This window comes from Garra rufa, chromosome 12 (assembly GCF_049309525.1).
Source record: "Garra rufa chromosome 12, GarRuf1.0, whole genome shotgun sequence".
NCBI lineage: Eukaryota > Metazoa > Chordata > Actinopteri > Cypriniformes > Cyprinidae > Garra > Garra rufa.
The window spans coordinates 5,299,656-5,371,568 of record NC_133372.1 but is presented as its reverse complement, the minus strand read 5'-3'; the positions used below and the strand labels follow the sequence as shown (position 1 = coordinate 5,371,568).

Sequence of the window (71,913 nt, the reverse complement as noted above, 5' to 3'; positions counted from 1 at the left end):
GTTTGTTTACTTACGTTAATAGTGTTAAACATTAATGTCACCGAGTTATTATTATAATTTAATTATTATTATTTATTATAAATAAAAAAGTGGAGTTTAAAAACGTAAAGAAGCGAATGTTATTTAAAAATAGCTAGCAAAAATACAATAAATACATAAACTTACTCTCATTTGTTGTTGTTTTTCTTCTTGGCAAGAATGGCCTTAAACATTGATGTCACCGAGTTATTATTATTGAATTATTAGTATTTATTATAAATAAAAAAAGTGGAGTTTAAAAGCGCAAAGAAGTGAATGTTATTAAAAAATAGCTAGCAAAAATACAATAAATACATAAACTTACTCTCATTTGTTGTTGTTTTTTTCTCAGCAAGAATGAACATTGATGTCAATTATTATTATTTATTATAAGTAAAAAAATGTTTAAAAACGTAAACAAGCGAATGTTAATAAAAAAATAGCTTGCAAAAATCCAATAAACACATAAACTTACTCTCATTTGTTGTTGTTATTTTAACTGAGTTATTATTATTATTTAATTGATATTATTTATTATTTATAAGTCAAAAAAGTGGAGTTTAAAAGCGCAAAGAAGCGAATGTTATTAAAAATTGCTTGCAAAAATCCAATAAACATAAACTTACTCTCATTTGTTGTTGTTTTTTTCTCAGTAAGAATTGCGTTAAACATTAACGTCAGTTATTATTATTATTTAATTATTATAAGTCAAGGGTTTGCAAAAATCCAATAAATACATAAACGTGTAGTCCTTAACTAAAACATACACCTTATTTATAGGTTTTTATGTTTTGATGGAATTTTTCAGCCTTCAGGTGCGTCTCACGTCATGACGAATTTTAGTTTGACGCGATTATTCAGTATCCATGGCAACGTTCTGTTGGTGTTTCATAAATCTGACTGCCTCATCAGCATCTTGCGACGATTATTGAGTTGCTAGTTGAGCTAGTCGATTGACCGCTGACTTTTCCCTTTGCGAGTGTGATCGTTTAGTTCAGTTTAATTTTGTGTGGTGAAATCTGAACACGAGGACCGTGTGAACATGCCTTGTGTTCATTATAAGTTTCGAAGTAAACTCACTCACGGCACGATCCCGTTTGATGGCCTTCACATCACTCTGAGAGAGTTAAAACAGCTGATAATGAGGCGAGAGAGACTCAAGCTCTGTGACCTGCAGATCAGCAGCGAGCAAACCAATGAAGGTGAGTTCAGCTCCAGATCACACTAAACTAAACTAAACCTATAGAACGCAAACTGATGGTTTTATTGGTGGTTTTACTGTCAGAATACACTGAAGATGAAGCTCTTATTCCCAACAACACTTCAGTCATCATCAGACGAATCCCTGCTGTTGGACTGAAATCCACAAACAGAAGATTTGTCAAGTAAGTCACACGACATGAACACAACTTCCTTCATTTAGATGTCATATGAAGAATCAGCAGTCTGTCATTGGTTTTTTAGCGATTTGAACTCTTTGCTGTTTGGTTTTGCAGAAAGCGGCCTGAACCATCATGTGGACCTTCACAAACAGTATGTAGAAAAGTGTTTGCATTTGTCTTCATGTGTAATAACTCTAAAGGTTTCTTATGGATAATTTTGTCTAACATATGAAGCATCGTCGACTGCTCCTCAAGTATATTACAGATAAAAACACGTTCATTATGCTTTATAATGTTACACTGCTTTTGCTCAAACTGTCAGGAAAATGCATTTGCTTGTTGTGAATCGAAGGTAAGCCAAATTCTTCTGAACGATTTTAAATAATATCTTCCTTCTATATGCACAAATGTACAATTGTAACGTAACATTTTCTGTATGAATAAACCGCATTTTCTGTATAATTACTGTAACAATATGCAATAAATCTATTATTAATTTCTTAACATTCAAGGCCCAGCGTGTTCATTCTAATTGGGCTTCTGTCCGTTCATGTCTCTGTGTCTCGTTCATGTTTCTGGTCTCCAAACTCAAACCTCTAGACAAACTGACCTTAATATTGTCTTAAATAAGTTTTGGGTCTCGTCACAGAGGTAAAACTCCTCTTGTGTTGATGTTTGTTCCAGCAGCAGGTTGGTGATTCTTCACCAGTTTCACTGCATCAGCTTCTGAAGGTATTGAAATCAATGAGAAATACACTCTGCTGCACTGTAATGAGCTTCAGTGTTTGCAAAACCTTAAAACTGCAAAACCAAAGTGAAAAGAAACCCCACAGTGACAACAAGCACAAACAGCTTGACCCAGGATGTTTGAGTGTTTCACATTAAAACATGTAAATGCCTGTGAAACAGACTGAGAATCTGGCTGAGGCAAATGCATCAGAGGAGGACAAGCTCAAAGCTGTGATGTTCCAGTCCAGTCTGTGCTATTACTCCAGCAGGTGAGTGTTCAGACATTGACAGACTCTGAATCTGTGATATACGAGAGATGCTCATGATTCTGACATTCATCAGTGATGCGATGAAGCTGGTCGGACTGCTTCCACCAAACTACATCTGTTTCCGCTGTGGGGTTCCTGGACATCACATTAAAAACTGCCCGACCAATGGGGTAACTGGGCTTTGAGAGATCACAGCTAGTCTGAGTTTGCTCAGAGTTTGAATGTCAACTAATGAATTCACAGGACAAAAGTTGTACTCCTCGTAAACGCATCCAGAAATGCGCAGGGATTCCTCATAGTTTCCTGCTGGAGCTGGATGATCCGGACAGAAAGGGAGTCATGATGGACCGCAGTGGGAAATACGTCATTCCCATTATAGATGCGTGAGTTTACTCTGCTTGTTCTGGTGTGTTTGATAAGTCTTGTTGTGTTTGAATCATGTTGTGTTTGATCTGTTCAGTGAGGCCTATGCGACTGGAAAGAAAGAGCAGCCGCCCTTCTCACCCCAGGATAAGCCTTCATCCTCATCCTCATCCTCATCTGATCTGGTTCCTGCTGCACTGCTGTGTCTGATCTGTAAGGATCTGTTGACTGATGCTGTGATGATTCCCTGCTGCAGGAGCAGCTACTGTGATGAATGTGAGTGTCTGTTCAACTAAACATCAGTCAGAAATGAACAAGCTGTTTTGATCATCTTCTGTTCTCAGGTATCAGAACGTGTTTGCTGGAGTCTGACGGACACGTTTGTCCAACCTGCAGACAATCAGATGTTTCTCCTGATGCTCTGACTGCAAACAATGTTTTGCGTCAAGTAAGTCCTCAAACCCTGTTTCTTCTTGTAGGTCGTCTTCTGCATCTTCATAACTATTTTATGATTCTTTCTCACACAGGAGGTGAATCATTTTAGGAATGGAGCCAGATCTTTGCGTCCAAACCACAGCCGTCAATCCCGGTCACCCATCCAAGAATCCTCATCAAAGAGGCGTCGGGATGTGAGAAAGAATCGTTCCCGCTCCAGATCTCCTCTAAACAGATATATAGACCAGAAAAGACCACGTTACTGAGAGACTTTCAGTCCTGCATTAGCAGCACTGGCCCCAAGCTCTCCAAAAAACACAAGCATTAAAAAAAAAAAAAAAAAAAAAATTTAATGAACTGTATTTTATGTATTTATTGTAGATATTTTATTAATTTAATAAAGGTTATAGAAACTATATCAAATAGTGGTATATTTATTAAAGAAGTGTGACCACTGGGACACATGGAGATACTGTGATAGACAGATAGATAGATGCAAAAATGCAAAGTGGGTATGGTTTAAAAATGTTTATTTTACAAAAAAGTGCACATACATATAGTAACCTAGTATTTTTGAAGTAGAGAACTAAAGTTTATTTTTGATTACAGTATAATAACATTACAGAAATATGGCTGCTCTTGCTTACATGGTTCTGTCATGGCATTAAATGAGAATTGGCTCTTATTCACATGCATACAGTACACATACACTTCACATTTGTCTAAAAAGTAAAAGAAAAACACTTTAGGGAACCCAAAAGCTTTTTTTTTGCACTTTTATGAAAAGGGTTTAGTTCCCTTGACTCCTCATTTTAGACTAGATAGTTGACCACTAGTTGTGCTGAGGTCAAAGGTCACATGACCACCAGGGTTCACCCTTTTTTTCCAAAAAAGATGGGATTGATTTAGAGTTTGGGCATCCTGGCAGCATTCAGACGCATGCCAACGCAGGAAGAGCCGGAAGCATAGCGCATCTCTCTCAGCATGCCGCTCCATGACTTTTTGTCTTCTTCATACCTGTGAAACAAAACAAGTTAGTGCATAAACTGACATCCAATTCTACTCCTGGACTCTTTCTTGGAACCTGACTAATTAATTAAAATCTCTTTGCTTTAAGAATAAGCTGGACACAGAATCAGGATGACTTACTGCCAAACGTCAGTGATCTCAGAGGGTCCGATGTTTTTGTCCTCCATCTCTACAATAGCAAAGCCACCAATTGCGAAGAGGTTTCCTCCGGTGCTCACGAGATTCACAGAGCTGCGCTCCTGAGGGAACTCTGTGAATGTGTCCCACCTAAAAGCAATTTAATACATTGTATCTGTAATTTTTTATATTTGAATATTGTATACACAGAAAAGATGGATAAACACAGGAAGGTAACATTTAGAATGGTAAATATCTCTGTACAGATACAATATTATAGTTTCATATTAAAGCAAACCTGGAAACTGCATAGTAGCCATAAGGGTAATTTATTTAAATTTAAATTTAAATTCAGATTTATACATCATCCGAAAGCTGAATAATTTCCATTGATTTATGGCTTGTTAGGATTGGACAATATTTGTCCGAGATACAACTATCTGAAAATCTGCAATCTGAGGGTGAAAAACAATCAAAATATTAAGAAAATCGCCTTTAAAGTTGTCCAAAAAAAGTTTTTAGCAATGCATCTTACTAATCAAAAATTAAGTTTTGATATATTTGCAGTAGGAAATTAACAAAATATCATTATGGCATTAAAACAATCTATAATTTTGACCCATACAATGTACTGTTGGCGATTGCTACAAATATACTTATGACTGGTTTTGTGGTCCAGGGTCAATTTATTTTGTTTGTTAGTTGTTATTGTTATCTAAAACCATTAAAAAATGTCATTAATTAAAATAAAGTTGAAATAAAATAAAATAGTAGATGAAAACTTAAGAAAACAAAATTAGAATTGTTGCCTTGGCCTCTAACTGAAATAAAATAAGTACTAAAATTACTTAAACTAAAAGTGAAATAAAAATAAATAAAGTACTAAAATGACTAAATACAAAATACAAATACTAAAATTGATCTAAAATTAGATAATAAAAGCCAGCTTAAAATACTTTAATAATATATAAATAACATTGGTGAGGAATCATACTTGTTTGTTCCAAAATCGTAGGCTTCAGATAAAGCTGTGAGTCCTTCTTCATTAACTCCTCCAGTTACGATGATTTTTCCCTTATGAACTACAGCACCAAACATCGCTCTGGGTGTCTTCATAGCAGCAAGTTCTCGCCATTCTGACTGCTTGTGGTTGTACGCGAACATTTTATTGAGAGCTTTGCTGAGAGAGAGAGAAAACTAAATCAAATCATTCACAGTGCACAAAATGATGTCGACTTTGAATATGAAATCAAAACTGACCTTATGTACAGTACATTCTTAAAGCACATTCTAGGAGTAATTGTGAAAAATCCATTGGTTATTTAAAAAAATGTTGCTTTGTAAGCTTTTTTTTAAATGTAGTAACCTGTGCTTCACTTCAATCTGACTTTCTGTAAAATAAACTTAAGCCAGCTGTAGACGCTACACATACAGTGAGAGTTTTCTTTACCTTTTACTAGTTCCTCAGATTTAGTAATAGTAATAACTAAGCTGCTTGATGTCTGTCAATAAATGTTTTTTTTTATGACTGAAGAAGATGTTTTATCAAACTGTTTTATCTGAAAAGATGAACACATCAGTGGTTCCACATGACCAGAGCCCTTTAAGTGTCACTTTTACATGGGATTGTTGAGGAATTTTGATGGATCACAGACAGCTGCAAACTACACCATATGTTCCTGAGCACCACTGATCTCAGTTTCACATACACACACACACACACACACACACACACACACACACACACACACACACACACACACTTACTTGTCATCTGTCTTTCCTCCAATGCAGTACACCAGGTTGTTATGTGAGACCACTGAATGGCCATGAAAACGCAAAGGAAGTTTCTTGGTCTCGTGCCATTTCATCTTTCTGCAAAGACATGAAATACTATTGAAGCCACACAAGTGTGAAAAGCAGAATCAGCATTTGGACAAACAAAGTTTTTGAATTCATACTCAGTGTCGTAACACATGACGGAGTCCAGGGACTCGTTGGTCTGCAGGTCTTTGCCAGCGATGGCGAACAGCAGGTTTTCACTTTCGCCCATATTGAACAGGCATCGAGGGCTGGGCATAGGTGGCATTGCCCTCCAATCAGCAGCAATACTGTCCAGCTGGATAAAATAGTTTTAAAACGACAAGTGAGTTCCATAATACTCATTAGAGTAGATATCTTTACCCTAATAAATTTTTTTTTTAAATCTAGATTCGTGTTTATATACATAGACTAATATTGTTAATGTATACATAAGCTGTAAAAATGTAACTATATTATCGCCTAGCTCTTTATACAAAGTTAGATATATTTACATACATACAGTATACTTGCATAGGGCAATATATATTAGATTGCTTATTGTCACAAAGTTTGAACTATATTATTATCACCCAGCTTTAATCTGCTAAATTCATAAGATATTATTAATAACATTGCTTTTCTATAAAGCTGCTTTGAAACCATGTGTACTGTAAAAGCACTATATACAATTGACTTTAGTTCATATTTGTTTATAATACATTTGTACAACTTGAAATAATTAAAATGCATTAGTATATGTGACCCTGGACCATGAAACCAGTCATAAGTGTACATTTTTTGAAATTGAGATTTATACATAATCTGAAAGCTGAATAAATAAACTAAGAAATATATAACCAACCATTGATGTATGGTTTGTTAGGATAGGACAGGATTTAGCTGAGATACAACTATTTGAACATCTGGAATCTGAGGGTGCAAACCATCAAAATATTGACAAAGTCGCCTTTAAAGTAGTACAAATGTTTTTAGCAATGCATATTACTAATCAAAAATTCAATTTTGAGATACTTATGTTAGAACAGTTACATGATCTTTACTTAATATTCTAATGATTTTTGGAATAAAAGAATTTATGATTTTGTATCCTTACAGTGTATTTTTGACTATTGCTACAAATATACCCATACTACTTAAGACTGGTTTTGTGGTCCAGGTCACATATGTAGCATATACTATCAAGTTTTAATAAATTACAATGGAAAGTGTTACCATGAAAGGACACTTTGAGACTCATAAAAGGACCATAAAGATGGATATCCATGCTGGTCCTGGTCTAGCTAGCTGTGAACCAGCATCATCTTGGCAAAAAACATGAAGGTCCCTACTAGTAAAGCTGGTTAAACAAACCTACAGTAGTGTGGTTACCTTCACACCAGCACCTAATTGTCAAAGTTGTACCTGGTAGAAGTAGCACTGAAGTGGAGACTCCTTGCTCTCCTCATCAACAAACAGGCCACCGACGATAAAGAGCTGGTTCTTCTTGGTGCAGAGACTCACATGGTTCTTCGGCACCTGCTCTGCCATGGCAGCCAGAAAGCATTCGTTCTCGGCAACGTCATACGCCACGGCGGCCGTATCATTGATCATGACGATCAGGTCTCGTCCGTACATGCCCAGTCTACGATTATCGTTCAAGTAACCCGGCAGCATCTCCTCTTCCTCCTCCGCTCCAGCCTCTCCGTTCACCTCTCCTTCCTTCTTCTCTTTGGGTTTCTTCTCCGGAAGTTTTCCTCCGAAGGCATCTTTGACGACTTGGAGCTTCTTCAAGAGCTCTGGATCAGCTTTGATAATGTCGTCGCTCTCGACTTTATCCCGAAAGTACTTTTCTGGGAGAAGGCGGAAGCGGATGCATTCGAACGCTTCGCCCAGATTTTTGGCGCGCTTGGCCTTGTCACTGCGCACCCACTTCATCACCGACTCAAACACGACTTCCTCCTTCTCAACGTTCAGTGTGTCTCCTCCAATCAGGGCCAAGAGCTCATGAGGTGCCAGCTGGAGGAACTCCTCCTCGGCAGCCACGGTTTCAAAGCGGTCAGCGATGAAATCGCGAGCAGCTATGGCGAGCCTGGGAACACCGAGGACCAGGCCAAGCCTGAAGACGGCGAGACAATTAGCCAGCGACAGCTTCTGCTGGAGGTAGTTCACACATACTGTAAACACTGAGGGAATCTGGAATCGGTTTGCCACCGCGAAGATCTCCTGAACGTTGTCGTCCGTCAAATCGATCTCTGCGGAATACAGATACTGAATGATCATATCCATGATGTCGGGATCAACGTCATCCAGAACTACTTCCTTCCCGCTTTCCTTCTCCTTGCCGTCTTCGGAGAAGAACAGCTCTCTGAAGTAAGGGCTACAGGCGGCCATGATCAGGCGGTGGCAGGGAAAGCAGCGGTCGCCGATTTTCAAAGTGCAGTCCACAAACTTGTTCTCGTTCAGAAGTTCCTTCAATCCGTCCTGAAGCAAGGTGCTCTGGAACAGCCGCAGCTCCTCCTTTATGGCTTTAGGATCCATGCTGTTTCAAGGGAGTTAAAGAGAGAATAAAAGGGGAGAAGGTGGCTGCAGGTCTGCTCGCCACACCGTCCGCGCTGGAAAAGGACAGAGGGCTGAAAAGATTCCCAGAGTGAAGGGTCTGTCATTTAATCCTGCTGGTCTAAATATAACCCTCCCAACTCTTGTCCACCCCCACGGCCTCGGTCATCCCTCAATGCTAGTTGTGAAGAAGGAGATCCCAATGGGATGGCCAGCCTAGACGCCACCTGGCACAGCGAGATCTGAGGAGACTTATGAGTCTGCAAATTTTACCAATCCCAGTGTATTCTTCTATACTTTGTCTGCAAGTTTTTATGCGAGTGTCTTTGGGTGCAATTCCCCACTTAAACGAAGGGTTCACCAGCAGTGTTTGGAGACAGCTGCAGCTACAACAGGTGATGAGCCATTTTCAGCTGCCTCAACCACTCGGCATCATGAGTCAAACTTTATTATTCACACGTCAGATCCTGGGAGGAGATTCAACTCTTAGTTTAGCTGGTTATACTTGTGCACTCTCAAAATACTGTGCAAAAGGAGACAGTAGTAGACTAGTACCTTAGAGCAGCAGTCAGCTACACTCTTAAAAATAAAGATGTTTCACAATGCCATAGAACAACATTTTTTTGTCTAAACGGTTCTATAAAGAACCTTTAACATCTGAAGAACCTTTCTGTTTCGCAAAAGGCTCTTTGTGGTGAAAGAAGGTTCTTCAGACTCCAAAAAGGTAAGAAAGGTATTGTTCTTTAAAGAATCTTTGACTGAATGGTTCTTTGTGGATCCAAAAATAGTTCTTCTATGGCATTGCTGTGAGCAACCTTTCAAAGCACCTTTTAAGAGTGTACTACCCCAGATGCACCTCTAAATGTACAATCACTTGAACTTCATTGGTTCCATTCAAAAGACTGTATTGGCTATCACAAATAGTAAGTTGGGGTAAGTTGAGCCAGTGGGTAAGTTGACCCACTTCCTGTATCTTGGCAACTGTACACTTTTACTGTCATGTGATCATGTATTTTGGAATCACACATAATTTCTGCCAGAATGTGAAAAGGAGAATACTTAAATGTTTTTGTCTCGTCAAATTAAAATTGAAAACAAAAGATGTAATGGCTATTACATCAAAGCAAATTTATCCAGGTCTAAAAATATTTGTGATGCATAGAAGTGATTTAGCAACATATAAAACCATGCAAATCATTTGCTAGTTGCTCACTAGTTTTTTTCCCAAAATGCCAGGTGTGGGGCAAAGTCAGCCAAATGCTTTGGGTAAGCTGAGCCAGCACTTTAACTTACCCCACCATAAGGCACTGAAGTTACATTAAATCTCTGAAGTATAAACTAGTATTGTCATGTGATATTATGCAACTGGTTTAGTAATATTATTTGTAGTTGTAAATGTCTCATCTTATGTCACCCCATTATCCCCTATAAGAGATTTCATGTGTTTTTTTTCCACCTCTGACAAATGCTTCTAGAATGATCTCAGGGCTCAGAGGAGAGTGTCAGTCACACTAGAGACACTATTACTAAATTTAAAACAGACAGAAAGGTGTTGGGGGAAGGAGTCATGTGTAATTTAAGTCAAAGCATAAGGGACAGATGTGTGAGACTGTTAAAGAGGAATCATGAGGAGATATATAAAAAACATACCAGTTTAATTGATAGAGGTTAGCTGAGGTTTATTAAGCATTTAGGGTTTAATTTTAGATGCTTTTTTTCTCAGAAGTTTGGGGATGATTATATTGGGGTGCTAATATTTTTAAAACAAATACATTTAATGAAATAATTAGAAAAGCGAATGTTGTAGTTATAGCACCAGCAGAAGTAGCTAACTGGACCATGTTAACATGCCAAAACTTGACCTTTTACTTTAGTAAACAAGCCATTGATCACATGAACAAAAACTGGCACGATGCAAGTCATTCACTTCCAGGACTGCCATTGAGATGAATGGGAATGCTAACAGATTGCTTTTTCAGACATGGCAATATCAAAATACTGCACCTTTATTTCTCTCCAAGAGATGGCAGTCTGCACGAGTCTTCCCCAGTCTGGTTTCCAGCCAAACTATCTAAAAATGCTTAAATCAAGAAGGATTTTCTAGACAAGTAAAAATTATTGTTTTGCTTTCAGAATAAAAAGTCAAAATTAAGTGAGTCTTTGCTTGAAACAAGCAAAATAATCTGCCAATGGGGTACGCAAAATAATCTAGCTTTCTGCTTGAAATGAGATTATTTTGGTTACTCCACTGGCAAATTAATTAGCTTGTTTTAAGCAAAAACTCACTTCTATTTTCTGAAAACAAGACAATATATAAAAATATTTTACTTGTTCTTGATTTAAGAAATTTTAGATACGTTGCCTGGAAACAAGACAAAAAAAAATCTAAGAAAGAAAAGCATTTTTTGCAGTGCAACCTCTAAGCCACTCGAAAACATCTGCCATATTACCTCATTAGAATTTAGAAACTCATTATAACCAGCACAAATACTAAAATACAGTGTGATTTAGTGAACATGATATTACAGAACAGGCTATTTGTCCACATACAAAATATTTTATTACAAAAAGTACAAGAGAGAAATTGACAAGCTTTGACACAGACTACATTGCATTTATTAATGCCAATTCAATGAACTATGACAGTAAAATATTACAGTATTGCTTATTCACAGTTCTGCAGGTCATGATATGAAAGCACAGTGCTTTATCAATTAGCTACTGATGCACCACAATGTCTCTCTGTCCTACCAATTTTAGATATACTTTCTATATTTCAGTGCAGGTCCGTTCCATTTAGAATTGTGGCATTACAGACGAAGGAAAATGCATCCAGTGGATATTAGCCTCCTAAATGCAAAGAAAAGAGTGAGACTATACGGTAGGAAACTGGTGTTCATTTTCATTTGTAGTAATAGGGATGAGTTGGATTCAAGTGTGTGTTTTACCTGCTCTCACAGCCACACATGTCTTTTTGCACTCCTCTTCTGTGTCAAAGCGGTTACGGTTCCCATCACAGCCTCCGTACCAGAACTGAGCACAGGCGTTGGCCTGCCGGTCATAGTACCAGCGGATGTTATAGTCCCGACAAGGGCCCTGATCCAGGAGAAGCTCACAACGGGGGTCCAGAGATACAACCTCTGAACATAGGTTATTTAAAAAAAAAAAAAAAACATTTAGCAAGATTACATTTACATTTCAGAACCATCTAGTGAGCAATGTCTTGGGATATGTTACTAGGTTGTCAGATTATTTAGCTTGTTTCAAGCAAAAACGCACTTATTTTTGAAAATCCTTTTGAAATTTTGGCTGGAAACAAGACAAAAAATCTAAGTAGGAAAAGCATTTTTTGCAGCGTACTTGCTTTTGTTATTAATGTGAATGTGAATCTAACTATAGACTTTTTCTATTCTATTTGTTCATCATACATTTTAATAAAATAGACTGCAGCTGATAGGCAACTAGACGATGATGATCAGGGATATGATGCATGTGCAGCAGACTTTGCACTTTTACAAAAGCAAGTAAATAACACTGCAAAAAGATCTTACTTGGAAAAAAAAAACAGGTAAAAATTAAGTGTTTTTGCTTGAAACAAGCTAAATAATCTGCCAATGGGGTAAGAGAAAATTATCATGTTTTCTGTTTAAAATGAGACTTTTTTGCTTACCTCATTTGGCATATTATTTAGCTTGTTCTAAGCAAAAACTCACTTAATTTTGACTATTTTTTTCTAAATAACAAGATAATCCTTGATTTATGAGTTTGTAGATATTTTGGCTGGAAACAAGACAAAAAAAAATCTAAGTAAGAAATGCATTTTTTTTTTTTTTTGCAGTGAAGATGCAAGTAAATGTCAGAAAATTAATAAAATGCTTTATTTAACCCCTTAAGGGATAACAGCCCTTCAAATATTTTAGTAATCATCATAAATAATATATCATCTTGTGAAAAGCATTTTAAAAACGGGCATTGTGTTACTACACCCCTAGTGGGTGGAGTCAGGTGTCATATTACAAAATGTATTACAGTCTTTCAGAATCAAAACTTTTTATAATCTTGACAAAATATATATCATCAGATACTGACAGAGAACTTTAGACATTTGTGACAGAATAATGCAAAAAAAAAAAAAAAAAAAAAAAAAAAAAAAAGACCTTCGATGGCACCGTTGCTGTTTGTGTTATAACTCCCTAAATAAAATCTCACTGGAACCTCATTTTTTTCATATCAACTTCAAATTTGGAACATAACCTATTTAGACATTATTTATTTATTATATAAAAAATATGGTACAGTGCACTTTCTTTATAGTAAATTTAAACTTATTTACTTTCTGATACTTTTATATTTTTAAAATGACACCTCTGCAGTAATCTACAGATTTTTTTTTTTTAAAGAAGACAGAGTACAACCTTAGGTCTATATTCCAAAGCAATTATAAATTATAACATTTTAAGTTTGAATAGTGCACTTTCACATCAATGTTCAAAAATGAGGGGAAACACATCTAAAAAAACACCAGATATATTAATTTCCCCCAAAGAAATGAATGATTAACTAAGAAATAAAGGATTTGTCCCCTTTCCACACTAGTATTATCTCTTACCGAATGTTTTTCTGTATGCTACGTTCAAAAGTTTTGGGTTGGTAAGATTTTTTAATGTTTGTTTAAAGTCTCTTCTACTCATCAAGGCTATGATAAAATCAGTCTCCAGTCTTCAGTGTCACATGATTCTTTAGAAATCATTCAAATATGCTGATTTTCTGCTTAAGAAACATTTTTATTTATTATTAATGTTAAAAACAGTTGTGATGAAAAGAACAGCATTTATTTGAAATCAATTTGATCACTTTAATGCATCCTTGCTAAACAAATGTATTCACTTCCTTTAACCCTTAACTGTCACTCCCATTTTTAACAGGGACGTGAAAATGAAGAATTGAAACTTATTTTTTATAATTCATGATCAAAAACATTTTGTAATATGACTTTGATGTACATCTTCCATGTTAATGCAATGTCTGATTTTAAAACGGCTTTCAACTGATATATAATTTCTTATGATTTCTAAAGTGTAATAGGGAAAAAAGACAATGAGTAAAAATGTTTGTGACAAAGGTCAGAACTCCTGTTATGAAGTAGATTTTTAAGGTGCACTTTTGTCATATATTAATCTAGTATTTTTCCTAGATTATTTGTAACATAAAAAAATGTCAAATATCTATTTAGGAGCCTTAGACCTTTCCAACAATATTTACAGTGCCTTGCGAAATTATTCATACCCCTTCATTTTTTTCACATTTTGTTATGTTGCTGCCTTATGTTAAACTACTTTAAATTACTTTTTTCCCCACATCAATCTACACTCCCTACTCCATAATGGCAAAGCAAAAAATAGGTTAACATTTGTGCAAATTTATTAAAAATAAAAAACTGAAAAGATCCCGTTGCATAAGTATTCATACCCTTTTCTGGGACACTCGAAATTTAGCTCAGGAGCATTCATATTGCTTCTAGATGTTACTACACTTCGAATGGAGTTAAACTGTGGCAAATTCATTTGAATGAGTCTGATTTAGAAAGGCACACACCTCTCAGAAAAGGTCTAATGGCTGAAAATGCTTATCAGAGCAAAAACCAAGTCTCTGAGGTCAAGATAACTGCCTGTAGAGCTCAGTGACAGACTTGCGTTAAGGCAATGATCTAGGGAAGAGTTCAGAAAAAAATCAGCTGCATTGAAGGTTGACAGAAGCATGTAGCCTCCATTATCCATAATGGAAGAGGACTGGAACAACTAGGACTCTAGAAAATGTCTGCCAGCCCCCATCCAAGCTGACAGAGCTTGAGACGGGAAAAGAAGAGGCAAAGAATGGCAGATAATTGCCAAATGCAGATGTGCAAAGCTTGTCACATCATTCCCAAAAAGACTTGAAGCTGTAAAGGTGCTTCAACTATGTACTGAGTTAAGGGTATGAATACTTATGCAACGTATTTATTTCAGTGTTTTATTTTTAATAAATTTGTAAAATTTGCAAATCTGGTTTTTACTTTGTCATTATTATGGTGTATGGAGTGTAAATTGATGTGGGGAAAAAATAATTTAAAGCAGTTTAACATAACGCTGCAACAAAACAAAACGTGAAAAAAAAATGAAGGGGTATGAATACTTTTGCAAGGCACTGTAGTTTTGTCATGATTAGATTAGGATTTATTTGTAAAATGGTGAAGAAAACTTGGGAGTCCCACAGGGTCGATGGTGACAGTTAAGGGGTTAAAACAAAATCTTACTGATCCCTATTTTGAACGGTGTATTTTGTCGTCTATTAGTAAGTGTTACACAATATGTTTTTACCTTTAGGTAATGGTGGCCGTGGTGCTGGTATATATCGTACGGAGGTTGACGTGTTCACAGTCATTGATGTTGATGATGATGTTGTCCCTGACGAAGGCCTGCGATGTGTGGATGTCCCAGTGACTGTTGGAGTATTTCCTCTACCGCTGCTCTGCTCTGAATTTCTTGTGTCTGGTATCTCAGGTACACGCTTACTCTCCTGAGAGAACATTAGAAACACTCAAAACTAGATCAAACTTGAGCACAAAAAAACGAGGCCACCAAAAAAGTGTCCAGTCACTGTTGAGACCATCACTGCACTAACCACATTAATGTCTGGACCAGCTGTTGGAGCAAACGTGTCTCCTCTCCTGCTCTCCTGAGTGACAGTGTTTGTCCCAGAGTGTGTTCCTGTGTGCTCTTCATGGCCTTTATTTACATTGGTGCCATAACTGTACCTGCTGTTATCACTGATGTGGTTGCCATTATTACCATTACGGTTCTCATAAATGCGACTGAAGATAAGATCTCCGTTTTCATCCTCACACAGCTTTTTGACTAGTTTGGACTCTAGAGCTGTATAAGAGTGAATTAAAAAGACAGAAAAGCAATATTAGATACTTAATCCCTTACAAACTCAAATGTAAACATCTGATCAATTCCAGATTAACCCTTTCATTAGAGCCTTGCAAAAGTTTTCACACCCCATGATTTCTTATGTTGCAGCCTGATTGATAAATTGCCCCCACATCAATCTAGCAGGTTTGTAACAACTTCCCAATCTTATTTAAATTAAAAAACTGAAACAAGTACACTGTGTAAGTACACAAGTATTCATACTCTTTTCTGGGACACTTGAAATGTAGCTCAGAAGCATTCATATCGCTGTTAGATGTTACTACCTTTGGACAGTAAGATTTTTAATGTTTTATTTTTTTTTTTAAAAAGTGTTTTCGGATCCAAAGTAGAGCAAAAACAGTAAAATTTTGAAATATTTTTACTTTTTAAATAGCTGCTTTCTATTTGAATATATTTTAAAATTGATTTTTTTTTTTACTTTTTAACATCATTACTCCAGTCATGATCCTTTAGAAATCATTCTGATTTGCTGCTCAAAAAAGTTTTATTATTAATAATATTATTATTTGGTTGAAAACAGCTGGGTAGACTTTTTTCAGGTTCCTTTGATAAATAGTAAGTTCAGAAGAACTGCATTTATCTGAAAGACAAATCTTTTGTAACATTATACATGTCTTTATCATCACTTTGAATCAATTTATAACATCCTTGCTAAATAAAAATATGTCTATAATTTCTTTCCCACAAAAAAAATAAAAAATAAATAAAATGACAGAGACTCCTAGTTTTTGAAAGGTATAGTGTATAATGCTACAAAAGCTTTTTTATTTCAGATGAATGTTGATCTTTGGATCTTTTTATTCATCAAAAATTCCTGAAAAAAAAAAATGTACTCAATTGTTTTAAACATTGATAATAAAAATGAAAAAGTTTATTGAACAGCAAATCAGCACATTAGAATAATTTCTGAAAAGCAGGTATTTTAAATAGTAAAAATATTTTACAACATTACCGTTTTTGCTGTATTTTGGATCAAATAAATGCAGGCTTTGTGAGCAGAAGAGACTTCTTTAAAAAAAACATTACAAATCTTACCAACCAAAAAACTTTTGACTGGCAGTGTATAACTTATGAACCTTTAATAATGAATTGAATTTAATTGTAAAAAATCAAATATTAATGTACCTAAAAACTTGAATTATTCAGGCATTTTATGGCATAACTGCAAAGACTTTAGATGTTGAAGTGCAGTTATGATCATACAAAATGTTTACCATATTAATGTATTTGTGTAAAATGTCTTAACTTTTTAGCAGTGCAATCAAATAATAACTCAAGATAAAAAGGCATTCTCTTTGATGGGGAAGTGTGTCCAAACTTTTGACTGGTAGTATATGTCTATATGCATTGCATGCAAACATAAGTACTTTCATATAGTAGAAGTATGTGGGTTGGCATTCAGCCTCAAGTTTGCTGTGTCTGTTACCTGGCAAGGTGTTGAAGTCGTCTATGTAGAACATGTGCTCACTGTCAGGGTCCGATGCAATGAGATTGAGCTCCTGGAGAAACTCTTGCTTTTTTGGATCATTGATGTTAACAATCCCCAGAGCGTACATCTCAATGTTAGCTGCGTGCGCCTCCCTGACAGCCATTTCCAGCTTCTTTGACTCTCGTTCATCCGTTTGTCCGTCTGTGATGACAATGGCAACCTTCTTCACCCCAGTCCTTGCACTGTAAAATGCTTTCTGAGTTGTATTGCTGATGGCAGAGCCGGTGTACGTGCCCTCGCCGATGTAGTGAACCCCGCGTATGGCTTGTTTGATGTCTTGTTTGGTCATGTAGCGAGCAAGGTTGAACTCTAGCTGGAAATGTAAGCTGTACAAAACAAGTCCGACTCGGGTGGCATTGCGGCCTATGGTGAGTCTGTCGACTAAAGCGGCCACAAAGTCCTTGATGATCTCAAAGTTTTCAGGCCCGACGCTTTCAGAGCTGTCGATCACAAACACCAGCTCCATAGGAGGCTCTCTGCACGTGATTCCACAGCCTGAAAGACATTACAGGACATGTTATAAAATGTATACACTTAGGGCTGGGCGATTAATCGAAAAATAATTGAAATCGACATTCAGAACCTATAATCGTTAAAATTTTTCCAAGAAGATTATTTCAATTACTTTCCCTTTAAAAAACACAAGCGCTCCGTTCCGTTATTTCGCCGACATGTCGATGGAGAGCTTAAACAGTATTTATACAGTAAAAAGTATTTACAGGATATACAAGAGTAATTTTATTTAGAGGAGATACTGCTTATTTTCTACTTTTAATATGAAAAACATTGAAAATTATTTATTTTGTTTCCAATAGTGCAAGTTATTTATTTTCACTAATTTAAGAAAAATGTGACTTTTCGTTTTAAGCAATGCTTGCTTTAATTTCAGTTGTTCAACACTGATGTTCAATTAATAATCATAGATCATCGTAGATAGTGTGTTTCCTTCAATTATTTTAAAATCAAGTAATGCACCCTTCATCCAAAAATCTCTCGCTTGTAATATGTGAGCATATTTACTGTACAAAACTTGTCAGTGAACTATGAGGGCAAAAAAATAAATATTATATAAATATAATTAAATATAATTTTATTAATAAATAAAATAATCGTTCATTAATCGTAATCGGGTTAAAATGCTCAATTAATCGAGATTTTGATTCTAAGCCAAATTGCCCAGCCGTATATACACTACTGTTCAAACATTTGGGGTGAGTACGATTTTTGTAAAATAATCAATGCTTTTATTCAGGAATAATGCATTAAGGGGAGATACTGCAGGCAAAAACACAAGTTTGAAATTTTGGGCTTTTTGGTGTTTGATAAAGTGTTTTTTCAGACTAGTGGAAAGAAAACACTCAAAAGACACTGTTAAGTGTTTCTTTTATAGCACTTTATCTATTTGTGTCAGTAGATTTAAATTACAATCCATATTTTTAAAGGCTGTTTTCTCAAAATGAGTTTTTTCCTCCTACACTGAGCCATAAATCTACACTTCAGCAGCACTTACACACACCAAACTTTACATTTTTATTTCTGTCTTTATTCGGAAGGTTTTTACAGAGGGATTTGTTCATATAGAATTTGCTTGATTTTATACATTTTATTTCCCCAAAAATGTTCAAAATATTTTTTTTTCTGAATTAGGGAGTGACAATATGAGATACCCAAAATTCCCTCTGTAAACAACATTTGACTGTCAAAAAAAAAAAAAAAAAAAAAAAAAGAATTTTGAAACTTACTTCCTCCAGTGTTTAGATTTTTGTACTAGAAATGTATGTAAATTAGTGCATATTTCATTAAATAATGCCTCGTTTGCATATTTAAACCTAACATTTTTAGAAAACTTGTACTACAAAAAATGTTTGCAATTATCAAAGTAATCAATCAACTAAGTAAAGTGATAACTATTAGGATTTTTTTTTTTACCCCGTTCACCTGCAGTGTCTCGCCTTAAATTGATTAAAAGTGACATTTTAATAATTAATATTTTATTTCAAATCAATGCTGGGTCATTCCGTGTCAACTCAACCAGAGGTTCCTGGCTCAAATTTTTGATTTTGCACATATTTATTCTGAAAAAAGATAGACATGTATAGTGATGAAAACCAAAATATGAAATGTCATGGATGGATATTTACTGAGTAAAACACTATTTTCTAGAGGGAGGTCAAAATGACAATTTCCACCTTAGATTCAGAGTCAGCTTACAGGGGGTAAAAATTACTTCAGAGAGATGGCAGCATAATTATCTTATTTTTACACAGAGATTGGTAGTTCTATTAGAAAAATATGTTGAAAATTAGATATCTTTTTTGCATTCTGTCCTAATGGTGACCATTCACAAATGTGGAAACAGCACTTTTCAAGTTTTTTTCCAATGTTTGCATGCCTGTAACTCAAGTAGTATTGAAGATATCTTAATGCCCTTTTAGATATTGAGTTAACAAACTTTCCTTTTAGCTTCTTCATTTTTAATGCCCTTGAAATTTAAACATGGCTCCAGGAGTAACATGTACACATTTTCAGTGGTCAAAAGCTTCATTGAGATCCCCATATCTCTGGGACTGAACGATGTAGGGCCTTAAAAATTAAGATTCAAAAAGAAAAAGTTTATGAAGAACTAGAATCTAAAATCATATTGTGATATCTTTAATACTTCTTGAGTTATATAAACGTGAAAAATAATATTGATGACACTCAGACAGGTATGTTCAATGTGGTTGTCTTGACAGAAAGAAAACATCATTTGTTCTTCAGACATTTCTCTTTAAAATAAAAGTAGTATCATATTTTTACAAACTTACCCACATTTGGTTTTTGACCGCTGAAAATGTGTACACTTTAACGATTTACTCCTGGAGACATATTGAAGTTCCAATATCTCTGGAAACGAATCTCATAGGGGATTAAAAATAAAGATGCTAAAAATTTTAAAGCTTAAAAATTTGTTAAGACCCAGTATCTAAAAAAAAACCATTCAAATATCTTTAATAATGCTTACAGGCATGTAAACTTTGGAGAAAAAGTTGAAAAGCGCTGTTTCCCCATTGTTGAATGGTCACCATTGGCACATAATGCAACAAAGATTGCTAAAAGAGTATTAAAATTTCCACAAAAATATTAAGCAGCTCAACTGTTCTCAACATTAAAAATAATCAGAAATGTTTTTTGAGCAAATTATCATATTAGAATGATTTCTGAAGGGATCATGTGACACAAGCCTGGAGTAATGATGCTGAAAATTCTGCATTGCATTATAAAAAGGAAAACATTTTACAAATATATTTATACAGAATGCGGTTAGTTTACACTGTAATAATATTTCAGAATTTTACTGTTCTTACTGTATCTTTGATCAAATAAATGCATCCTAAGTGAGCTGAAAATTCAGCATTGCATAATAGAGATAAATGATATTTTAAAAAAGTATTACAATAGAAACATGTTAAATGGTAAAACTATTTAAAAATATTACAGTTTTTCCTATATTTTTAATCAAATAAATGCAGCCTTGATGAGCAAGAGAGTCTTTAATTAAAAAAGAAATCTTTTTAAAAATCTCACCAACCCTAACATTTTGAACAGTATATAAAGCAAATTATGTTCAAATGTAATGTGGGATACACATACCACAAATCTCCCTGATCATTCTGATGATGACTTCCCTCTAAAAAAACAAACATCATATCGGAGTCGCTGAAATGCATATGAAATGCATCCATAAAATGCATATAATGGTTTGAATGTTGTAATATAATGTGAAAGACGTAAAAGACACACCGTTAGTCCAGATTCTCCTTTGATTCCTTGTCCACCCTGCAAAAAAAGTGAGTTAGAGCGTTATAATACAACTCAAAATATACAAAGTTGCTCTTAGAAGCTATTCTAAGAATTCCCATTGTTCTTAAATGTTACAATGTTACAAACATGAGCATTTGTATGCATTTTTTGGGATGTGCGTTTCATTCTCTATGAAACAGAAACTCATACACATTATGACTGATTTGAAATGCTTCACACTGGTAGTAACTCTCTTAATGTTGAGGTTAATTTACTAACTGCTTGTCCAGGAATGCCAGGATCTCCCATATCACCTTTAACCCCTTTTATCCCCCTCTCACCCTGAGCACCACGATCCCCCTGAAAAACACAAACGGGCTTCATATTAATAAAATGTACGAATACTAAACAACACAACACAGAATATATACCAAAACATGAAACCTTTGACCCGGGCATTCCTTCTCCAGGAGGTCCTCTTGGTCCACTCACACCCTGTGAGCCCTGATCACCCTGCAATAGTGTATGAGAGCTGCTGTTAGGTTTGAAAACACATCTATACTTGTTCAAATCTTTATAAACTGTGACCCTGGAAAACAAAAACAGTCTTAAGTAGCACAGGTATGTTTGTCAAAATAACTGATTTTTCGTTTATGCCAAAAATCATTAAGGCGAGACACTGCAGGTGAATAGGGTTTAAAAAAAAATAGTTATCACCTTACTTACCAAGTTGATTATTGTAAACATTTTTTGTGCTACAAGTTTTCTGAAATGTTAGGTTTAAATATGCAAATGAGCTATTATTTAATGAAATATGCACTAATTTGCATCTATTTATAGTACAAAAATCTAAACACTGGATGAAGTCAGTTTCAACATTTTTTTGACATATTAGAGTCAAAAGTTTTTAAAGAGGGAATTTTGTATATCTCATTTCGTCACTCCATAATTCAGAAAAAACTTAGAACAGCCAGGAAACATTATGTTTTTTACCATTTTTTGGGGGGAATAAAATGTTGTATAAAATCAAGCATATTATATGTGACCCTGGACCACAAAACCAGTCATAAGGTTAAATTTTACAAAACTAAGATGTATACATCATATGAAAGCTCAATAAATAAGCTTTCTATTGATATATGGTTTGTTAGGATAGGACAATATTTGGCCGAGATACATTTATTTGAAAATCAGGAATCTGAGGATGCAAAAAAATCTAAATACTGAGAAAATCACCTTTAAAGTTGTCCAAATTAGGTTCTTAACAATGCACATTACTAATCAAAAATTACATTTTGATATATTTACAGTAAGAATTTTACAAAAATCTTCATGGAACATGATCTTTACTTAATTTACTGATTTTTGGCATACAAGAAAAATCTAAAATTTTGACCCTTGCAATGTATTTTTGGCTATTGCTACAAATATACCCCAGCGACTTAAGACTGGTTTTGTGGTCCAGGGTCACATATATGAACAAATCCCTCTGTAAAAACCTTCAGAATATAGACAAGAATAAAAATGTAAAGTTTGGTGTGTAAGAGAAAAAAACTCATTTTGAGAAAACGGCCTTTAAAAATATGCATTGTAATTTAAATCTATTGACACAAATTTCTTTCCAGTAGTCAGAAAATCACGTTATGAAAAAACTAAAAGCCCAAAATCTCAAACTTGATAGGTGCACGAAAAAAAGAGCATTTTAAGATATTAAGTATAGATCATGTTCCATGAAGATATTATGTAAATTTCCTGCCATAAATATATTGAAACTTAATTTTTAATTAGTAATATGCATTGCTAAGAACTTCATTTGGACAACTTTAAAGATGATTTTCACAATATTTTGATTTCAGATTTTCAAATAGTTGTATTTTGGCCAAATATTGACCTATTCTAACAAACCATACATCAATGGAAAGCTTATTTATTCATCAATTATGACCAGGTTCATCACTTTGTGGTCCAGGGTCCATTTGTGTATGCCAGTGTGTCACCTTTGAACCCTGTATGCCTTCTCCTGGTGGCCCAGTTGGTCCAGGAGGTCCTGGTCTTCCCATGTTGCCCTGGTTCATTAGGAGACAGATTATTCATACAAAACAAAGAGGGAAAACACTTTCAGATTTATTGGTGCGGAGATAAAAGCAGCACTGGAACATCTGGAATGACGTTTAGGTTACTGGATGACATTATCCGGATTTGTTGGACATATCTAAAAGATTTGGAACAGGTGAGTGTGTGTATTTCATGGTTAATATACGATCACGGCTACAGTACTATGATAAATGTAGTGTTAAGATGATGGGTTAATTGATGAAGCCTTTGAGGAACAGCATGCATTCCATGGGAAGTTCATTCAGGGAGACAAAACGCACTTTAGAACGTCTTACAGGGATCACAGACAGAAAATTAATTGTGGGAACAAATAGCCACATCTTTTCGGCTCAACAAGGCTTCATTCATTTGATCAAAAATACAGTAAAAACATTAACATTGTGAAATATTATTACAATTTAAAATAAGTGTTTCCTATTGTAATATATTGTAAAATATAATTTATTTCTGTGATGCAAAGCTGAATTTTCAGCATCAGTGTCACATGATCCTTCAGAAATCATTCCAATATGCTGATTTGCAGCTCGAGAAACATTTTTGATTATTGCAAACAATGGTACATTTTACCTCAAGTTTGTCTAATAAATAGAAAGTTCAAAATAACTTTTTTACTATACAACTGTAAGAATTTTATTAAAATTGTATTTTTTTTGTATGCTACTGCACAAGATGCTATTTATTTAATTGCATATGAAGAGCACCCTCTATTCTTGTTATTTTCCATCTCTAATAATTTACTTACTGGTTGCTTTCTTAAAAAACAAACAAACTAACACTAGCTTCTCTGTTCTTGTGTTCTATCCATCTATTTTTAGGCCTCTAACACTAGCTTGCATTTTTATTAAAAATTCGATCTATTTCGTATATAATTTAAAAAAAAACTTGATATGTGTACTGCATTAGGCTAAATGAGACTTGTCATAGCACTTGCATGTTATTTTTAATTTTTTTGTTGTTGTTTTTGATTGCTTCTGTAAGTTGCTTTGGATAAAAGCATCTGCTAAATGTATAAATGTAAACGCAAAACCCTCTAAAAACCACCTCGGTGGTGAGATAATGATACTGAGTGAATGCTCTTGACACATAGTATAGACGGTTTCAACGGCAACAACGTAAACAAACGTTACTGCGCATGAGCGCTTTTGTGGCCCAAACTTAACTTCCGGTAGACATCCAAATAGAATCAATAACAACAGCTAAGTCCTTCTAGAGTAGATTATTTTTTTAATAACAAGCGAAAATATGTTGGCTGCGTAAATTAGACTGATTTATTAAAAATGCAAACTCATTACTTCCCAGTAGGAGGTGCTTTAAGCACGAGAAACGAGGTTTCCCCGGTAATGGCTATAGACAAAGCAGCTCTTAATTTAAAAACGCTGCCTTATGCAGGATGAAATGAAAATGACATTTTCTAAAGACAGTCTTTCTTCAGAAATACAGTGATATAAAAACACCCACGCCTGGGTTTGATTTTTAAACGTGTATTACGTTTATTCAACGAAGTCTATTAACAGATTAATTAATTAGTCTATTAATTTCAATTTCCAATTGGAAAATCAGTCGGTTTTTATATCGTGGCAGGTCGCCACAAATAAATAAATTTTTGGGAAACACATACCACAGCACAATAACCTGAGACCAACTTCATTACTCATTATTAGCTGCGTTTGTAGCCCGCAACACGAACCAGACAGATAAACAAACACAGACCGGAAGTTAACTTAGGTCCAGGCGCGTGCGCCCGATGAAACCGTCTATACGTCCATCAAATACTTTTACTTCAAACTTGCTAAAATCCCAGCCTCAGCCCAATCAGAATTACTAGTACTTAGGTAGAAAGCTGTACATAGAAGTCTGATAAAAATGCATATTTTAAAGAAAAATGTATGGATTTAGTGACTTTTGCATCTGAACTCTTCAAATCTTATTTACTTTTATTATATTCCATCTTATCCATCTCAGTATTAAACCTTACAGTACAATGGGAGCAGATCTAATGTCAGAATGTTTGAAAAAGAAGTTTGAATGAAGTCTGTTTGCGTTTGATGACGTACCGGCGGTCCTTGTAGTCCCTCCCCTGGAGGTCCAGCTGGGCCCGGTAAACCTCTGAAGCCAATATCACCCTGAGACAAAGTCATGATGAAATACCTGTGTTTTCACACCAGTTGATCATAATCATATATCGATTATCTGCTTTAGGTGACACATAAAAACCATCCTACCTTTGGTCCAGGTATTCCTGTGCCCTCTGGACCAGGTTCTCCTGGAAGACCAGGAAGACCAGGATAACCCTGTAAACAAACAACACACACAGCAATAACAAAATATGACGGTGAAAGCATCATTACAGAATGATCATTTAATGTATTTTAATAAAATGTGAGTAAAATGTTTTTTACTCACTGAGGGACCAGGATAGCCGTGCCCTTTTGGTCCACTTTGACCAGGAGGACCTGGCTCACCACGATCACCCTGAGAAACAAAGTGTGAGCAATCCACTGATGTTTGGTCAAGACTGAGAGATTAGTATTTAATAATTAAGAATTAAATGAACCTTTGGTCCAGGAAGTCCATATCCTGTCTCTCCTACCGGACCAGATAGACCTGGCGGGCCTAAGTCTCCCTATAAGGAGACATTACAATGATTTTACTGAAACTACAAACATACTGTGCAATTAAATTTTTTGGGTTGCATATGATTCATTTTCTAAATACCCCACATAATTTTTATGCACATACACTCCTGAACAAAATCTTAAGACCGGGGGAAACATTGCAAGTATTCGCATTTCGCGCTGGTGGATCATAACCGGGTAGTAAGTACTGCTTCAGAATGCCAAAAGAAGAAACAGGAGCAAGAGACAAAAAATAGAAAGTAGGCAATTTATTGAAAACGGCATTTAAACTCAAACAGGCTGTTCATCAGTTGATCAAAAGTTTAAGACCATGGCCCAAAAATAAACCCACAAAGAACTAAAAGTGTCAAAAAGGACTCAGTAGTGAGTAGCCCCACCGTTCTTGTTGATCACTTCAAACACTCGCTTCGGCATGCTTGATCTGACTGTTTTCTGGAGGCTGCTGGGAACGTTGATCCATGTGGTGAAGATGGCTTCACGAAGGACATCCACGTCATTACCCCACAGACGGGGACCCTCAGGCAAGAAGGATGCCCTCTGCAACAGATCCACATAGCCAGCTGCCGTTTGACGCCCCTGCACAACCTGAAGCTCCATTTTCCCATTGAAGGAAAAGCATCCCAGATCATGATGGAGCATCCTCCACTGTGCCGCGTAGAAAACATCTCCGATGGGATCTCCTTGTCATGCCAGTAATGTTGGAAGCCTTCAGGACCATCCAGATAAAATTTTTTCTCATCAGAGAATAAAACTTTCTTCAATCTTTCAATGTCCCATGTTTGGTGCTCCCTTGCAAATTCCAAACGGGCAAGTTTGTGGCGTTGGAGGAGAAGTGGCCTTTGAAGACGTTTTTGTTCTTGAAGCCCTTCTCTCGCAGATGACGTCTTATGGTTATTGGGCTGCAGTCAGCATCAGTAAGGGCCTTAATTTGGGTCAAGGATCGACCTGTGTCTTCACGGACAACCCGTCGGATCCTGCGGCTCTGTGCAGGTGACATTTTTTGGGTCTACCACTTGACTTTTTTGTCCCATAACTCTCAGGATCTTTTAAGAAGTGTAAAATGACTGTCTTACTGCGTCCAACCTCGGAAGAGATGGCAAGCTGCGAGAGGCCTTGCTTGTGCAGCTTAACAATTCTGCCACTTTCAAAGAGAGAAAACCTTTTTGCCTTTGCCATCAGGAGATCATGACAGTGTGACTGCCTGAAGAACAATGACATGAAAGCCATATTTTTGTGCAGATTTTACCTTTTTATGGCTATGGTCTTAAACTTTTGATCAGCTGATGAACAGCCTTTTTGAGTTTAAATGCCGTTTTTAATAAATTGCCTACTTTCTATTTTTTGTCTCTTGCTCCTGTTTCTTCTTTTGGCATTCTGAAGCAGTACTTACAACCCTGTTATGATCCACCAGCGCGAAATGCGTAAAATTTGCAATGCTTCCCCCGGTCTTAAGATTTTGTTCAGGAGTGTATCAAACCTCCAAAATAAATCATATTTTCCCACCTCAGACATTAACAACCTTTTATTATGTTCTTTTTTTTTCCAGACTTAACAGTACCCTCCCTAAATAATATGGCTCAAAAATATGAATAAAAAGTATGATAATACTAAACATTTTCTACACCACTATTAAAGAGACCTGAATGATGTCATTTCTTGGAAATTATGTCACATATGAGCATAGTCTAAATTATTATGGGCGTAAAATGGTTAGTTTGACAAGGTTTTTAAAGTCTTTAAAGTCTGTTTTTATAAAATATCTGGCATTTTTTTTTTTGAAAAATATTCTTCACAAGAAAGAAACACAAATAAACACTTACATTATTGCCAAAACTCACAGACACTACGCACATTTTGTTACACTGCAAAAAATGCATTTCTTATATTTTTTGTCTTGTTTCCAGCCAAAATATCGAAAAATTCTTAAATCAAGAAGGATTTTCTTGAAGAGTAAAAATGATAAAAACAAGTCAAAATTAAGTGTGTTTTTGCCTGAAACAAGCAAAATAATCTGCCAATGGGGTAAGAAAATAATCTTGTTTTCTGTTTAAAATTTGATTATTTTGCTTTTTCTAACTTAATTTTGACTTGTTTTTTTCTGAAAACAAGAAAATATGTTTTACATGTCTAGAAAATCCTTGCTTATTTGACAATTTGCAGATCTTTTGGCTGGAAACAAGACAAAAATCTGAGTAAGAAAAGCATTTTTTGCAGTTTAATAATTTTCTGAGTACAAACTGAGTGAAGTGCCTCAGGGACATGACAAAATGCTTGGTTTAAGATACAGGTCCTTTTCAAAAAATTAGCATATTGTGATAAAGGGCAGGGTCAATGCAGCTAGCTATCAGGAGATTTTGGAGCACTTCATGCTTCCATCTGCTAAAAAGCTTTATGGAAATGAAGATTTCATTTTTCAGCACGACCTGGCACCTGCTCACAGTGCCAAAACCACTGGTAAATGGTTTACTGACCATGGTATTACTGTGCTCAATTGGCCTGCCAACTCTCCTGACCTGAACCCCATAGAGAATCTGTGGGATATTGTGAAGAGAAAGTTGAGAGACACAAGACCCAACACTCTGGATGAGCTTAAGGCCGCTATCGAAGCATCCTGGGCCTCCATAACACCTCAGCAGTGCCACAGGCTGATTGCCTCCATGCCACGCCGCATTGAAGCAGTCATTTCTGCAAAAGGATTCCCGACCAAGTATTGAGTGCATAACTGAACATAATTATTTGAAGGTTGACTTTTTTTTGTATTAAAAACACTTTTCTTTTATTGGTCGGATGAAATATGCTAATTTTTTGAGATAGGAATTTTGGGTTTTCATGAGCTGTATGCCAAAATCATCAATATTAAAACAATAAAAGGCTAGAACTACTTTCAAATGTGTGTAATGAATCTAAAATATATGAAAGTCTAATGTTTATCAGTACATTACAGAAAATAATGAACTTTATCACAATATGCTAATTTTTTGAAAAGGACCTGTAGATATAAAACATTATTTTATATTAAAACGCAATAATTATTTTTATTCATTATAATATTCATACCAATGTATTGTGAAAAGCTTTGAACAATTCATTTTGGTGAACCGCGACTTCAGAAACTTTGGGATAGAGACCTGCGCGGGACGGATTTTTCAGTCCCGCTCCCGCGGAAATATATGTTATCTCGTCCTGCTCCCGCCCGCGACATTCATGTTTTGTCCCGCTCCCGCCCGCAAAAGCCCGCATAAAACTAACCTATATAGATTTATTCAGTACATTGGTTGAATTTACATGAAACAGTTCTGTAACATCACTAAGTTCCACTAGACCCCAGCATAAATGCTCTGGATAAAATATTTGTTATTTAGGCTAAGCATCAACATTCACAAACCACTGTTATTCTTAACAAAAAAGCAAACATGAGCTACTGCGTGCATCCACGGCAGAATGCAAGCAAACAAAGCTCCTTTAAAGCTGACATCTCAGTACATACGCAATCTCATAAAGCTCTTATAACACAATTGATATTATGCACGATTAACCTTTCATAAGTGTCTACACTTTGTGTGTTGTAATTCGTAAGCACGCAATATTCAGCACTGTGCAAAGCTTTTGAGCAGTGAGTGGATTTTAACTTGAACAGCACTGATTGGCGATGCGTTCCAGAAATCAGCAGATGGCTACATTCCTCACGCTGCAAACAAGCTGCCTATTCTCACGCTTACTAATCATATTTATGTTGTTCTTGCTGCTTTTGTGCAATAGGTGAATAACAATTATGTTTTTGGATATTTTATATTTTGCGGGAGTCCGCAGAACTCCCGCGGGATTGCAGGTCTCTACTTTAGGGGAATGAAATATTTAAATATTATAATACCGAATCCCAGGAATGACCCATATATTACAAATACCAAAAACTTGGTTTATTTCCAGATTGCAATAGAAAAGCTTTTACTTTTGGTCCTGTTATAGCACGTCCCGGTAGTCCAGGTAATCCCAGTCTCCCAGGGATTCCAGGCTCTCCCTACAAGGAGATAAATCAAGAACAGAAGGACATTTTATATAATGTCTGTTACAAAAGACAAATTATTTCACTAGGCACTCACCTTTGACCCTGAGGGTCCAGCTATTCCCGGTGGGCCTGCTAACCCACGAATTCCCCGCTGACCCTGATCACCCTAAATAACGTCACATTAACAAGACACTATATCAATAAGCATCAACTTGGTGTTCACAGTTAAAGACCCCACTGAAATAGGAAGTTAGAAGATTGACATATAGTGTGTGCATAATTATTAGGCATGTTAATATTCTGCTCATATTTTCTTTCAGAACACATTTTACCAAGTTCAAACCACATCAATTTTAATAACTACTAGTTTTGTATTTAATAATTTATAAATGATATGAAATTGTTAATGAAGGTTGGAAGTGAAAAACTCCTTATATTCAGATGTGCATAATTATTAGGCACATTTTCTTTTACAGATAAACTGGGTCAAAAAAGAGATTTAACTCCGACTGAAGATTTAACTCACATCAAATAATTATTAAATGCCCATGACAATGATGCAATACTAGAATTTGCAAAGTTAAGGCATGACCATTGGACAGCGAAATGCGTTTTGGGAGTTCATTTTTAGTCCATTTCTTCAGGATAGGAAATAGACTAAAAATGAACTCCCAAAACTTACTGCCAGATTCAAGAGGATGTGATGCTGGTCTTTCAAATGTCACTCAACTTATCTGTCTATAAAGCCTGTCTGTAAAGCAAATGGTCATGCCCTAACTCTGCAATTTCTGTTTTGTATTAGTTTTGAATATTTCTCATGGGCATTTCATATTTTTTTTTACTTTTCGTCTGTGTTAAATCTCTTTTTCAGCTCATTTTATCTGTAAAAGAAAATATGCCTAATAATTATGCACACCTGAATATAAGGAATTGATTACTTCCAGCCTTCATGGACAATTATATATCACTTATAAATGATTAAATACAAAATTAATAGTAGTTATTAATCTTGATGTGGTTTGGAATTGGTAAAATGCCAACATGACCAGAATATCAACCTAATATTTCTAATAATTATGTACGCACTGTATACGTAATTCTCACCCTCAAAACTTTAGTTTTCAATTTGATAGGTCTTTAAAATGATTTTATTAAATGCCCATGAGAAGGATGCAATACTAATGCAATACCAAGTTAAGGCTCATTTGGTCAGCATGGTCAGTAAAAAAACAGGTGGAGAATAAAAGAATAAAAGACACACGTTAACTGCAAAATAATTAAGAATTAAGGTGAAGAATTAAGTGTGTAACCATCAGGAACCATTCAGTCTCCAGTGCCACCATTTTCCAGAACTGCAACCTACCTGGAGTCTCCAGAAGAGCAGAAGAGCATGTGTCAGGTTCTCAGTTTCCTTGGATAAAAAAAACTAAAGAAAATTCCCCTCACTTAATATGAATAACATGCTGGAGTGTTGTGAAATACATGTTTTTATAGGCTTTATTGACAAATAAGCAGTCAGTTTTAAGTTCATTTTTAGTCCATCTCTTCAAGACAGATTTTCAGGATAGGAAATAGACAAAAAATGAACTCCCAAAACTTACTGGCAGATTCTGGAAGATAAATTCTTGAAAGAGTGGTACAAGAGGATGTGATGCTGGTACTTTAAGAGTCACTCTCAACTTATCTGTCTATAAAGCAAAGCAAATGGTCATGCCTTAACTTTGCAATTTCTGTATTGCATTAGTTTTGAATATTTCTCATGGGCATTTAATAATTTTTTACTTTTAGTCTGTGTTAAATCTCTTTTTTTTAGCTCATTTTATCCGTAAAAGATAACATGCTTAATAATTATGCATGCCTGAATATACAGAATTTTTCACCTGCAGCCTTCATGGACAATTATATAATCACTTATAAATGATTAAATACAAAATTAATAGTAGTTATTAAAATTGATGTGGTTTGAAACTGGTAAAATGCCAGTATGACCAGAATATCAACCAGTGTTGTTTTCGTCAACGATGACGATGACGAAATCATTTCGTTGACGCCAATTTTTTCATGACGATAACGAAACGATGACGAGATAAAAATGGCTCGTTGATGACTAAAACATGACGAGACGTGTGTGAGTTTTCGTTGACGAGATGTGAATAGACGAAAATGTTAGTGGGTGGTCCGTCAGACGTTTAAAATGCATGACATTTCCGCTTATTGTGCATGCCAATTAAAACTTAAAAAGTATCTGACGCTATGGCAAGCCGTTTTAGCATTAAATACTCTTTGCTATACTAGTATGACAAGCCGTTTTAGCATTCCATCCTTGTTTGTCTTTTATGTTCTAAAACATTCCTTCATTATTGTAATTATTGGTGAAAATAGTCGATCCGGAAGCTCACATTGTGTTGAACTATAGATCTGCTATTTTCAGAACTTATAAGTGACACTACCCAACAGCAAAATACTTACTGACCTACATTAATTTGTTAAAAGACTACTTTTTTCCCTTTTTTTGACTAAAACTAGACTAGAACCTTTTTGACTTTTCGTCGACTAAAATTGGACTAAAACTATCACATATAGAAGTGACTAAAATTTGACTAAAACTAAGAAGCATTGTAGTCCAAAAGACTAAGACTAAATCTAAGATGGTTGTCAAAAACAACACTGATATCAACCTAATATTTCTAATAATTATGCACGCACTGTATATGTAATTCTCACCCTCAAAACTTCAGTTTTCAATTTGATGGGTCTTTAAGATGATTTTAGAAAGTTAAAGGTGAGAAAACGTGAGAAAAGTGAAAGAGATACTTTTTCACCCTGGATGCCCACTCCTGCTGCTCCGTCAGCACCCCTCAATCCAGGAGCTCCTGGTTCTCCCTGAAATACACACAGTGATGATAAATGTGCGCGGCCTTTTCTGAGTGGTGATGCTAACTAAAATGACTATAATGATTCAAGAGATTCATATGTGACTAGTACCTTCTGTCCTGGAGCTCCATCCTCTCCTGGTAAACCTGGTAATCCTGAAAACCCCGGAGAACCAGGTTCCCCCTACACAGAATAATCCAAATCTTAATCATTCAAATTATGAAAAACAGTGATGCTCGTTTTATACAGTGTCTAGCTTCTTCAAAGCTTGACATTTATAATGATGTCCAGTACAAGGTGTTCAATCTGATAAAGAAGGATGTTCAGCTGGGTTAACAGCTGATGTTTCTAGTTTTCAACCTAGTAGATCATTTTGCTCAAGTTGGTAGACCAGCAAAAAGCCATGTTCCAACAACTAAATTAACAACCATATGTTGCTCTGTCCTGGTGTATTCACTGAGATGCTTAACTATTTTAACCAGCAAAACTACTGTAATCAAGAAGCTTATTCATGTAATGATCTTACAAATGTACTAGTTATTTTAATCATTATTTATAGTTGTTCATATGTTGAATAAGCGTTTATCTTTTGTATTTTCTGTTTTTATTTTTCATATCGCCATTTAGGTGTAATTTGTTTTTAAATCAGTTTTAGATTTTGTTCAGTTAGTAGTTTAGTTCAACTTAAAATTAAATTTTTTTTATCTAATATTTATTTTATTTCAGCTTTAATTTAATTAACAAAAATGTTTTAGTTCTACTTAAAATATAATGTCAACATGAACTGCTGTTTGCTATGGAAGCCTGTTTCCGTCAGGTAAGAAAAAAAATCCATGCTTAAAAAAGTCAAAATTATGACATACTTAAATCATAATTATGAGATAAAGAGTTGAAATGATGACTTAAACACATTGGTCACAGAAGTGGTCTATTAATAAATGGGACATTCCAGAACTTGGCTTAAAACAGTTTGGAAGACCAAGTTCAGTACCTTATTAATAAATCATACCAGACAAGCAGAATCTATCACAGAATATACACAAACACATCTAAATATTCAGATGATTAAAAGCCACACACTGAATTAAAGCACTTTTCCTCCAATAGAAAACGCTTAACGTGCAACTCAGCGCATTGCATTTATTTTGGGATATATCCTGCTTGTCTGTAAATGCTATATAATTTATTAATAAGGTGTGTACTGTCCTCCAAACTGTTTTAAGACAAGTTAATTCGTTCTGGAATGTCCCATTTACCATTAGAACACTATCATTTGACCAATGTGTTTATAAAGTTATTAAATCAGTTTCGACTTGTAAACTCATAATTTCGACTTTTTGTCAGAATTTCGACTTTTTGTCATAATTTCGACTTTTTAAGTCAGTTTCAACTTTTTAAGGCATAATTTTGACTTTTATCTCGTATTTATGATTTAAGTGATTTATTTTGACTTATTATCTCATAATATTGACTTTGTGTCATAATTTCGACTTTTTAAGTCATAATTTTGACTTTTTATGTCATAATTTCGACTTTTTAAGTCACAGTTTCGACTTTTTAAGGCATCATTTTGACTTATCTCGTAATTATGATTTAGGTAAGTCATAATTTTGACTTATCTCATAATATCGACTTTTTAAGTCATAATTTCGACTTTGTATCTCATAAATATGACTTTTAAAGTCATAATTTCGATTTAGTAAATCACAATTTTGAGTTTTTATCTTGTAATTATGACTTATGTCATAATTTTGACTTTTTAAGGCATGGATTTTTTTCTGACCTGGCGGAAATGGGCTTCCATAGTTTGCAATCCATTTAACTTACTTATTATATCTTATATTTCATATTTCAATTAATATGTAAAGAAAAAAATGTACAATGGGGCTTGATGATTAAATCATAAAACATTCCATTTTAATAAAAGTAAAACTTTTGGTAACACTTTCTATGAAGCCTGTATTCTTAAGGCATTATAATGAATGCATAATACATAATAAAAAATAAAAAAACTTATAATATGTTATATCATCTCGTGAGTATTTATGAGGACAGATTTAATGTATTATAATATTTACTTATTTGTAGTTATAACTTTTAAGAGTATGATGATTTATAACACACAATTGCATCCACGTTGAACACGCATGAACACGTTGCATCCACTTAAGTTATAATGCATTATAGACATTACGTATTATAAGTTTCATATCTTTCCATTTTACTTATGTTACTTTACTTAAAGCAGACAAAGACCACTTATAATATTTAAGTATTATGATTATTAATTAAATTATATAACATATTAAAACACTTTATAATGCATTATGCATTCATTATAATGCCATAAGAATAATGTATTATAAATACAGGCTTCATAGAAAGGGTTACCAAACTTTTTTCTGAAGGAAAGTGCACTGATGAATCGGGCACAGGAGTCAGACTAAGTAGGGTGAATTCCCTTTTATGTTGATTTTATGTTGACTTAATATTAAGAGTATAGTGAAGAAGACTTACTTTAGCTCCCGGTTCACCTGCTCCTCTCTCTCCTGGTGCACCAGTCTCACCTGGTAAACCTTGATCACCCTTCAAGAGCACATTTGTAAACATACATGATTTCATAAGTCATCAGATAAAGTTTATCCAACCCTCTTAGTATTCTGACAGTTCTGACAGTGTTTATAGCATAATGCGAAACTCTTGCCTTTGGTCCAGGGTAGCCCTCACCCGATGGACCTCTGCTTCCCGGGGGTCCACGTGGCCCTTCCACACCCTAAAGCAAGCACATCCAACAATGCATGGACGTACAGTACATTTTTATGTCATGCTCACATCATAAGTTTGTCAGTACCTTCTCTCCTTGGATCCCTGCTCCAGGAAGCCCCACTGGTCCTTGAAGACCAGGAGGACCAACATCACCCTTAAGAGAATGAACACAAATATGTTAAAGCAATTACACACCTCAGAATCAACCATAAGCAAAACTGTTGGCTCATGTACAATCTAGTCATTAACGTAATTTGGAAGTTGTAATAGATACAACATTGATATTCATGTATGTTTTGGCCACAGGCTAGTACTGATTGCACTACATGCTGTGACATGATACTTCAAAAAGGCACAGAGAAGGGTTTAATAATGCAAATTATGCAAATATTTACTTTTAAGAGTTAAGAACTTTAATTCATTTTTTTAAAAAAGTTTTTAAAAAAGTAAAGAGAAAGTAAGTAAGAAAGAAAGTAAAGAGCAGCAATCAACCTACTTAAACAAGACAAGTAAGTGATTAAAGAAGTAGTGCACTTAAAAATCAAATTACATTTAATTGATTTGAATGTTTTACCTTGTCTCCTCTAATGCCAGGACCCATCGGTCCTCTGGGTCCTTTTGGTCCCTCCAGTCCCCTCTCTCCCTGTAAAAGTCAAATTTAAACCTTGAGATTTATACCATGCATGGCTATCCCTTTTTCATTTTTTTTGTGTATGCTGTTGAATGTCACAAAAATCTACAGGTCACAAATTCACCCTAAAATCAAAAGAAAAAAACTTTACATTAGGTGGCCTTAACTACTATGTACGTACATTTAAATTAATCATTTGGTACAATGTACTTATTGTGTACATGTTTTTACACTGCACATTTTTTTAAAAACCTATATGTAATTAAATTTGTAATTAATTTCTGTAATTACCACTGTTAACCCCTCCCTTACACACTAACCCACCCTTAAACCTGCCAATACCACCAAACCTGTCCCTAACCTTACCCATATCCCACCTTAATAAAAGCAAAAGTGTTTTATGCAATATGATCACATTAACTACATTGTACTTATTTTTTAAAAAGTACATAATAGTTTAGGCCACCTAATATAAAGAGTGATACTGTAAAAACAATATTTGAGAGAAAATTAAGCCTATTTTAGAACCATTAAAAGAGCACTTCCACAGTAAAAAATGACAAATAATGTGCTCACCCCCCATTGTCATCCTTTTCTTTCTTCAGTCGTAAAGAAATTGTTTTTTATCTCCATATAGTGGACTTCTATGGTGCTTGAGAATTTGAACGTCCAAAAGCAGTTTTTAATGCAGCTTCAAAGGGCTCTAAATGATCCCAGCTCAGAAATAAGAGTCTTATCTAGCGAATCTGTCATTTTCTGGAATTTAAAATTAAATACTTAAAAAAAAAAAAAAAAAACATTTTATCCTCAAATGCTTGTCTTGTCTAGCTCTGCCATGCACATTTGTCTGTGTAATCTGGGTCAAGACAGTTAGGGTATGTTGATAAACTCCCATCTCATTTTCCTCTCCAACTTTAAAATTGCCTACATCACTGTTTTACCTGCAGCAATGTAGGACGAATTTAAAGTTGGAGAAGAAAATGAGATGGGAGTTTTTGACATACCCTAACTGTACTGACCAAGATAACAGTTTTTTTTGTTTTGTTTTTTTGTAGAAATGACCAATCGTTTCACTAGATAAGACCCTTTACCCTCAGAGCCCTTTGAAGGGCTTTGTTTAGAGCCCTTTGAAGCTGCATTTAAATTACATTTTGGAAGTTCAAACTTACATGCACCATTGAAGTCCACTATATGAAGATAATTCCTGAAATGTTTTCAGGAAAAAAACTACTTCTTTACAACTGAAGAAAGAAAGGATTGAACATCTTGGATGACAACCGGGTGAGTACATTATCTGTACATTTTTGTTCTGGAAGTGAACTACTCCTATTACTTTTAGCATAAAATATGCACAAAGAGATTAACAGATTTGTTTTTTACAATTTATGACAGTATCTGAATATTTGCCAGATGTTCTGGTTGTTAAAAATGGTTGAAAAAACTTTAAAATTACTTATTTATTTTTTAAATTAATTTTTAAAATTTAAAATGGCTGATTCTGCCCTGAGTCAAAAACATCTGAACATTCATTCCCAGGAACCTCTAAAAGCACTTTAAGTTGCTTTGGATAAAAGCGTCTGCCAAATGTAAAGATATATCTGACACACCCTGCGTCAAACAACAGACAGATTGATTATGTTCCATTATTTAAAAAGGAAAAACACAGATGAAAGAAGGCTGGAACACTCAGAACATTAATTGAGGTCAGAGGTCACAAAGTTCAGACATTTCAAAGGTTCTCTGATGTAAACCATGCACACAAGACACAACTTGAATAAAAAACATTAAACCTATTAATAACCTTGATATGACTCACGCACTCTGCATTCTGAAAACAATAAAACTGTATCCAATGACGTTACCTTTGGTCCTGGTAAACCCTCTCCTGGAGGGCCCTTCTCTCCTGGCACACCCTGCGGCCCCTGTGCCCCCTTCAAAGTAAACATGATGTAGAAATTAATACAATGACTTCATTGTGTCAAATGCAACCTCTATTGAGCATGATCACTTGCATATCTTTACCGGTAGGCCTGGCTCACCAAGCCCATGAGGACCAGGAGGACCCATTCTGCCTTGAAACCCCACATCACCCTATTTAGAAAACACATGTTATGATCACAGATATGACTTCACTGGGTTGCTAATTTTACAGGTTTAATATAAAAGTCAACCTTTGGTCCAGGAAGCCCAATGCCAGTCTCTCCCTGTATTCCTGGTGGTCCAGGAAAGCCTCTCTCGCCCTGAAATGCAGAAACATTCAGAACAATAACTAAATCCAAAAAATCCAATATCAAAATGTAATTTGGGAAACCAATGCTCTCCACTGAACAGACCCGATGAGACCAGCATTAAAGCATTACTCCACTTCCAAAATAAAATTTGGTTGTTGGTTGTTGTTAAATAATTAATTCATAACAAATTAATTAATTGTAGCCTACCGTTTCCACCAGTGCTTAATTTGAAGCCGGACCCTTTTCTGGAAAATGTCAAATTTTGGATTTTTGCGTTCTGGTAATTGTTTTCAAAGATCCGGCCTTAACAAGTGCATTAGATCGTGACAGTGTGTGCGTGCATATGAGACAAAGCAAGCGCGGGTTTATGTAGATGTATTTGGAGGATGTGTGTTGGTTCTTAACATATTTTCGACCAGTCAGCTTTTTTAAGTTCAAAATCGCTCTCATTGATTGCTTACTGCTTAACCCACTCTCTCCAAACGCATTTAATGAGCAGCGGAATGTTTAGAGAGAGAGTGTAATATCAGAAATAATACCAAATCAAGCGAAATATTATTATGTATTAACATTATAAACACTATAAACATAGCTATAAGTTAGTTACCCTGACTCCAAAACGAATCATTTAAATGTAACGTTATTCAGAACAGAACAGGAATGAAACAAAATATATAAAGTTAAGAAACCAAAACAAAGCGACACTAAAAATAGCAGGCGTTGGGCTCACGTACCTCTGTAATTCGGCACAAATCCAAGTGTTTCCATAGTCCCAATGTATTTGAGTGATAAACTGTTATTTATAATGTATACTAGGCTTTGTATTGTACGTTCGTATTTCAATGGAAAAAATATATATTCGCTCGTTTTTTTTCCAAGCTCTGTTTGTTATGGTAAAACCAAGAAAAGGGCATATTTGGTGTAGTTTATTTAATGTAATTTAATTGAAATTATTTAGATTTTTTTCTGCTGTTTTTTTATGCCTCATTTATTATTGTAAACAAACTAGTTTGTGTAATTCGTTTGGAGTTCACTGTAATTTTTATTGTGATCGCTAACAACTTCCTTGTTATTATTTCCTCATTATAATAATAATAATAAAAGAAGTAAAGATGCGGAAATTGAAAACATACATTTCATTTGGCTATAGGTGTGTGTTTTTCGCGAGCGGGTTGCTGCTGCTGCGGCGGGGGCGGGACGGAGGATCGCGATGCCGGCTCAGCATCGTGATGTCCATCGGCCATCGGTGATGGACAATGGCATTGTCTATCGACCCAACCCTAAGTACAACGCAAATATTCGAATGAGTGGAGCTCATTTTACGGAGGACTGTTTCCTGAACCTGGGAGAGTGGCCTACAATGCGGCTGAGAGCACTATAAACTGGGGCAATTCCAACTTTTCAAGGACAGTCTGGTGCGTCTGGCTCACAGCCTGTAAGTACTAGGGATGTAACGATATTTCGTGGTACGATATTTCGCAATGCAAAAATGTTACGATATGTATCATAGAGTGATGACGATACATTTACGATATGACATCAGTCTAGTCCTATTAGTTGAGCTGCCGACGTCTCCTTCTCTGCAACAGCGCTGCTTGTGCTTTCATTGCAGAATCAGATGCAGAAATCATTTGAACTGAATATTAGTAGAGCAACATGAGTTCGGCTGAAACTGAAATTAAAGATACCCCGTCTTCACGTCCGACATAATTTTGGTTTTACAGTCACGCGACAGTACGACGGTAGAAAAAAAAATTACAGACAAAACATTATTACAGTCACGGTGCATGTTAAAAGTTTCGTGCTTCAGACTCACCCACTTTTCGAGTCACACATTGGAACAGACATTTCTTAAAGCTTTTACGGCTCTTCATGACAGGAACCTCCGAAGATGTATTGTAATCGTTTTATGAGCAGCAGCCACGATTTAACCAGTTACCGCACAGATTATTATTAACAACCAAAAGCACATTTCACTGAGCGCATGTCAGAGTGTTGACATGCGCTCCGTAAATTTTACAAAACTGAGATATATACATCATATGAAAGCTCAATAAATAAGCTTTTTATTTGGCCGAGATACATCTATTTGAAAATCTGGAATCTGAGGGTGCAAAAAAATCAAAATACTGAGAAAATCACCTTTAAAGTTGTCCAAATTAAGTTCTTAACAATGCATATTACTAATCAAAAATTACATTTTGATATATTTATAGTAGGAAATTTACAAAAAATCTTCATGGAACATGATCTTTACTTAATTTCCTAATGATTTTTGGCATAAAAGAAAAGTCAATAATTTTGACCCATACAATGTACTTTTGGCTATTGCTACAAATATACCCCAGCGACTTAAGACTGGTTTTGTGGTCCAGGGTCACATATGTATTTAAATTGGTTTATGTACTAATACATCAACACATAGGAATTAAAAGTTGACTGATATTGGATTTTGCTAATAAGATAATCAGAGAGAGCCAATAAAAGATTATTTTGCAAAATCTAGATACTGAATATGTTATGTTCTAAGGGGCTGTTCACACAGACCGTTTTTAAATACCACTGCTCTACTTTTCCATTGTTTTCCATTGTATTTCTCCATTGTTTTTCTGTGCAAACACATGCTAGACAGACGTGTTTGACCATTGCGCTCAGGTCTCACACCTTTTGCAGCTATCGCTCATGACAAGCTGTTCTAAATACGCAGTGCTCATGTTAAAAGAAGGTTAGCTTTGAAAAAAATGTCTCGAGACTTTTCTCATTATGTTTTTGGAGCAACATGAGGATAAATTAATCACATTTACATCTAATCTACATGGAACGCATAGCAAAACTCAAACTACAGCAATAAACTACTCACATCATCTAGATTCAGTCAGATTACCTAAATATAAAGTCAAAGTGCTTGTCATCAAGACTGTTAATATGGGTACCAAAATAAACACATGCTGCTTTAAACAGAAGACTTAACCTTAAGGGAACGCTTTAAATATCAGCAGCATCTGCTGAATGGGAAGATCACAATAGCTATGATGCTATAAAAATCATTTCATGAATATTTTAGGCACACGTGCATTCTTTCGCTGGGCATATGAAACTGGGGATCTCATGGCTCATGTCAGACATACTGAAGTAAAGACTGCAATTACTGTGTTCAGACACATTAGGCAGAACACCTTCACCTGTCAAAGACAGAAATATTGATTTGTGGTGCGACACATGCATGCAAGTCCAGGCATTAATCTGTAGCTCAGATGCAGTTTGTGAAAAAAGAACATTCCAGAAAAATAATCAAGGTCTGAGTTCTCCTTAGTAGCACACAGATGCATATCAGCACTGACAGAGAACTAAATTAGCTTTTTGAGTGTCAAAATAGATCCAGATTAAAAATAACCAATACAAGCCTAATGAATTCTTTCAGAAAGTATTTTTTTAGCCTGGCAGCACCTTGCAAGCCCATACAGGGGATTAACGTCTGGAGATATATTTCTATCATACAAGAACACAGAATAACGTGCATGGTATTATTATTTGTGTAGATGGTTTCTTGAAGAACCTTTCACCTTCATGTAACATTTCTATTTTAGGAAAGGTTCTTTGTGATTATTAAAATGTTCCTCACACTAATATACATACATTTTTAAGAACTGTTTACTGAAAGGTTATTTGCTGAAACCCAACATGGTTGTTCTGTAGCATCACTGTGAAAATCCTCTTTTGGAACCTATTTTGAAGAATTCAATTTTCCACCTGCTATCTAAAAAAAAAACGTGGTTTTGTATTTGAAAGCAGAGATTGTTGAATTGAACCTACTTTTTGGCCCGGTAGGCCTTCAGGTCCAATATCTCCATTAGGTCCAGGCAAACCCTGCAGAGAAACACACATAATTCATTAAACTGCTCATGGAAAAAGAGAAAAATGCTTGTTTTGCATTTTCACAAAAGTAGTCTAAAGACAAACCTGGAGCCCTCTGCTTCCTCTGATACCAGCAGGACCCTCTGGACCCTTTAAGAAAATCATATTTAGTCTGATACAAATACAGTATGCTATTGTGCATGAACTGCATTGAAAATCTGAAGTGTCACTCACTCTGTCTCCTTTGACTCCTGGTATCCCACACTCCCCTTTCTCGCCCTAAAATATTGATTTTCAATGGTCAGTGCCTCAATGTGCGTATAACTACATATAGTATATATTTTACAGTTAATATGAAATATATAGTACTTTGTATTTTTTAAAATATGATCAGATGAGATGAACTCTGCAGTCATGTTAATAAAAAACAGAATTTTGTATCACTTTAAAATACGTTTAGTCAGATTTAACATATATTTATCCATTTGGTGAACATGTTTATACAAAAAGTGACTTACAAATGAGATTTCAAATGATTAAAAATTACTTAATTTTATATTTTAATGTATTTATTAACAATTAAATTATGACCACTGTCACATCAGCAAGGACAACACTATTAAAGACTGCAAATAAGACATTCATAACAGTTGCATATGATTAGATACATTTTAAATCGGTTCATGCATTTCTTGGAAATGCCTCTATTTATTTTCTAATAACACCTGATTTTTGATAACTTCTAAATCTTTAACTGGTCTATGATGCATAATCTTACCCTTTCTCCTTTGTCGCCAGGTTTACCCTAATGATCAATACAGAACAAACAGTGAGAAGGAAGAGTAATTACACACGCAGATAATGTCAAAATAGAGTGACTTTAGGCCTTGTTCCAGCCAGGTTCACCTCTGTCCCGTCTCGTCCAGGAGAGCCGCTGAAACCACTATCTCCCTGTAGGAAATAAAATATATTTTAAATGTTAACATGAATAAATAATAACAAATATAACAGGTCATTAAAGAAATCTTTGACCTTTTCTCCTTTAGATCCTGGAATTCCATCTTCTCCGGGACGACCCTTTTTACCCTGTGGTTCTCAGAGAAAGAGCGTTAACTTACTAATGATCCAGATTCACATCGCCATTCACAACAGATCATTCTGTCAAAAGTGCTATTTAAAATAGCAGCGGAGCAGTTTTCCCTTCTGAATTATTTATTTTAAAGCAATATTCAAACGACTTCTGTCCACCAAATCAAATGCAGCAAGTCAATAATAAGGACTAGTTTTATGGTGCTTTCATGTTTTTTTTTTTTGTTCCATCGTATGCAATTTTTTGTAGATTGACAGATATGATTATAAACTCACTGTATGGACAACAGCTGTTGAGTAACAAAAAAAAAATAATAGCGAACAGGTTATGACATAAGCATGAATAATTACAGCACTTTCGTTTTTGACTGAACCATATATTTTATGATTATCCATAACATTTAAAGTTCTTGCATGTTCAGCCAATGAGGCCACTTTGATCAATCTGGTGGTTGGTTCTCTTGATTAAAATTGCATGGAAAGACACTGAATTAATTTGAAATTATGCTGTGTTAAAACATTGTGTGTGGGACTAGAAAGAGTTTTAAGAAGGTTTAACACTTACAGCGGGTCCAAAGGGTCCTCGCTCTCCTTTCTCACAAGTGCAATTTGGGGAAAGAGGGCACTGTTGAACACATGCACTGCTTTAGTCACAACAAATAATGTCACTCATAAGTGTCCTGAATTAATTCTGTCAGACAAACACTTACCACTTTATCAGCCAACTCAGTCTAGAAGGAAACAAATGTGAAAAAAGTTAAATTACAAGAAAAATACACAAGAATTACAAGTTTTTCATTAATAATAACATTAGTGGCATGTTCTGGTAACAACCACCTTAAAAGGAGGTGAATATCTGTCTGCAGGCAGTTTCTGAGATATGCCGTCATGAGCTAATAAACTTTATTTTTTTGAATGAATGAACAATTAATATGTAATACTAGACACTGTAAGCCGTTAAGGCAGGTTCTCAAATATTACACGCCCAGTTAACCCTCAGAGCTGCAGAATAAAGCTGAACTAATCATTTTTTATGATGTTTTACTATTCTGAATGTCCCAGGATCATAAAAACATCCACAAATGAGAATTCAGAATCAAGCAAACCCAAAGAGTGTCAATTTCCCCTTTTTTTTGCAATAAACACATTACACAGCCTTTACGTGTATAAATGTGACCCTGAACCACAAAACTAGTCTTAAGTGCCAAAAATACATTATCAATGTTTCTTTTATGCCAAAAATCATTAGGGATATTAAGCAAAGATCATGTTCCATGAAGATATTTAGTAAATTTCCTACTGTGAATATATCAAAGCTTAATTTTTGATTAGTAATATGCACTGCTAAGAACTTTATTTGGACACATTTAAAGGCAATTTTCTTAATATTTAGACTTATTTCACCTTCAGATTCTAGATTTTCAAATTGTTGTATCTCGGCCAAATATTGTCCTATTATTATCCTAACAAACCAATGGAAAGCTTATTTATTCAGCTTTCAGATGATGTATAAATCTCAATGTAAAAAAAAAAAACCCTGACACTTATGACTGATTTTGTAGTCCAGGGTCACAAATGTCCAAACCAATTTTTTAGAAAAACTCAAATATTGCATTTTTTTTTCTTCTTGATACACAAAAAGCCAAAGGAAGAAAGTCTAAAGTTGTACATGCATGTGTTCCACATGCCAGACTGATTTTTATTAGATGTTTCATTTGCATAATAGGTGCACATGTGTATGAATGAGAAAACAGACATTGAGAGAAAGAGAGACATGTAACAACATTCCTTGGATGAAAGATCAAGTTCAGGGACGGTGATGATAGACAGATGCTGTAATCTGGAAATCACAGCCACTCATAAGAACAAAGGCAACTTCATTGCAACACATTAAGTCATCTCATCTTGATTGTAAACAGTGCACGCGGTTAACATAATGACACATTGGAAAGATGCATGTCTTATTTAACTTGAAACGTGTGCGATGATGAGTAACATCACACTTGGCTTAAACGAGCAGCTGATTAGCAGATGTAAACAAAGCGGATGAGACAGTCGAGCAGCAGAGAAGACAAAAAGTCGCATGCTATCTGAATGCTCCTGGCCTGCGATTAAAGCTCCTGATTGTGCTTTTCTTGTCTCATTGACAAGCACCTGCATCAACAGTCGTTCCAGAGCAGCTAGCGTGCAGAAAGCTGGGTGAGATATTCATCCTGCATGCAGGATCATGCTGATCGTAGTACCCTAAAGCTCTGACCCGGCACAAAGTCAATGAGAAACAGCTGTTCCCTGTGGAAACACTGCAGCCCGCTAAGAAAAATCTTGTGCCAGCTTAAGGTGGTCAAACAGGTCAATCGGATCCACCAGATCTATTTACATTTAAAAATTCTATAATACACTATATAGCCAAAAGTATTGGAACACCCCTTCTAATGAACAGGTTTTACTACTTTAATAATTTCCATGAGTACAAATGTGACCCTGGACCACAAAACCAGTCTTAAGTAGCGCGGGTATATTTGTAGCAATAGCCAAAAATACATTGTATGGGTCAAAATTATCGATTTCTCTTTTATGCCAAAAATCATTAGCATATTAAGTAAAGATCATGTTCCATGAAGATATTTTGTACATTTTCTACCATAAATATATAAAAACTTGATTTTTGATTAGTCATATGCATTGCTAAGAACTTCATTTGGACAACTTTTAAGGCGATTTTCTAAATATTTAGATTTTTTTGCACCCTCAGATTCCAGGTTTTCAAATAGTTGTATCTCAGACAAACATTTTCCTATTTTAACAAACAATATATCAATGGAAAGCTTATTTACTCAGCTTTCGGATGACGTAAGAATCTCAATTTCGACAAATTTACACTTATGACTGGTTTTGTGGTCCAGGGTCACAAATCTTAATGTTTAAGCATATAATGATATTCTAGGCAATTGTGCGCTTCTAATTTTATAGCAACAGCTTGGACCGGAACCTTTTCTGTTCTAACATGGCAATGCCTCTGTGTATAAGGCAAGGTTTAAAAAGAAATGATTGATTCAGTCAGTGTGGAAGAACTTGACTGGTCTGCATAAAGCCAAGTTCTAATCCCAACTGAACATCTCTGGTGTGACTTTAATGCAAACCTTGAGCTGTAAACTCATCACCACACACCAATGACTTGTACATAAAGGTACAGTCTTTTTAGACACTTCCAAAACTGTTGCAATAGAGATGGAAATATAATTTTTAAATACATGAATTATGTTTCCATCTTTGTTGCCACAGTTTCGGAAGTTTTCTATTCTAAAGAAGCGGTGTCCCAATACTTTTGCCCATATAGTGTATGTACAAGTCATTTGTGTGGTGAGGAGTTTTTGGCTCAAGGTCTGCATTTAAAGTAACACTAGAGGTATTTAGTTGGAATTAGGACTTTGCTTTATGCAGACCAGTCAAGTTCTTCCACACTGACTGAATCAATAATTTATTCTTTCTAAAACCTTACATACACAGAGGCATTGTCATGTTAGAACAGAAAAGGGCCCTGTCAAAACTGTTGCTATAAAATTGCAAGCACACAATTCCCTAGAATATCATTATATGCTTTAACATTAAGATTTGTACTCATGGAAATTACTAAAGTAGTCAAAACCTGTTCAGTATTTTTGGCAATATAGTGTATTTTGCTCATTAAAAACATCTCTCTAAACTTATTTGACTTTTAGATGCAATGTTGAGAAGCTTAATGGAATAATCACAATATATGTATTGGTATACAAAATAAAATGAGTAAGCTAGAGTATTTTTACATTTAGAATTTGGATCTACCCACCGCAAATGTCTCTATTACAGATATCACCCAACCATTCAGCCTAAAATCAGCCACTCTCACTGGAAAAAAAAAGTGATTAATCTGGTCTAGTAGCTCAGCAAATCTAAACCAATTTAGCCCAAGTAGTCAACCAGCTCTAACCAGCTTGGACTTCTAAAACCCTGCAATACTAAACCATTTATCACCTTAAATGTAGTTTTTGCTGAATATTCTAACAGGGAACGAGAACAATTCATTGGAAGTTTGAGAATGTGGATCCACCCGCTACACAGTAGATGTTTTTCTTAGATGTTTCTACCTCAGGTGTACATCTTCTGCTGAAAAAGACCAAAGAAATGTTGCATTCCAGCTTATGGTGGTGCAACATGGTCAACCAGCTTAGGTACAGATGAGGTCAAAAGTTTACATACACCTTGCAGAATCTGCAAAATGTTAATTATTTTTCCAAAATATATGGGATCATACAAAATGCATGGTATTTTTTATTTAGTACTTACCTGAATAAGACAGTTCACATAAAACCATTTACATACAGTCCACAAGAGAAAATAAGAGTTTATAAAAATGACCGCATTCAAAAGTTTATATACAGTTCCGTTATACTGTCTTGTTACCTGAATGATCCACAGCTGTGTTTTTTGTTTAGTGATAGTTGTTCATGAGTCACTTGTTTGTCCTGAACAGTTAAACTGCCTGCTGTTCTTCAGAAAAATCCTTCAGGTTCCACAAATTCTTTTGTGCATTATAGCTCACTTCTAACAATGACTGTATGATTTTGAGATTCATCTTTTCACACTGAGGACAACTGAGGGACTCATATGCAATGATTACAGAAGGTTAAAACGCTCACTGATGCTCCAGAAGGAAACACAATCCATCGATAAAACCTTTTGAATTTGAAGATGGAAACGTAAGTATCTTCTGCAGCTTCTGGAGGGCAGTGCTAAATGAAAAAAATATGTTATTTAGGCAAAATAAGAAAAAATGTACACATTCTCATTCTGTTCGAAAGTTTACACCCCTGATGGTTAATGCATTGTGTTTGCTTCTGGAGCATCAGTGAGCATTTGAACCTTCTGTAATAGTTGTGTATGAGTCCCTCAGTTGTCCTCAGTGTGAAAAGATAGATCTTAAAATTGTACAGTCATTACTGAAAAGAGTTCAAATACATACAAATGCTGGAAAACCAAAGAATTTGTGGGACCTGAAGGATATTCTGAAGAATAGCAGGCAGTTTAACTGTTCAAGACAAACAAGGGACTCATGAACAACTATCACTAAACAATAAAACAGCTGTGGATCATTCAGGTAACAACATGGTATTAAGAATCAAGAGTATGTAAACTTTTGAACAGGGTCATTTTTGATAAATTTAACTATTGTTTTCTCTTGTGGACTATATGCAAATGTATTTTATGTGAAATATCTTATTCAGGTCAGTACTAAATAAAAAATAACATGCATTTTGTATGATCCCTCTTATTTTGGTAAAATTAACATTTTGCAGATTCTGCAAGATGTTTGTAAACTTTTGACTTCAGCTGTAGTCTACCAGTCCTAACTAAGGGGCTGGATTCACAAAACATTATTCTTAAGAATAACATGGCATTTTCTTTTAATTCTATCTTAACTTTTTGTATTCCAAAAATACAGAAGAATTTTCTAAAAAAAAAAATGTCTATTATATTTTCTTTTGAAAACTTAACATTTCAAATCCTTGAAAAGAGTGTACTTAAAAATAATCTTAAATAACCTCCAATATTTAAAAACTTCTTTCCTCAAGAATTGCACTTACAAACTACTTCACTTTTTTTTTTTTAAGAGAAATTTTGTGAATCTGTCCCCAAGTAAATCTTAAGTTTAAAGCACCAAAACCATTTTTTTCCAGTCTGAAAGAACATTTAAAACCATCAAACGCTGGTTCTGTCTGGACATTTGGCAGGTGTTACTTGTCCCTCCTGTGATCTGCTGTTTTCTATTATCAGAGAAGCACAAGGGAAACTCTAGCAGGAGACGGCAGCGCTGGCTAACATTCAGTCGTAAAAGTTTTCAGACCATGTGCAGATGCTGTGTGCTATGAAACACAGAGGTCAGCTCACCACATTAAAGACATTCTGTAAGTTTATACACCTCCAGACACACTAAGATCCAGCATTCCTGTCTTCTAATAGGAAACAACGCTAAAACCATCAGCCAAAGCCACAAGGAACCTGTCAAAGTTTTTAATAAAACTGTGATGAAACAGATGGATGGACATGACAGTTTATGCATCATTGTGGGACACACTTGACCAGATGTTGGCACCATGCTTTGTATCACTTTTATTAGGTACTGGAGACAACTTCTTAAATCACCTTTAGGGGTTTTTATCTTGAGATGAGGTGTGTTTGAGTGAGCATTTACTCATTATGCCCTTAATGCCCTGTCGAAGGAATTCATAATCAACTTTTTCCATGTCCTAAGGACAGATACAAAGATAAGGCAGCCCATTTTTCGCTGCATGAAGAGTGTTCTCAGTAGCACAAACCACACACACACACGCCCCTCTCAATCGGAGATCCCTCAAGAGATATAAATCCTTCATTTGGGCCTTCAAAAGCATCTGACCTTCATAATTTCCACACTTCAAAGTTGGTCCAAAGAACCAAAAATGTGTTTTTACAGCTCTTTTCCCAACACTGCCACCTTAAATTGCCTTGTTTGGACAGTCCTGAGGGATTTTTTATTGCTCAGATGTTTTTAATGAAATTTTTCAGATGTTTCTTCAAACATTCCTCAGGAGAAATAAAAATAGGCACAAATGAGACAACAGCTGATATATTAAGTTTACATAAGAGCTATCAAATTATTGTGAATCACAATTCAGATCAAGGAATTTAAACAGAAATTTAGTTCATATCGAGAGATTTACAACATCACCGTAAACCTGAGTAGATTATAGAAATCAATGGCACCAATTACCTCTGCAAACAATTTAAGGCTGGAATACACTGACTTTTGTACAGATTTTTTCATTTCTTTATTTCAAGTTTTTAGCAAGATATTAATGTGAAGGACCATCAGAAGAAATGCAAAAAAATAAATAAAACTAAATTATGAAACAAATATCTCATTGTAATGGGAAAGATGACTGATTCACATGCTGCTTAAACTGAGGCGAATACAGCGATTTGTTTGTATTTTGCTATAAAACTGACTTTGGAATATTTCCCGGTGCTCTCAAGCCATTCGTATGCCTAATAAACTAGAATATTCTCTATGCTCCAGAATATAAAATAATTGCTACGAATAAATTCTCGAAATTTTGACTTTATTCTCGAAATATTTTGACTTTATTCACATACTTTAGACTTTATTCTCATAATATTTTGACATTTTTTTACGAAATATTACAATTCTAATCTCGTAATATTTTGAGAATAAATTTGAAATTATGAAAATAAAGTCAAAGTGTTTGGAGAATGAAGTTGAATTTTCGAGAATAAAGTCTAAATGTTTCAAGAATAAATCTCTTTATGAACTTTCTGAAGTTTTATTCTTACAAAAATGTAATAACCCCCGGTGCCACGTGGAGCAATTTTTATGATAGATGGATGCACTTCACTGCCATTATAAAGCTTGGAAGAGCCAGGACATATTTAAATTAACTCTGACTGTATTCATCTGAATGAAAAAAGTCTATACACCTAGAATGACGTTAAGGTGAGTAAATTATGGGGTAGTTTTCATTTTTGGGTGAACTATCCCTTTAATGAGACACGTTTGATTACAAAGTATTTCCTATAGGAAAACTAAAAGCACTACTCACAATCTCTTTGACGATCTTGTCCACGACGCCCTTGTCCTGTAGGTTGTGTATGTAGCGGGCAAACGGAGGACTGGCCAGTTGCTGCAGCTGTTCCACATTGGCAGCGGATGTGAAACCTACTACGAAGAATTTAATCCCCTGGTTCTTGGCATCAGCTAAAGCAGAGAAGATATCGGGATTCTTGGGATGTGACTTGCCATCATACAGCAGAATGGCCACCTTCAAGGTGCCAGGATCAGACTCCTCCAGATAGATGCGTGTGAGGTTGGTGATGGCGTAGGTGGTGTAGGTACCCTGCCCTATGTATGGCATGGGCCCGATATAGTCTTGGAAAGTGGGCACGCCCCTCCAATCTTTGAAGGACTGTTCGGTGATCACATGACTGCTGTACTGAAGGAGAGCAGTTCTGAATTTCAAGCCCTGTCCGGTTTGAAGGCGGATGCTTGGGATCCGGTTAACAATATCAGTAACAAACCGCTTCTCTTGGGCATGGTTGTCTTTGGCACTTTCTGAACTGTCCACCAAGAATGCAAGTTCCAAATTACAGACCTTATCTGAAAGACAGAAAGAAGACATTAAAAGTACTAAGCATTAATGCAAAAATATACATTCAAAATGGCAGACTGGACGTCACTAATATTTTCAAACATCTTTGTTTATTGTATGTATTATGACCAAACATCAACCTGAAACTTGGTTTAAGTTTTATGGTGTTTTACAGTTTTTTGGTCTTTTTTTTTAGCTTGACTGCTGCAAATATGGAAATATGGGCCATTCTTCAAATAGTTTTTTTCTTCTTACTGTCACTGCTAGAAAAATAAAGCAAACCAGGCTTATTGTTAATGGAATCAAAACCATAATAATAAAAAATGTTGTCATTACTTAAGTTGAAATAAAAAAAAAACTTAAAATATAAAAATTTTACACTTATTTTATTTCAGCTAGTTGACAAAGCAACATTGCATTTTAATATAAAAACAGTAAAAAATACTGTTTTACACTGAAAACTACATTAAAATGATTAAAAAAAAAATTAAATTAAATTTTAAAATGATTACTTTAAAATTAAAATAATCTAAAAAACTACAATAGTAAATCAGTGATACTAAACTAACATTGCAGCATATGAGCTTGGGACAACATGTTGGTAAATTTTGAGTAAACTCTTTTTTTTTTTTGTAAACAAAATGTCTTTAAGTGAGACTTGGAATAATAAAGTGACAAAAACATCCAGCGACTACTACTTGACTATAATTCTTTTGTTTAGGTAACACATACATACATAAGGTGCCAAAAAAATTAAAGGTATACTACCAGTTAAAAGTTTTTGAACAGTAAGATTTTTAATGTTTTTTTTTTAAGTTCCTTCTACTCAACAAGTCTGCATTTATTTGATCCAAAGTACAGCAAAAACAGTACAATTTTGAAATATTTGCATTTAAAATAACAGTTTTCTATTTAAATGTATTTAAAAATGTAATTTATGTAATAAAAAAACATTAAACATCTTACTGTTCAAAAATTTGTGACTGGTAGTGTAAAAGTAAATGTGAACCAGCTGAAATGACCCCAGTCTCCAGTAAATCACATTTATGATGAAGAAGAAACATGTCAAAGAGGACATTTGCCCTAGGATAGCGAACAGAGTTTAGATCAAATTCAGAAGCCCTGGAGAGCAGAGCAGACTTAAAGGAGCAAACTTCATATGAACTTTTCTTGCTCTTGAGAAATATATAAATCAGTTTCATTTGGTAAAAAATCAAGCACACCCTGCCCCTGCCTGACAATTGCATGAATGAAATCTTGATTATCTCATACCACCTATAATGTTAAAACCATTTTTTTTTTAATTAAAGATCAAATACAGTGTTTTACAAGCTCATGATGTTCTTTCTGTCTGCTGTGTTGTGCTGAACAACAAAAAATATTTACCATTGTTTTTTGGGATGAAGTTAGAGGTGACTGGTTTATTTTTGATTCTTCCATTTCTCCTGACTTCATCATTTTTGTCAAGATCATCTAGCTGAGCCAAAACTACCTGCACTCCCAACAGCAAAACCAGCCAGCTTACACACAGTCGTATCATCACTACAGTAGGAGAGAGACAAACAGTTGCCAACACAGTATTAAGAATGGATAACCATTTTCTCAAACGCATCACATGTATTGCCACATTCCAAGTGTGCATTCAGTGTCTCCTTATTTAAAAGCATTAATATCATATTATATTTCAAAAATGCAATAGCAAAAAAGTTATTCTCATAAGTCTCATTTATCTGAACTATTCTAATAAAGCAAAATGTGCACTTACTGTGTGAAGCAGCTCTAATTTCAGTATAGCACAGGCTTGAGTCCAACCAAAAATCAGCAGCTGAATGATGAAAATCAGAAGCTCAGGACAGTCTTCACAACCTCTTTTCTGCGTGAGATCCACATGCAATCAATAGAATGCACACAGAATGATTGAGAATCATTTGATATGTATAAAAAGTGCACGATTTGCTGTAAAAAGACAAGAACTGTAATAATGTGTATCAGCACCATTTATGTGAAGCATCTACTGCCATCCAGAGGAACACTGATATCTAGAGCTCCTCCTGTGAACCCACCCATTTTTACATACAGTATGCACAACAAGTGCACTATTTATATTAAAAAAAAAAAAAGTTTAAATAAAAGTTACTATAAATTGTTCTCGAAAACATACTGAAAGCACTTTAAAGGAAAAGTTCACAAGAAATAAAACTTGTTTTAAAAAATTTACTCATCTGAAATGCAAATTTGCAGAAATTTATCATTACATTACTTGCTCACCATTAGATGCTCAGAAGTGAATGGGTGCCGTCAGACTGAGAGTTCAAGTACTAAATGGGAATGAGATACCAAGGCATTTTTTCTAATTTTAAACCACAGCTCCTGATCAAAATTTGAGTCCTCTATCAAAAATTTTTCTTTTTCTAGTAAAAAAGTAACCTCACATAAACCAGGAGTGAAATATACACAGATCACGCACCACTTAACACTAAAAAACAGCTAAGAACAGGTCTAAACAAATATGCTTTTCACTGGATTGATTTGGATTTTGATTAGAGAGGACAACAAGGGATAGACTTTTATTATGGATTATGAACTTGTATTTTTTTAACACTGTAAAAAAAAAAAAAAAAAAGTTTCAACTGAAAATAATTCGTTACCCTGACTAAAATTTTTTAAGTTTAGTCAACTTGGAATTTTAAGTTACTTAATGTTAAGTGACAACTTGGATATTTTAGTTGACTAAACTTAAAATCTTTAGTCATTGGGGTAACAATCTTTTTTTTCTTCAGTGAAGATAAAATGTTTTAACGATGGATTTGTTTCTTACAAACATGCAGCTTTTCACTTCACAAGATGTTAACTATGGACTGGAGTGGTGTGGATTAATTGTGGATTATTGTGATGTTTTTATCAGGTGTTTCGATTCTGGCACCCATTCACTACAGAGAATACATTGCTGATCAAGTGATGTAATGCTAAATTTCTCCAAATCTGATGAAGAAACAAATTCATTTACATCTGCGCAATTTGTATTTTCAAAAAAAAAAAAGTAATTAAAATGTACATTAATTACAGATTTGTTAAACATTATCTTATTTTTGTTATTGTAAATGTTACTATAAATTGCTCTTTAAAACATACTTAAAATGTACTCACCATTAGCATTACATCAATTGCTCACCACTAGATGCTCTGAAGTGAATGGGTGCCGTCAGACTGAGAGTCAAAGTACTGAATGAGAACGAGATACCAAGGCATTTTTCTAACTTTAAACCACAGCTCCTGGTCAAAATAAGAGTCATCTATCAAAAATATATATTTTTTTCTAGTAAAACAGTTCTCATATAAACCTGGAGAGAAATATGCACAGATCATGCACATTTAACACTGAAAACAGCCGAAAACAGGTCTAAACAAATATGCTTTTCACTGGATTGATTTGGATTTTGATTAGAGAGGACAACAAGGGATAGACTTTTTCACTGAAGGAATTATTATTATGGATTATGAACTTGTATTTTAGTAAGAAGTGAAGGTTTAAACACTGTAAAAAAACAACAACAACTATTGTTTCAACTTAAAATAATTTGTTACCCTGACAATTTTCTTTAAGTTTAGTCAACTTGGAATTTTAAGTAACTTAATGTTAAGTTAAGTCACAACTTGGATATTTTAGTTGACTAAACTTAAAATCTTTAGTCATCGGGTTAACACATTATTTTAAGTTAAAAAAAATTTCAATGAAGATAAAATATCTTAATGATGTTTTTTTCTTACAAACATGCAGCTTTTCACTTCACAAGATGTTAACTATGGACTGGAGTCGTGTGGATTAATTGTGGATTATTGTGATGTTTTTATCAGCTGTTTTGATTCTGACGGTACCCATTCACTACAAAGAATCCATTGGTGAGCAAGTGATGCTAAATTTCTCCAAATCTGATGAAGAAACAAACTCATTTACATCTGCACAATTTTTATTTAAAAAAAAAAGGTCCAAGTACTGAATGAGAATGAGACACCAAGGCATTTTTCTAACTTTGAACCACAACTCCCGGTCAAAATCAATAATCAATAATATTTATTTTTCTAGTAAAAACGTAATCTCATATAAACCATGAGAGAAATATGCACAGATCATGCATCATTTAACACTGAAAACAGGTATAAATAAATATGCTTTTCACTGAATTTAATTTGGATTTTAATTAGAGAGGACAACAAGGGACTTTTTTTACTGGAAGAAGTATTATTATGGATTATGAACTTGTATTTTGGCCAGAAGTAAAGGTCACTGTAAAAAAAAAAAAAAAAAAAAAAAAAAAAATTAAGTTTAGACAACTTGGAATTTTAAGTTACTTAATGCTAAACTTTCTTTAGTCATTGGGGTAACAAATTCATTTAAGTTGAAACATTTCTTTTTCAGTGAACTCTGGACTGTTAACTATGGACTGGAGTGGTGTGGATTACTTGTGGATTATTGTGATGTTTTTATCAGCTGTTTGGATTTTGACGGCACCCATTCACTACAGAGGATCCATTGGTGAGCAAGTGATCTAATGCTTAATTTCAAAATTTACAGGTGAAGACATTGTCAACAAATTTTCATTTTTGGGTTATGAGAGCTATAATGGCCTCACGCAGCTTAACTTTTCCACTGATACCCATTCTTCCCAGCTAATTGTGAAGAATCTTGTTATTTACCACTGATATCATAAATGTGTGAGCTTTTTCATTTACCCTCACCCATACAATGTGAAACTGCCTGCTTTTAGCTGCCATGTAGAAGTAGGGCAGACTGTTACAGTAAACATTGTGGAATAAGGAACTGCTGAAGGTTATGTGAAGTATAACAATTGTTGTTTCACATGCCAGGACTGTATTTTCACTTGTGCATCCTAAATAACCCTAAAGACTTAAAACGTATCTCCTGTATGTGTGCGTTTTATTCTTGTCCCATGATTCCCATGATATCTTGATAGTGGAAGTGCTAAATTATTGCTTTCATCAATCCAATACGATATTTACCAACTAACTAAATCATCTATGAAGTTAATTTGTGATTTTTAATGTATAGAAAGGAATCTCAAAACTATTTGTAGAATTAATGAGCCTGTACATAAAATCTTTAAACTCAATTAATGTCAGCCATATATCAAAAATATTTAAAGAATTAAAGGAAAATCTCCAGCAATCGCCAACATCCTGACCTGTTGTGATATACAGCTTCATGCCATGTATGTCAGCATGCTGTACACCAATGAACTGAAGCTGAAACATCAAAGCATGTGGTGTTCAAAGCACACTGGGCAGTAATAAAACAACAAAAGGTGAATCTGAGCAGAAACATAAATTCAGATTCTGACCACAAATAATGACCACAGGGTTTAAAGTGAACAGAGCTGGAAAGAATCAGGATGACACCATTCTCAGAGATGCTTTTCAAGAACTCTTCACGCAGAGCAGTGTATTGTTTTCGTCACCTATATATCAGAAAAATATGAACAATGCACCATATTTTAGTCCTGCTTCAATAGAGAAGCACCATATAACCTCTGTTAATGTCTGAGCTTGTGATGCCCCCTTAGTCAAAAAAAAAAATGCAAGTGCAAGATTAAAACATCTAATGTTCCAGTCACAACATAGCACTGAAGAAGGCCATGCTGTGACTAAAACATTTGCTGTTCCTTAGTAAAAAAAACATTTCCCATGGCATGTGCTTTTTTGTTGTCTTTTTCATAGTGTCCAGGGGGGTGTTCCATAAAACAAGTTTACCAAATAAGTCAGGCTTATTTCAGTTAGTCTGACTTATTGTCACTTGATTTGCTCAAAATAAGTCAGACTAACTGAAATAAGCCTGACTTATTTGGTAAACTTGGTTTATGGAACACCCCCCAGGTCTTTTCTGCAACTTTGTGCCTATTTGGATTACTGTTGTTTACACACCTAAACATTTTGCACTTTTTCAGGTGCTGAAATTTTTTTTTTCAACTAGTAAAAGTGCAACTTTAGAGATCTGCAATGCAATTTAAATAGTAAGCCTATTCATTTACATTTTTTTACCCTACTCCTAATAATCATAATATTACTCGTCTTTACACTGTACTTAATATCAAAATCTACCTGAATGAAGTGGTCCCTTGTTTGTCCTGAACAGTTAAACTGCCTGCTGTTCTTCAGAAAAATCCTTCAGGTCCCACAAATTCTTTGGTTTTTCAGCATTTTTGTGTATTTGATCCCTTTCCAACAATGACTGTACGATTTTGAGATCCATCTTTTCATGCTAAAGACAACTGAGGGACTCATATGCAACTATTACAGAAGGTTCAAACGCTCTCTGATGCTCCAGAAGGAAAAACGATGCATTAAGAGCTGGGGGTGAAAACTTTTTAATTTGAAAATTAGCATAAATTTAACTTATTTTTAACATATTGTATTACTGGGAAACATGTAAGTAACTTCCGTAGCTTCTGAGGGCAGTACTAAATGAAAAAATATGATATTTAGGCAAAACAAGAAAAATTTACACATCTTCATTCTGTTCAAAAGTTTTCACCCCCTGGTTCTTAATGCATAGTTTTTCTTTCTGGAGCATCAGTGAGTGTTTGAACCTTCTGTAATAGTTGCATATGAGTCCCTCAGTTGTCCTCAGTGTGAAAAGATAAATCTCAAAATCATACAGATATTGTTGGAAAGGGTTCAAATACACAAAAATGCAAAAATGTGTATGCAAACTTTTGAAGGGGTTATAAACTTTAAAGAGAAAGGGAGACAAAATGCTTCCCTATCTAACTAAATTGCCTATTCTGCATGGAGCAGACACATAGTTACACCATTTTACATGCACTGACAAAAAGCTCAAATCAATTTTCAAAAAGTCAGTTTTTTTTTCATAATTAAATGTCAACTTAAAAAAAAAATCCAAGCCATCATAAGCATATCTGAATTAGTAACACTACATGATTAAAAGCTAAATTGACTTGTCATACATTTCACCCAGCTTGAAATATGTCATGAGATTGCTCACCTGGATTTCATCTGTGTTTTGATACGGTTGATTCCAAGACAGCTGAACCTCACTGAGAGCAGCCTCACATCCATCATCATCCTCACACGGATCTCTAGACATCTTATGGCCTCTTACATACAGTGAAGTCAGAAACACCAGAATAAAAGTCAGTCAGGTTCATCTCGTATATCAGCACATTGGACTACACGAGTTTGTTTTAACGATGCAGAAATTCTTCAAGCTCTATAAAGTTATGTAGCATTACACACTGCACTGCAATGTATTATTATAATAGAACAGTTCTATGACATTAATATATGATTATTAATAATGTGCAAATTAATTTGAAACTTTTATAAAAAGAGAATTCACTTACTTTTGTATTACCATTAACAAAAAAAAAAACATTTCAAATTCAATCTGCAACCCAGAAAAAATTGATTGATGACTTATTTGATTAGGAAACTTACAGTGGCTGTAGCCTGGAGGACAAGTAAATGAGACACCATCTCAATAAACCAGACATATACCATTTATGAGTCAATGGCATGTGTGTATTCTGCCTGAGGATCCACAGGTGATCCTTCACAATTCTCCTGCCATAAGCAACTTTATCATTTATGTTCAGACCCTTTATAAACCTAAAAGTGCATGCCATCATGATTATGTGAAGAGCAGACCAGGCCTAAATGAGTTCCAAAATCAAGTCATAATTTCAAACTGATAACAAACAAATGAGAGTAACTTTTTGTGTTAGACTGGATTCATATATATGACATGTAAAGTCTAAAGATTGGAGCTGAGGAAACCATAAAGATGTTTAAAAAAAAATCTTTGGTAGTAGTCAGTAGAGTTAATAGTAGTACACTACTAAGGTCTTATATAGACAGGTGTGTGGCTTTCCTAATCAAGTCAAATCAATATAATCAAACACAGCTGGACTCAAATGAAGGTGTAGAACCACCTCAAGGATGATCAGAAGAAATGGACAGCACCTGAGTTAATATATGAGTGTCACAGCAAAGGGTCTGAATACTTAGGACCATCTGATATTTCAGTTTTTCTTTTTTAATAAATCTGCAAAAATGTCAACAATTCTGTGTTTTTCTGTCAATATGGGGTGCTGTGTGTACATTAATGAGGAAAAAAATGAAATTAAATGATTTCAGCAAATGGCTGCAATATAACAGAGTGAAACATTTAAGGGGGTCTGAATACTTTACGTACCCACTGTATAACAAGTCTTTTCTGCTTATAAAGCCTGCATTTCCTTGATCCAAAATACAGCAAAAGCAGTAATATTGTGAAATATTTTTACTATTTAAAATAACTGCTTTCTATTTGAATATATATATATAAAAAAAGTAAATGATTCCTGCGATCAAAGCAAAATTTTCAGCATCATTAATCCAGTCTTCAGTGTCACGTGATCCTTCATGATCCTTCAGAAATCGTTCTAATATGCTGTTCTGCTGTTTGAAAAACATTTTTTATTATCATTATAAACATCAATATTTTAAACAGTACATTAGTACATTTTTTCAGGATTCTTTGATGAATAGAAAGATTCAAATATCAGCATTTATCTATAAAAAAAGCTTTTGTAACATTAGACACTGCAGCAATCAAAAGCTTGGAGTGTCAGGTTTTCCTAGTGTTTTCCTCCCTTTTGGACTAAATGTTCTGGTTTTTCCCTTTGTCTCCCCCTGTTGTTTGGTTTCTCCCATGCCCACATTTGCTCGGTTGAGTTATTGCCTACACCTGTCTTTAAATTGATAAAAAGTGATGCTAAAGACATTTATAATGTCTATTTCAGATAACTGCTGTTCTTTTAAACTTCCTATTTATGAAAGAAAAATCTACTCAGCTGTTTTCAACTGAATAACAATAATTGTTTTTTGAGCAGCAAATCAAAATATTAGAATGATTTCTGAAGGATCACGTGACTGGAGTAATGATGTTAAAAAATCAGCTTTAAAATCACAAGAATAAATTACATTTTAAAGTATATTCAAATAGAAACAGTTATTTTAAACAGTTAAAATATTACAGAGTTTTACTGTTTTGCTGTAGTTTATATCAAATAAATACAGGAAGAGACTTCTTTAAAAACATCAAAATCTGAAAAAAACTTTTGACTGGTAATGTATATAAATGCTGTAATATAAAATGATTCAGTAGTCCTTGTTTATTTAGTATGGAAAACATGCATCAGATTTATTTTGCTTTATATGATAAACATTTTAAACCTACTTGTTGAAATTATTAAAGTATGGTCCCTCTGAAAAAAAAAATCAGTTAAATCATTTCAAAGTGTACTGAATATCATATGAAGGCTAAAAAAAGTATAGGCCGATGCAATAGTGCAATGATCCTGTATGATCATATGCCAGCAGAGGGCAGCAGTACCATGTGTTTTTACATTTCATTTTCTGTATGGACTGCAAAAGTATACCAGAAACCTACCAGTTTAAACCAAACCAAAATTCTTTACAAAAAGAAAAAAAAATAGATGCCCAAAACAAAGTTTCACAATAATAATAAATACCTCAAGGCTGTAATAGTCCATTTGTGAGAAAGCACTGAAGCTATTTCAAAGTGACAAGGCCACAAACTCGCGCATTTGCCTCTAAACTCCCAAATGTCTGGTTCCCAGCATCCTCTGATCCATTTGCATTTAGACACATCTTTCCAAAGACCAGCACCTGGGCACAGACATTCTGTAAAACACAAAATAAAGGAATAAGAAGCTATATGCCACACAAATATGTACATTTTTTGAAACAAAACACATTACCATCTGTAGGAGTGAAACCTGGAATCCATTTCTTTTCTTTGGACTAATGCGTCTGCTGAATGACTAAATGTAAATGACATAGTAATGTGTGAGAAATAAAGTTTGTATGTGGAGTAAAACTTCTAATTTTACAAAATTCGAGAATTAAATTAGACTGCAAAAAATGGATCTGAATATGCGAACTAGTTTGAGAACAAAAAGTCACATTGTATATGTTGTGTTCAATTTCAATTTTCGTTTCTTTCTCATTTTTAGACTCCAATTCATCAAAGAAAGAGACGAAAATCCATTTTCCATCACACGGTTTTTCAATAAGCATACAAATGAATCCATGAAGAGAACTAGAGGATCTGACATGCCTATTGAAATAACAAATGACGTCTTTTTCTTCTAATGTTAATCTCACTCCTGAAAAGGCAATATTAAAGACTGGGGGAGGATCTGCTGGTTTTTTGATGAATGCATTTAAACACCAACAAAAACCAGAGACATCGTATTCTACCAGCCAATTGACCATATGCATGGATTACATCCTTGTTTTAGACAAGCTAGCTAAGTCATTTCCGGTCAACTGTACTGTGCCGTAATAGCAGTGTACTTTTGCTTGTTTTCTACATAATCCATTCACAATTGAAGAAAAGTTGTGTTTGTCTAAAATGAACCAAAAGGCCATGTATACTGTTTCAAAAATGGCAAACGGGAGTTTAAAAAAATACGCCAGAAAATCGGCTAAATATGTGCGAGTCATTGCTATGATTGACAGTAATAACTGGATGAAACATCTGACAAGCCGATGTCAAAAAAAGAGCTGTGCATTAAATGATTCAGACTAAATTCAGAATAACAAAACTATAGCAGTAACAAGTTTGTATTGGTTAAATATAGGCTATTTAATAGCGTTTACAGTTCAAGATAAAGCTTAAAAGATGTAGTTTTTAAATTATATAAAATATTTCAAATTCATTTCAATTCATACTGAGTGCATTATTTAATTCATATACCCTTCATATTTAACTTATTTGATTTGTAGTGAATAATATAAAGGTATTTAAATAATTCACCCTTATAGGCTGTTTGTGCTTATTTATTTAAATTACTTTATTGAATGCACTTGCTGTCCTATATACTTTAGTGTGGTAAAAGTACTACAATATACTAGTAATTTAATAAATCGAAAAGCAAGATGTCTTGAAAAAACTAGTGAGTTGAAATGACAGCGGCAGCCAATGATTGATCCTCTGCTGCCATCTTCTGGTTATATGCGTCATTTCATGTCACTTTCATCTTAAAATGACATTGTTTTCCATGAAAATATGCTTTTTTCTATATCGTCTTTATGAATGAAAGGTGAAGCTTTAAAGTGAATTTTACTGCACAGAGTTGAAAAAAATATAAAGGCTTTAAAATATCACAAGATTTTAAAAATGTTCATGACTATGAAGGCAAGTTACTTGCTGCGTCCCAATTAGCATACTATCCGTCCTAAATAGTATTCGAAAATAGAATTAGTATGTCCCAAATCGTAGTATGTTTAAAAAAGTATTCCAAAGATTGTCTACTACTTAACTTCGGAATTCGAAGTGCGGATCAATGCACACTCTAACGGCTAATATTGCCCACAACACATTGTGCGGTGAACGAGGATTCGATTAGAACTACAAACACGCATAAAAAGTGTTAAAAAACTACAAACGTGGAGGATATGCGCGACCAACGGACAGGTAGAGAAAGGGGTTTGAGTGATTACGGAGCCCCTTACGTCACCTGTAGAAGAAAAATAATTAATCCGTGGGGACGGTTTTGCAATTCGTTCCCTCAGTTTATAAACCGTACTCACGAATTCTTAAACTGTTCCCTCGGTTTAACAATTCATGCCCACGGATTAACAAACCGTGCCCACGAATTTCCAATCCGTGCGCTCAGATTTTGTAAACCGTACCCTCGGATTTTGAATCTGTACCCACAAATTCATAATCCGTGCGCACGCTTTCGCAATCCGTTCCCACAGTTTGTAAACTGCTCTCACGGATTTGTGATTATGATAAGCTTTTCACCCAGAGTTAGATGCATGCTGCACTATTAATGTTATTATTTAATAAGGCCTATTATTACATTTCATTTAGTTTGAGAGCAAAGGAATGGTAACATCACCTGTACATTATTTGTTTTGTATTGCTTTTACCTTCATCCTCTCCAAAACTCGTTTTTTTTTTTAAATTCAGGTAATTTTATATTTTGAAAAATATTATATAAAACAAAGCCGTTTGAACAGCGCTCTTCACTTATTATTTTATGTTGGTACCATGACCGCACTTACAAAACAGGCTTCTTTTAAGTGTTTATTTTACATTAATAACCAATAGGATAAAACACATGGTGTTTTGGCAGCTAATCTATTGGTGATTAATATAAAATAAAGCTAAAAACTCTGTTTTGTCAGTGTTGCATATTCTCATATAGCCTACTGAGAAATAAAGTTTAATAAATGCAAAACAATGCATCCAGCACTTAAACAGGTGTCCTGGTTGAATTTGGGGGCGGGGCCACAAATCCGTGAGAGCAGTTTACAAACTGTGGGAACGGATTGCGAAAGTGTGCGCACGGATTATGAATTTGTGGGTACGGATTCAAAATTCGAGGGTACGGTTTACAAAATCTGAGCGCACGGATTGGAAATTCGTGGGCACGGTTTGTTAATCCGTGGGCACGAATTGTTAAACCGAGGGAACAGTTTAAGAATTCGTGAGTACGGTTTATAAACTGAGGGAACGAATTGAAAAACCGTCCCCACGGATTAATTATTTTTCTTCTACAGGTGACGTAAGGGGCTCCGTAAGTGATAAATAATGTGTAACCTGATAAAAAATACATTTATTTAATGTTATCCGTGTTATATTTCATGTGCAGCAACATTATGAACTTTTATAATGATAGGGTTGGTCATTAACGTTTAAATGCATAATTTTGCAAACACAAGAGCAGAGTTCTCGGCGTGAAAGACTCGTGAAAGAAAGTGCCTCTTCATTTCTCTCTAATACGGTAGGAAAATAAATGAAACAAAATGTATATAAATATTAACTGTGATGATTGACAGGGCAGTTTAAACAGTGACAGGATTCAGGTAACTAAGCAACAGAGCGTCCGTTAAAGAAGCAGTTATGACGAAGTAGTATGTCCCAAAGCCTGCCTACTACTCTGCTACATACTCAAAAGTATGTACTTTTTCTTCACAAAAAGAGTACATACTTTTAGTGCATAGTATAAGTAGGCGAATTGGGACGCAGCAACTGATTATCAAAAATACGATTAAGATGTCCTAGCTAGCTAACGTTAGCCTAAACACGTTATGATAGTGTTTATCTGTCAGCATTTAAATGTACAACTATGCAGGTACTCTCAGCTCAGCATTTAAATTATATGTTGTTAACTAATATGAAACTGAATGTTCATGCTGCTATCATTATTTCCAATGTTTCAATTATAATTTTTCTCAGTTTATGATAAGAACGAGACAGTCTCAAGATTGTCCACCTATATATAGAACATATTAAAATGAGCTTCAGCGGAAGTTTAGGAGCTGGCTTATCATTATGCGGAAGTTCTAAAGAACGCTCCGTGCATATGGTCAATCGGTGGATGCATTTTCCCCTCAGTCCATCCCCCTCCTTGTTTTAACAAGCAAAGTAGTATAACAGACACAAGATGACACCAAGCACTGATCAAGATGTTTTGTGGACGTAATTCATTCATAAAGCCAGAAAGGGTGATTTCTCACTGTCTGTTGCCTTGAGGGTCTCAGGGGTGATGCAGGAGCGGCCACAGGCTCTCATGCTGATGTATTAGCTGGCATATGCAAGCTATGAATTATCAAGGAAAAAGAGTCAATTATCCAGTTCTGAAAGAGACCTGGGCCGCTGTGGCCTCGGGGGCCTTCTGAATTTACGAAATCATTTCATGGAGAAGAACACTGAGGAGCCAAGGGACTCCAGTGTCCACATACATATACATATACAAACACACACACATACAGAAAGTCCACAACCCTTTCAGCTTTACCATCATGGGCAGAAAGCACATTTTGAACTCCTCGATAATAATCCATATTTATAAACACTGATTTTGCTCAGATGGAATAGCTTCGCCGTGACAGGCGGCATTTAACGCGTCCCACTTCTTTCTTCTTCTTCCCATTAAAAATCAAAGTGGGTTCTGATTAACTGTGGCCCGTCTAATGTTGAGGATGATGGCTGCGGTACGGAACAGACCATTACGGTCGCACGGCATTCATAATCGTGCCGTGTTTCATTCCTTTTTGGTTTGATGTTTCTAGTCGAGCTGCTTGACTAGTTTGAGCTAATGAAAAAGAATAATGTGGTTTGTAAATAGAAGTGAAATACACTTCCCTCCTAATTGTGACGGGACACAAAGGAACACTTAATTTCCAGTATACACTGCAAAAAATGCTTCTCTTAATTAGATTTTTTGTCTTTTTTTCCAGCCAAAATATCAAAAAATTCTTAAATCAAGAAGGATTTTCTAGATGAGCTTAAATTATTGTCTTGTTTTCAGAAAAAAACAAGTCAAAATTAAGTGCCTTTTTGCTTGAAACAAGCTAAATAATTTGCCAATGGGGTAAGAAAAATAATCTTGTTTTCTGTTTAAAATAAGGTTTTTTTGCTTACCCCATTGGCAGATTATTTAGCTTGTTCTAAGCAAAAACTCACTTAATTTTGACTTGTTTTTTTCTGAAAACAAGAAAATAATTTTAACTCAGCTAGAAAATCCTTCTTGATTTAAGAGGTTTTAGATATTTTGGCTGGAAACAAGACAAAAAAATCTAAGCAATCACTGAATTCAATGATGATTCAATGATGACCCCTTTTACTGAAAATTGATTGTTTACTCTTGTCCTTTTGCATTATTGACACACTATTGTTCTATTTAATACTGTTAAGTTGCGTTGTACCTGTATTGTTAAAAGCGCAATATAAATAAAGGTGACTTGACTTGACTTGACAAAGTGCAAGAGGTTTAAGGTGAGGGCGAGAGACACAAATTGCTCCTCATGAAAAAGCAGGTGGCCATCCAGTTGTCTAGGACAACAATGACAGGGTTTGCCTCAATATTACAGCAAAACTGAAAATGTGGTCATTTTGAAATAATATCCTCTTAAGAATGGTTGGCAAGCAGGGAAAATACTACAATCCTATGATGATGCAGTTTAATTTTATGAAATACAGGTATAGATCCATCATGTACACTACTGATAAAAAACAGTAATGTATTTATTCAGTAAGGATGTATTAAATTTATCAAAAGTGACATAACAACGTATAATGCTATAAAAGATAGGGCATATTAGAATGATTTCTGAAGGATCATGTGACACTGAAGACTGGAGTAATGCTGAAATTCAGGTTTGCATCACAGGAATAAATTACATTTTAAAATATATTACAATGTAGAACAGCTCTTTTAATATTACTGTTTTTACTGTATTTTTTATCAAGTAAACGCAGCCTTGTACCATTGAAATCAAAAGTTTACATACACCATGCAGAATCTGCAAAATGTTAATTATTTTAACTAAATAATTGGGATCATACAAAATGCATGTTATTTTTTTTATTTAGCCCTGACCTGAATAAGATATTTCACATAAAAGACATTTACATATAGTTCATAAGAGAAACGAATAACTGAATTTATAAAAAATTACCCCGTTCAAAAGTTTACATACACTTGATTCTCAATGCTGTGTTTTTACCTGAATGATCCATAGCTGTGTTTTGTTTTGTTTAGTCATGAGTTCGTTTGTCCTGAACAGTTAAACTGCCTGCTGTTCTTCAGAAAAATCCTTCAGGTCCCACAAATTCTTTGGTTTTTCAGCATTTTTGTGTATTTGAACCCTTTCCAACAATGACTGTATGATTTTGAGATCCATCTTTTCACACTGAGGACAACTGAGGGACTCATATGCAACTATTACAGAAGGTTCAAACGCTCACTGATGCTCCAGAAGGAAAAACCATGCATTAAGAGCCGGGGGGGTGAAAACTTTAGAATTTGAAGATCAGGGTAAATTTAACTTATTTTGTCTTCTGGGAAACAAAACTTCTGTTGCTTCTGAAGGCAGTACTAAATGAAAAAAATATGATATTTAGGTAAAATATACACCTCTCCATTCTGTTCAAAAGTTTTCACCCCTTAATGCATTGTTTTTTCTTCTGGAGCATCAGTGAGTGTTTGAACCTTCTGTAATAGTTGCATATGAGTCCCTCAGTTGTCCTCAGAAAAGATGGATCTCAAAATCATACAGTCATTGTTGGAAAGGGTTCAAATACACAAAAATGCTGAAAAAACAAAGATTCTTTGGAACCTGAAGGATTTTATTTATCAATTTAACTGTTCAGGACAAACAAGTGACTCGTGAACAACTATCACTAAAAAAAACAAACAGCAGTGGATCATTCAGGTAACAACACAGTATCAAGAATCAAGTGTATGTAAACTTTTGAACGGGATCATATTTATAAATTCAGCTATTATTTTATCTTGTGGACTATATGTAAACATCTTTAACGTGAAATATCTTATTCAGGTCAGTACTAAATAAACAATAACATGCATTTCGTATGATCCCTCTTACTGTGGTAAAATAACATTTTGCAGATTCTGCAAGCTGTATGTAAACTTTTGACTGTATTTACTTTAGATTTTTTTAAAAAATATCTTGCTTTAGTAAAATGCTTCACATTTTTACATCTACACTATATTACCAGATCTTCCCCAGGGGCTTCATCAATATTCAGTACACAGATTTTTTTATAACTTATATGAAGAAGGCAGTTAAACAGTTAGCGGTGCTAATCAGTACAAAAGTGCATTATCGAAAGTGCTTTGTTAGTGCCGTGTTGTCATGCGGATTTACCACAGTCAGTAAAACGTAAAAATGTTATTCGCTCGCCTCACAAGTCTGTGTTTTATTTCCCTGCTTCATTCAGGGGTACATGCTTCCTTCCTTATCCAAACAGCCGGCCGGTTTTGATTCTTCTAATCTGCCTCTGCCTCTCTCGGTACAGTAAGCATTTGAGAAAGCACTTATTGAGAGGGAAGGAGAAAGGCTTGAACCTCTCCTGAAGAGGTGAGCTCCATCTCCACTCAGGGCTTAAGTGACAGGTAAATTGCAAGTTAAGTGGGGAACACAGCCTTTTAACAAGAGGCTTCGAGCCGCTGCAAATCCTCCTTAGTCTCTAATCTGAATACAAAAGCTTGAGGCGGGGTGGATTAAATTTGACCCCTGAATGAGGTGTTTGTTCCAGCCGAGGAGCCACTTTAGCCGAGAGGAGCGAGCCAGGTTTACGTTTCCTTTTGTGCGACGCGGCCGCGTTTAAAAACAACAGGGCCACAATGAATTCTCTTCAGAGGCTCATTTTCCACGGGACAAAGGAAAGTGTAGAGCCGCCGGCTTCCCCCGCAGGCTCGCCTATTTACCCGAGTCTTTGCTGTAGACGACTCTAAAAGACTGTTTATTTAATTGGGGATGAAATGCCATAACGGGCTCCGCTATCGGTGGCACAGGAAAACAAATCCAGCTTTCTTTCGCGACAGGCTGAAAGGGGAGAAGGGCCGCGGAGAGAGCGAGAGGGGGAAAAGCGCTTTTGGGTTGTCAACTTTTTAGAGGCTTAGAGTCAAACCTATCCGGGCTCAGGGAAGAGAAGTCGGGTGTTAGGGAGGCAAAATGACTCGTGATAGAAGGTGTTTGCGGCTCAAGTCGGGGGGAATCGTCTTCGCTCGCAGGATGAGGGTTGGACTAATTGATTCTCTGAAGTTTCCTGTCGTAGATTATGATTACAGGTACGACTGGATCCTTGAAAATACACACATGCGCACACACACACACACACACACACACACACAGGCAGGAAAGCAGTCTTAGGGAATCAAAGGGAAGATGAGAGCTGCCAAACATAGCGTGAAAATACTGGGATAAGAGGATGTGAGTGAGTGTGTGTGTGTGTGTGTGTGTGCGAACGAGAAATGCTGTACTTATCAAACAGCTATATTAAGGTGTCAAATCAACACTTTTATTATTTAGCTTTCTCTCAAGGTATACTTACAGCATTTTGGCACCTAAAGCAGTTTTAAATTACCATTTGTGGCTCTCTTTGTGAGTTCACATTTCCCTATAAACACCAACTATAAAAACTTCAGAGTAATCGGCTGCATTTATTGGATCAAAAATACACAGTAAAAATTGTAAAACATTATTGCAAATTAAAATAAGTATTCTTATTCGAATATATTTTAAAATTGAATTTATTTCTTTGATCAAAGCTAAATTTTCAGCATCATTACTTCAGTCTTCAGTGTCACATGATCCTTTTTAAATCACTCTAGGGCTGTAACGATTCCTCGGTTCTATTCGAGTATTTGATTTTAAAAAAAATCCTCGATTGCATTTTGCCCATGTTAAGTAACCGGCAAAATACCGGAAGTGGCGCATTCCACATATTAAACCCATTTAAAATTATAATAAAGCATAATTTCATTAAAAATTTGCAGACGCTACGATTCAATTAAATATATGTGTGATGCAGGTTTATAAATATGCACGTTAATTATTTACATGCGTGTAAGTTACTTACGTGCGTCTCAGATCGGCTCCGTTCACAGTAAATGTTGCTAAACATGAACTGTTATCATTTACATGTGTGGAGCAGTGTCTCAAACTCTATCTCTGCATGTGATTGTGAGTTTTGGTTTATAATAATGTTTATCTGGAAACCCAACGTGTGCTATTACATCAGATTTGTAAGGTATATCATTTAGAACCCTACGTAAACACAGGAGAACACATCAATACATCTTTATATGCTAACTGTTCATCACGATTTCAAAATAAAAGTTTAAACCCTCGTCCTGAGTTTACACGTTTTGATGTCCACATATTCAACCAATTTCAGCGTCTGCAGCATTTCTGTCATAAAGAAACAGCCAAATATTAAAGATTAAGTGGACATTTGAATTAAATGTTTGTCGAGTCAATATTAAACAAGGAGTAAACAAATATTAAAGTTATAGGTATTTGTTAAAAGTTATAAATATTAAAAAAACTTTTGTTTTTGATACTTTATTTGAACTAATTATTACTGCCTCATTGCTATTATATATGTGACCCTGGACCACAAAACCAGTCATAAGGGTAAATTTTACAAAACTGAGATGTATGCATCATATGAAAGCTCAATAAATAAGCTTTCTATTGATGTATGGTTTGTTAGGATAGGACAATATTTGGCCGAGATACAACTATTTGAAAATCTGGAATCTGAGGGTGCAAAAAAATCAAAATGCTGAGAAAATCACCTTTAAAGATCTTCAAATTAAGTTCTTAGCAATGCATATTACTAATCAAAAATTACATTTTGATATATTCATAGTAGGAATTTTACAAAATATCTTCATGGAGCATGATCTTTACTTAATTTCCTAATGATTTTTGGCATAAAAGAAAAATCAATAATTTTGACCCATACAATGTATTTTTGGCTATTGCTACAAATATACCCCAGCGACTTAAGACTGGTTTTGTGGTCCAGGGTCACATATGTCCTTAAGTCATTTTAAAGGCTATTGTTAACTTAGGTCTATTTTATTATTACAAAAAAAATCCGATTACTCGATTAATCGTCAGAATAATTGACAGATTACTCGATTACCAAAATAATCGATAGTGACAGCTCTACATTGTAATATGCATTTCTCGTTATCAATGTTGAAAGCAGTTGTGCCGCTTAATATTTTTTGTGAAACTGTGATAAAATATTTGTTTCAGGATTCGTTCATAAATAAAAAGTTCAAAAGAACAGCATAAATAGTTTTGTAGTTTTATAAATGTCACTTTTGATCATGTATCCTTGCGAATAAAAGTATTAATTTCTTTTATTAACCTTTTTTCAAAGCTTTTTTAAAGGACAGAGTAATTTACTGTGTTTTCATAGTACTATTTTAACCAAAAATCAAGTATAAAATGTAATTCCTTCTGATGTGACTCCTATAGAGAGCCGAGGCAGAGGTGAAACAGGCCACGCTTTCCATGGCCAACAAGCGTTAAGGCTTATATCCTGCTGTAAGCTGTCATATAAGAGTGTAAAATGGCTTGCTTAGTGAGCAAGACTCGAGTGGGCCCTGCGAGAGCCATAACTCAAGCTCTATTGAGCTCCCAGCATTCCCCTGCAGCCTCTGATCCTGTACAGTAATAATTGTACTCATGTCACGCTGGTAATTATCATTGATCTACAGAGAGCGGGTCAGACGCACTTGGAAATGATTCATGCCTGACGCGGGACGGTCTTGCTCTTTCTCAGCGGGTAACAACAGTGATGAAGCGCTGCTAAGGGGACGTCTCTCCACCTGAACGTCCGGCATCAGACGGCAGCTCTTAGCCGCCTAATAAAGCATAGCTCCTGTTTCTCAATCTGAGAGGTTTATTTCGACCCCAGACACTGACATGCACCCCTCAAGGCCACAAGCTATCATTATCAAAATCATTACAGGAAACTATAAGACCATAAAATCCTAACTTTTCTAATCACAGACATCATGGAGGGTGAATAGCATTCATTCTCAGGTCGTGGTTATAGTGCTCTGAAGAATAAAGCACAAAAAGCGCTTGCTAGCCATAACTTCACATCGTGAGATTTATGAACAAAGTTGGTGAAACGCATCAAGAGTAGCATTTCACTTAATATCTAAAAGATTATTCTTATAATTCAAGGCAAAA

General features: G+C 35.0%; 2 protein-coding genes and 1 pseudogene across 2 annotated transcripts; 1 reads left to right on the top strand and 2 right to left on the bottom strand.

Annotated features, from left to right (window-relative positions):
- Positions 1-1,060: 1,060 nt before the first annotated feature.
- LOC141347450 (E3 ubiquitin-protein ligase RBBP6-like) lies at positions 1,061-2,741 on the top strand (annotated as a pseudogene).
- Positions 2,742-3,709: 968 nt separating this feature from the next.
- On the bottom strand, positions 3,710-8,778 carry klhl41b (kelch-like family member 41b). Its single transcript, XM_073851375.1, has 6 exons — positions 7,568-8,778; positions 6,304-6,461; positions 6,110-6,217; positions 5,337-5,522; positions 4,346-4,492; positions 3,710-4,213 (listed from the first exon to the last, which is right to left on the bottom strand). The coding sequence occupies exons 1-6, from the start codon at positions 8,681-8,683 to the stop codon at positions 4,102-4,104; spliced, it is 1,827 nt and encodes a 608-aa protein (XP_073707476.1). The 5' UTR covers positions 8,684-8,778; the 3' UTR covers positions 3,710-4,101.
- Positions 8,779-11,257: 2,479 nt separating this feature from the next.
- LOC141347360 (uncharacterized) lies at positions 11,258-53,295 on the bottom strand. Its single transcript, XM_073852365.1, has 36 exons — positions 53,096-53,295; positions 52,713-52,872; positions 50,785-51,349; positions 43,861-43,881; positions 43,716-43,775; positions 43,094-43,147; positions 42,968-43,012; positions 42,840-42,866; positions 42,296-42,340; positions 42,167-42,211; positions 42,020-42,073; positions 38,147-38,215; positions 37,998-38,066; positions 37,838-37,906; positions 35,919-35,987; positions 35,430-35,498; positions 35,283-35,351; positions 35,096-35,164; positions 32,690-32,761; positions 32,519-32,587; positions 29,799-29,870; positions 29,648-29,716; positions 25,617-25,685; positions 25,466-25,534; positions 25,285-25,353; positions 25,117-25,185; positions 22,945-23,013; positions 21,392-21,460; positions 21,227-21,307; positions 20,948-20,983; positions 20,798-20,834; positions 17,102-17,659; positions 15,362-15,612; positions 15,058-15,256; positions 11,650-11,841; positions 11,258-11,551 (listed from the first exon to the last, which is right to left on the bottom strand). Coding segments are annotated over exons 1-36 (3,618 nt in total). The 5' UTR covers positions 53,097-53,295; the 3' UTR covers positions 11,258-11,543.
- Positions 53,296-71,913: the final 18,618 nt, after the last annotated feature.

Excerpts from the sequence above, each read along its gene's own strand:
- klhl41b (XM_073851375.1), bottom strand. The coding sequence starts at position 8,683 with ATGGATCCTAAAGCCATAAAGGAGGAGCTGCGGCTGTTCCAGAGCACC. Across the intron at positions 6,462-7,567 it reads TTCAGTGCTACTTCTACCAG|CTGGACAGTATTGCTGCTGA; the intron begins GTACAACTTTGA and ends TATTTTATCCAG. Across the intron at positions 4,493-5,336 it reads TACGATTTTGGAACAAACAA|GTGGGACACATTCACAGAGT; the intron begins GTATGATTCCTC and ends AATTGCTTTTAG.
- LOC141347360 (XM_073852365.1), bottom strand. Across the intron at positions 43,776-43,860 it reads CTGAGTTGGCTGATAAAGTG|TGCCCTCTTTCCCCAAATTG; the intron begins GTAAGTGTTTGT and ends TGTGTTCAACAG. Across the intron at positions 32,588-32,689 it reads ATGGAGCTCCAGGACAGAAG|GGAGAACCAGGAGCTCCTGG; the intron begins GTACTAGTCACA and ends TGTGTATTTCAG.